We start from the raw sequence: 60,948 nt of genomic DNA on the forward strand, positions 1-60,948 counted from the left end.
GAGGGAAAGTATGATGGTATAAGCAATTTTGTGATTTTCTGAGCAACAAGAGGTTGATCATTCACAAGAGTAGTTAATAATACATCCAGCACTACCACCTGCAGAGAAATATAGAGAAGATAATCAACCAACCAATATGGATAAAGGCATCAGAAACAACCACTGCATAATGGTGTTTGATCTTAAAGAGTACAGTATACCTTATGAAACTGAAAATTTCGAATATCCCTTATAAGAAGGAGGAGATCTGCTACAGCTGCTCGTGTGGAAACAGTGTTATCCAGCATTAGATGCCCCAATCTTGGTAGAAGCACTTTAAGAATTTCATGAGATTGGGGATTTCCAAGCAAATAAATGATACCATTCAATGTGGAGAGCCTAACCTCAATGCATATATCATGTGACATGTCATCAAAAATTTTTGTAATTGTCTTTGTTATGGATGCTGAAGGTATGATTTCCCAAAATAAATGAAGGATGCGGCAGGAACCTTCCACTGCCACTACTCTTACATCCGGACAATCATCCGCAAGTAATCTCTCCAACAAAAAGAACTGTTTATCAAGTAATGTATCTTTCACCTCTTTTGTGCTATCAGGATCTTCTAGAGGAAACATGTCCAAAAGCAAATGCAATGCATTTTGGCGAACATTAGAATTTGCAACCTGTCGAACAGAAACATAGCATGGTCAAACACAAGTTGATTCAAAACAACCCATGAATCAGATAGATTTGAGATATCAAATAAATTTGTGAGTAGAGACCCTGCTAAGCCAACATCGTGTTGATTTGTTGACCACAAAGACCAACCAGGCCCAGGAATTCACTAGTTAATACAAAACTGCCACTGAGGTACTTAATCCAACAAACACAGGATACCAATTTAATCCCAACCAGATTCTCTGGCAATTATGGAAGCGTCCTTCACATGGTGAAATTATTCAGCGCACCCAATATACTACATATCAGACCCATATTTAGGTACAAGGAATGTGTAGTACAACTGTCCTTTTCATGAAATGCTTTAAATATGTTTGCTGCCTGGTCTCCTAGATTATGCGGGCAAGTAATGACATCATTGACTCCATCAAATTAACGACTTCATTTGCCAAGAAGTTTAAATTCTATCATTATATGCAATAAAACAAATTCAATCATTATGGCATACAAATATACTAAACTATTAACTATCATCCCCACTATATTATCACAGGATCATATAATTCATGAACACTATCTTCAATAATCAGAAATTTACTAAAGAAGGAAAACAGCTACCTGTAGAGACCGAAAAATCACTGGCTCAGTAAGCCTAAAAAGAAGTTTCTCGACCCCCTCGGTGGTCCGCTGGCTTATAAACCCTCCCAAAACCCTCCTAATAGATGCAGCCAATGCTGGTGAACTCGCGTGTATCGCACCATCAATCAAACCCTGCAAAAAACCATCCTCAAGCTCACCCTTGGAATCCCCTTCTGCGGCTTTCCAAGCCCGAAACAGTATATCCCCATACGCCTCAAGCATCGATTTACGCCCAAACGGAATCTGAGACCGAATCATAGCCAACATTTCCTTCACAAGCTGATTGCTCAGCCCAAACACAAACGCCAAGAACCGCCTCCCATCGTCGGTTTTCAAATACAGCGGCGCAATCACACACCGAATCAGCAAGAGCTTCAAGTCCTCGATGCTCTCGTCCTCGTAATCGAACAATGCAAACGCCTCGCGAAGCGAATACACTCTGTGAAGATCCACTTTCCTCTTCAACGTCAGTGACTTGGAGAGCAAGAAAGGTAGAGACTGAGAAATCAAAGTCTCTCTCCCTGGCAAATTCTCCTTCCACCACTCCTCGCACAAATTCGCTATCTCCGATAACAGAACCGAATCCGAATCAAAGAGAATCAAATTATCGTGCAATGCGCGAACTCCGGGGAGCAGATCGGACGGCGAGAACGCCTTTTTGGGGTGCGTGACGCATAGAACCGCGTTATACGCGAGAATTTCAAGGTCCTTGAGAAGCTTCTTCTTTTCTTTGCCAACATCGAATTCATGGCGGTCGGGTTCGGGGTCCACCGGCGTCTTGGAATGGCGCGAAGATCTTCGGTGTCGCTTTGTAGGAGGAGACTTGGAGGGGCTAGGGTTAGGGCTTCTTCTAGGGTTAGGTTGTAGAAGCTTCTGGAAGGATTGGATGGAGTGAGAAATGGAGCGGTGGAGAGAGATGGGGAGAGAGGAAGAGAGGTCTGAATTGGGAGTGATTTTGTGAATTAGGGATTTGAGAATGGGTTTTGAGGATTTGAGGCTTTGTTTTTGGGCTAAGGAGAGGAACTCTTCGGCTGAGGATTGGAGAGAGGAACGGAGTCGCTTCTCCATTTACTGAGACTCTTCTGATTCTTTTTTTTTTTTTTTTCCAAATTTTTTGTGTTTTGAGAGTGGTGGGAGGGAGGGAACTGGGAGAAGCTACCGTTCGTTTTGAATTTTGGGCGGAAACGATGGAGTTACGGACTGTGTCAGATGTTTTAGTGACTGACAAATGAAAGGCCTGGATAGAAATGATCTGGCCCGTAGGATGTGCTTGAGTTGGGTTGAAAAAAATCCAACCCATCTTAGGGTCCAACTCACTTGGATCAGTTTGGTCAATTTTTTATTTATCTGAGTTTTAAAATAATACCAATATAAATAAGAACAAATTTATAACCTAATAAACATGTGCACAAACTATTTTATAAATATTTCAAAGTTAGTAGGATATCATATAGTTCTATCCTAATTTTTTATTTTTTTTTTTTAAAGAAAGTTTTAATTTATAGTATTCGCTCCTGATGATAGCTATTTATCATCAGACTAAGATACTAATCAGTTTTTAGAAAAACCTAGATTTCTAATATAACCATCAAAGATTTTACCAGTTAAACTAATTAGAACTCACAATTCTATCCCAACTTTGTTGATAAACAAAAGAGTAAATGATATAAAATTATATAATATATTTCTTAGATACTCTATCCCAACTTCATTGATAAACAAAAGAGTAAATGACATAAAATGATATAATATATTTTTTAGATATATATTAAATATAAGTGGGTCAGGTTGGATTAAATAGATTTGTAAATCTACTAACTTGCACCCCAACTCCTAAAAATATTTTAACAATCCAACTAACCCCTAAAATTTGACTCAACTTAACGAGTTGAATTGGACGGGTTAGTTTTGCTTAGGGCTGTAAACGAGCTGAGTTTTGTCGAGTAGTTTATGTTCAAACTTGGCTCATTAGGAAAAATCAAAAGCTCGAACTTGGCTTGAGCTTGTGACAAGTCTAAAAATAGTGTTTGAGCTTGAGCTTGAGCTCGTAGGAAAGCCAAAAAGCTTGAGCTTGACTTGGCTTTATTAATTAGTCAAGCTAAACTCAAGCTTAATATCAAGCTCAAACTTGAGCTCAGGTCAAGTTTTTGAACTTGAGATCTAAAACAATTACAATATTAAATGCTTAAATCTCTAAAATTAAGAAAAAAAGAAAAAGAAAATAGTATACTTATTTTGTCATGCATCTAGTCCTACTTATGATTAGCCATTATTTAAATTAATAATTTACATGATTAAATCATTCATTCATCATTCCTTGTCTATAGTTTCAACAATTGTTCAAATTACAATTTTTACATTCATGTTAGATGGTGAAGGACTAGAAAAATACCTGTTTTAAACTATTATGATCGAGAAAATACTAATATGGTTCGTAACTTTACTTTGAATGATTGATAGGGAAAGATCATATGTAGCCTACTTAATAATTTATTTATTTTTAAATGTAACTATAGTCTAAAGTGGTTATTGATCAGTTTAAAGGAATGAAAAAATTCAAGTAATATAAGTAGTGGTCTCATGTTGGCAATGTCATTATTAAGATATGTGTAATGAGTATGTTTAGCTAACACATATAAATTTATAAATGGGTCTATGCTTGAATTGTTGTGTATCAAGCCTAATAGTTCACGAGCTTGTTCGTGAACAAATTTTTTTGCTTGGGCTTGGCTTGTTTATTAAACGAGCTTAAAACTATGGCTCAAGCTTAGCTTATTTATAAACAAACAAACATAAACAAGTTTTTCATCGAGCAGAGCCTGAGTTGTTCATAATCGGTTTGGTTCATTTACAACCCTAGTTTCACTTTTGTAGCGCACCCCTAGATCTGGGTGTGGAAACTCATTTATTTCTACGACTATGATTTGTCTGTTGATCCAAATAATGGAGAAAGGTGTGGCCTAAAATGTTATGCATTCTGTATGGGTTTATGAGTTGGGTCACAAATGAGCCAGGCCAAGCAATGTAGTTGGTGTGGCATTGGGTAGGTGAGAAGTTTGTCTGGGCCCAATTGATCAAATCTAATTTGACCTGAGCCTCAACCACCATGTTCATGCACGACCTGAAATTTTGCACCATGAATCACACTTCCACCATAAAACAAAAAAAGAAAAGAAAAGAAAGAAGGTGTGCATTCCAGGCTTGGATTCTACTTTTTCCTTTTATCCTTTCTTGGTCCATTGAAAAAAGGTCACTTGGCCCCGTATGAGTTGCTGGATACTTGCCTTAGTTGGCTAGAGCATGAGCAGCTACAAAATACTTTTCTGGCTATAGAAATGAAAAAGAGCCAAAACAGTAAGGTTTAGTTAAAGTAAAAGAGTTTGTGTGTGATTCCATTAGAGCATCCACAACCAGAAATTTCATCCTATCCTATTTTACCATTCCAAAAAGCTACTTTATCAATTGTATAATATTATTTTACAATCCACCCAGCATCCCAACTTTTATTTTTACCTACAATATATTAAAATAATATAAAAAATCTCTCTCTCTCTCTTCCCTCTCCATCTTTGTTCTCTGTCTCTCTGTTTTTCTTTCTTTCTCATCCACCCACCACCAACCAAAACCTAAAACAACCACCCAACAATACACGTCGAACCCACGAATCACGCCAAAAATTTTTTGCCACCATCACAAAAAAATCTCATCAATAAACCCTAAACCAAAAACTACCAATAAAATCTTAGCAATAAACCTAAACAAAAAAAACCAACAACCATAAAAATTCAAAAATAAAAAAACTCAACCACCACAAATTTAGCCACCCATGGCCTTTGCATGCCCAAAACAAACCCAAACATTTTGTGGATCTTGAAGATCTAGCCATGGAGACCGTGGAGCTTGAAGCTCTGGCCATGAAGCTTCAACTCAATGAGTTGGGCGAGATCAGAAAAGAGAGGGGGGAGTTGGGTTTGGGTTTAGAGGGAGGGATCACTGTGATGAAGCTGAGAAAATTGACCCAGCTGACCCATGGGGTGAGAAAGAGTGCTTGGCAGAGGTATGGGAGACCCACAATGCCGAACCCAGAAACCCACCACCGTCAATCTCGCCGATCTAGAAACCCACCACGCCGATCTCCAACTCAATTGCGCCACCATGCCAATCAGAGAGACGAAGAGGATGATGATTGCTTGCATTGTGTTTCCATTGGGTTGATGAGAGTTTAGCGTAGAGTGAAGGTAATAAAATAATGAGAGAAAAGGAAGAGAGAGAAGAATCAGAGATAATATAATAATAATTTTTAATTATACAATCTTGCTACAGTACCATCCTAGAAATAGGATGGTACTGTAGCAGTATTGTAAATTTTTTTACAATTGGCACATTTTGCAAGTCGGGCTAGAGCAACATTTGAAGGTTGTGATGGTAAAATATATCAACATATACAATATACCATTTGGCTTGCAGATGCTCTTGGAACGTGTAAAACACCGGCGCATGCACTTTTCCTTTAACAGGGTAAAAATATTAATCATGTTATATATATATATATATTCTGAAGTCACATACTCATGCTCTCTAGTTGTCCAAGTTCATCCATCCTTTCTTAATCAGGACAAACGAATTCCTCAAATGACAGAAAACCATAATTTTTTGTATGATGTAGTTGTTAAATGTGGTCCTACAACAGCTTTAGCACTTTTTGTTCAGGCATTTCAGAGGGTAAAATCATCCACATATCCACACTTTGTTTTAAGTTTATGTCTATTTTGTGTAATCGTCTCGATTAGGAGCATCCAATTCCTAATTGAATGGTTGCTTCAAGGTCAAAACCTTTCATAATGTTAACAGGTTTTCTAACCTAGCTTTCCAAAGTGATGTTTGCAACCTTTGTTCCAATCAAATATGTTCTTATGTTGCTTCTGATTGTATAGAAGCACGCATGCTATATCACTCACTAGTTTATATAATCATAACAAGTAGTAGTAAGAATCTTTGGAACCATAATTGTTCGAATGACAGCTTGATTAGCACTGTTGTGATCTTATTTCATGACTAATCATAACATCCAATAAATGCAAACTCCATGAATAGAAGTTCCAAAATATGCCTGAAAGCCTATTTCAGTTTTCACTAACAGGGCAATACATGACCACGAGACAAAAATAAATAAATATTATGCAGCCTTCGATTCTCTTATTACATTTATTCTGAGCTTAAACTCTGAATTCTAAAGTTGATAAATAATCAAAATTTATTTTGGAGGAGTGAGTTTTTAATCCTATGGGAAGGAAGGGAAGGGATTTGAAAAATATCAACAACCTCCGCTTCATGAGATGTGATTCCTAATTGAATAGAGCCTAAGATTCTCTCCCTTGTTGTGATTTTATTTTTGTCTATAGGAATGTTAATTTTTTGCATCACAAATTAGCCCGTTGGGCGGCCTCTTATAATTGGGATGGGCCCATCTCCATCTCCTCTCTTCCTTCTTGGGTCTTTGTTTCAGAAGTTGGAGATGAGCTATGGTTCTCTCTTTTTCCTTCTTAATACATTCTTATTCGATTTTTTTTTTAATTTTATAAAAGTCCTAATCGCTTGATAAACTATACCGCAAGTAAAGAGACTACACAAATGAATGGACTCTTGTTTATAACATCTGCAAATTTTTCGTTTGTCAATCAGATTGATTTGGCTTAGGCCTTCGAAACAGATGAAACAGTAAAGAGTGAGGCATGCATAGGGTAATTGCTGCAAGCTAAAATACAGTGCTGTACGATGCTAGACTGGATGCCCTATGATCCCCAAGAAGGCATGTGAAGGAGTAGGTATTTGTAAAAGGTATATATATTTTTAGAAGTAATAAATTGACTCTATAGTAAGACTTAGGGGGTGGCAAATTGAGCTCAAGCCCATTTGCTCACCCAAACCCACCCACTCTAATTGAACCTAAACCCACCCAATTATTAGTTGGGTTAAATAGGCATCAACCCAATTAGACCCAATGATTATTGGGTTTTAACTAAAAACCCATTGAAGCCCATTTAATCCAAAAACAATATACCTAAATTCAACCCAGCCCTTTCCATAAGGAAAAAAAAAATCAAATCAAATCAAATCAACCCAACTACCCAAGAAATAAACTCATAAACACGGTAACCAATCCATTCCATTTCTAATATTTTCCGACGGTTTCTCAGCAACCAAACAAATCGGAAGAGAGTAAACACAATAAAATAAAATCAATCACATCATAGCATAGAATAGCATACAAGATCAAAACCATATAAAACAATTTAAACAAAAAATGAACAGAGAATAAGAAACAGAGAGAGAAAGAGAGAGAGAGAGAGAGAGAGAGAGAGAGAGAGAGAGAGCGTGCGTACAAGAGTTGGCCATGGAGATTTCGTTGACCTCATTTGGGTCGAGCCAGACCTTGCCACGACCGCACTTGAGGACGCTCAAGGCGAGCCTCTTCTGGAGCTTAAGCAAAACCATGTATGTGTCTCTCTCTTTGGATATCTCTCTTTGACAAAATGCTTTCGTTTTCTCTCACTTTTTGTGTGTGTGTGTTTGTCTGATCCATGCGTGGCATTTGTAATTACTAGCCATCGTTGTCCTTTGTTTGGTTGCCGAGAAAGTGGAGGTAATGGAAGGAAAATGATGTTTGCTTAATTTTAATGTAGGTGTTTTGCTAGCATTTGAATAATGAGGGATCTGGATTTCTCATTTTTTAGATTTCTCTTCCCATTTTCGCTATCATTTTATCGACAACCAAATGCGGAATAGAGGTTTTGTCTTCTTTTTATTTTTGATTTCTTTTTTTCTCGGCAACCAAATGGTGGACAACTTTTAGTTTCTTATCTTCTTCCTTCATTTTCCTGTCGCTAAGCTGTTACTGTATTTATGGGCATTTTGGTAATTTTAATAATTTGGTAATTGGGTGGGTTGGGGTTTACCCATTATAATTGGGTTAGGTTGGGAGCGTGTGAAACTTAAAGCTTCGTTTGGGAGTTCATAAGGGAATGAAATAGAATGATCATAAGGGAATGGAATGGAATGGATTTAAGTCAGGGAAAGGAATGGAAAATAATGGAAGGGAATGAAATTAAGTAACCTTGATTGGATGTTTTAAAATAAAGGAACGAAAATGAATGGAAAGTAAGTAATTTTGTTTGGGAGTAACATGGAGGGAATGAAATAGAATCATTTTATGACAATATTACTATTAGAACCCTATTTTAAAAGAAAGAGTTGAATATATAGGGGTATTTTGGGAGTTTTAGTAAAAAATTCATTAAATCTAATTCCATTCCTCCAAATTTCGGGAGGAATGAAAATTTGAGGTTTTAAGAGAATAAAGAGGAATGATTGTTCCCTCTTACCCATTCCATTCCCTCTCACTTAAACTCCCAAACAAGGGAATGGACTTTCCATTCCCTCCATTAAAACTCCCAAACAAGAGAAGGGAAAAATATTCTAAAATTATTCTTTTCATTCATTTCCATTCTATTCCATTCCATTCTCTCCTCCCAAACAAGGCCTAAGTGTAAGAGGTGAGGGGGACTAGTGTCTTTGGCGCCGCCAAAATGAGGGCATTAATTAGCGGTTAGGTATATACTATACGGGTTATACACCTATAGTATATACCTAACAATCTATTTCAAATTTTCAATTGCTTCCATATTCTGTTTTTCACTTTTTCTATACTACTATTTAAGGGGTTTCCCTTGTTTGGATCGGATTTTTTTTGTTCTAAAATACCCTTACATCCCTATGTTTAAGTAGAGACAAAACTAAAGGACAATCCGGTAAAAATATAACCCTAATTTCGACTAAAACATTACCTAAAAAATAGGGTCACTCTTCTGTTGATTTTCAAATTTATTTATCCACTTGTAAATTAGATTCTCAAAATAAAAATTATATATATAAAATAAATAAATAAACATAGATTTATTTTTTTGCTACGACCACTAAAAATAAAAAACCTCATCGCATGCACAACATAGATTTTTGTTTATTGCTACGACTACTATAAAAAAAAATAATAAAAAAAAGCTCATCGCATGCCCAAAGCGCATGTGACAAGGCTAGTTGGTAGTAAAAGATTAGCCTCAGAAGCATTTTTTTAATTAAAAAAATTTTAGTATTTTTTCTATCAAAAAATGTGAAAGATTTTGCACTAAAATCTTGACTTGAAATTTTTTTTAGTATTTTTCCGATGGATAATACCTTGGAGGCATTTTTTTAAATTAATTTTTTTAGTATTTTTCTACGAAAAAAATGTGATCACAACTTCTAAACAGTTTGTGTGCAACAGTGTGTGCACTAGGTATTACCAATAAGAAGAAAACCTATGAAGTCACAAAATAAACCATGTAAATGAAAAGTAGGGCAAAAATCATATAGGAGACTTCTTGTTATTGTTGAGAATAGAACTCTAGATATGTCTAATTTGCACCTTCCATTGTCACTGCAATGGGGATATACAATCGAGAATGAAGTTTGTAAGCTCGATATGATTTAAAGATGAAGAGAAAATCGTAGCATCCACTTAACTAGTACATCTCTCAAAATGTTTACTGATCTAGCCCAATCAGGAAAATCTCCTAGCACTACCATCCATGATTATTGTTACAAAAGGGTATTTTTCAATTGTCCAAGTTATATGATACGAGTAGTCCTTGTCTTGGGATATACTTGTGCTGTTAAACTCATGTAGTAGAATTTTTGACAGTGAGAAATATGAATAAAAGCATGAGCAGAATTTAACAGTTAGAAATATGCATAAAAGGTGGACATGGAGACTGGACTTAGAAATATTTGAGGGTTGTTACTATTTTAGTATTTTACACCTTATCTTTTTATCTTTATCTATCTTCAATCAATACAGATTTTTTTTTTCTCAAAAAAAAAAGTTACAGATTTTTTTTTTCTCAAAAAAAAATTACAGATTTAAAATAAAAAAAAAACAAGTATGTATATCTCATTCCATACTTCATATTTATCCATAAATTTTAGAAATAATTAAAAGTGGACATTCAAATTAGGAGTTCATTAGATATTGCAGTTATATCATTAAACAAATGTGTAAATTTCGTATGATGTAATTAATTGGATAATTGAATTCAGAATACAAATAATAAGGACGATAACAACAACCAAAAAAAAAAACATAAGAGAGGTACATTCACTTTTCAGGTTTCCCTAATTTATGTGTATATATATATATATATATGCGCGTGTGTGTGTATTGGCACAGCTGTTGGATATTGAGTTTTGTCCAATTTGGTTAAACGGATTCATTTGGTTGTAGTGCTTCATCATCATTTACATTTTTTTTTCTCATTTTTTTTAACTAGCTAAGTTCCCGCACGATGTACGGTACAACTTATTATTAGTTTTCTCCAATTTTCATTAAGTTTACATAGAATCTTGTAACTTAATTGGTTGACATCTTAATTTCCAATAGAGACATTTATGATTCAAATCCCCCAATTTTCGATGTATAAATTTTTTTTTTTGAATAAATGCCCTTGTAAAAAATTGTAATCTTTAGTTATTTTATAGACAAAATAAAAATCACACTATATATATGTGTTCACAAATTGAAAATTGCATGATATAGTATTTAATATAGATAAGTATGTTTCATACCTACTAAAAAAATGCATATATCGTTTAATTATTATTATTTTTTACATTCTTTTGAGAATGAAATTTTACATCCTTGATTGTGTGCTACTAATTTTTCCCCCTTTTTGTTGGACATTGCTTCAATTGTTGCATAATATAAATCTTAGAAAATTATATCACATGTGTTTGAAAGGAGTTAGGAAATATAAAGGACTAAGATTTATTTTAGTGAATTCACAAATATTTAATATTTTATAGCTTTTGTGTCAATTATTGTTAAAGCAACTAAACATGAGTAAGACTGTAAGAGTGTCAATGTCATATTCTAAATTTATCATTATTCTTCCAACTAAAAATGATCTCTTATATAGAGTTTATAAAAATTCATTTGATATAAATAATTAATGCACAACTATAGATAATTAATATAAGCATTTACTCTATTAGCTAATTTAATAAACTAATATTTTGATATAAATGCAAACTTTGTTGATTTAGAATCCTAAATGAAATAAATTTTAAGAAATGCGCCACATGGCATATGGGTGAATAACATGTCATGTGGGTAATGTGTATAAGTTAAACAAATTGAAACTTGCCACATAGCATTATTAGTCCATATTACCCTAATTTATTGAGGATTTTGCTACACGTTAATGTTATATGCTTTAGTAAATGTACATGTGGCATGATTGTGTGTATCCACTAGATTGGATCCAACTTTTATAATATATTAGTAAATTACCCGTGCGATGCACGGATAATATTATAATTTTTTTTTATGTAAGATAGTTTTAGAGAATGTTGTATATGTATTAACATAACATAATTGTTATAGTACTTTATTAGAATCGTGTTCATCATAAAAAAACAACAATTATAAATTGCATACGCATATCTATTATAATTATTCAATTGAAGTAATAAGAAATTAAAAAAAAAAAAAAAACAACTTTGGAGAAATATTGTAGAATAAATGTTAATAATGTGTCTTTCATTTTTTCCTTAATTCTAAAACAAAATACATATCTCAAACACTCACAATCAATCACATCATTTACAAAATCCATAAATCTACAACGTCCAACTTTAACATCAAAATCGTAATTGTCATTGTCATTCAATATAAAATGCAAGCCCCCTTCCTTGGTTGTAGCCAACTCATATGGATTAGAATTAGATAAGACAGCAATAGTAGGGTTAGGTAGGTGTTGTCGAAAAATTGAAGGTAAATGACATCTTTTTTAGTCTGTGTGTATTTGATATGAGATGACATGAAGGGTTATGGTAGGTATATATAAAGGGGTAAAAGTGCAAGGGATGAGAATGGTGAATTAAAATGCAAAGAGTTTTTTTAGCATGTGAGGGATGAAAAGTTTTGAAACATTGAACCAAAGTATACAAAAAATAAAAATATTAATTAATTAGAAAAGTCTTGAAACATTGAACCAAATGAAACAAAAAGTCAATATTTAATTTGTTCTTATCTTCGATGTGGCATTTGAGCATATTTCAATTCTCTTTGCATAGAATGCACTACTTAGCAAAACTTCATACTTTCTCATATGAAGTCTCTGCTTTTATATATATATATACACTAATTTGGTTTTTTTTTTCTTTAAAGGGCTTATGCAGTGGGGAAAATGGTTTATTGGGAGGAAAAATGAATGTTATGAATATTAATATTTTGATTCATTGTTTTATCATAAACTTATAGAATACTAGTTTTTGGGTAAATGTTAATAATTTGCATTTATTATAATTTAGAAATATTTTTTTTTCAAATAAATAAAAAGGAAAAACTTTAGAGATAAGCATTTCTTTTTTGAACCTGAAGAGAAAAAATTCCTAAATTTTAAGAATTCTCTTTTTGAATTCAAAATGAAATTTGTTATTTGACATATATGACCCAATTTCTAAATGAAATTACCCTTCATTAATGAGGGTGTTTTTGAACCATATAAAAGTCTAGTTGAAATAGGGGAATCCTCTTATATATAGTGTGTGTGTGTATAAATATATATTATCTGATACAAAATAATGAAATAAATAATTATTATAATAATAAAATGAATAAATTGTATTGGTATAATAACTATCAAATATAAAATCACCTAAATAAAAAAATTATTATTTTGTAATATATAAAGTTGTACTCTAGTGAGAATTTTGCATCTTTGGTAGATTGTTGAGTGCCACTTTGTAGTTTGTACACTATTTTTTAGTGTATCATTGTTTTTGTTTGTCATTGTTCTTTATTAAAGTCTTTAGTCCTTTGGAGCTTGTTACTCGAGATAAAGCAACGTACAATTGGTTGTGGCTAAACACTGGACTTGGCAAGTAGAGGCCAACATTGTTTAGAGCTTGTCATAAAACACAAAATAATTGTGTCTAAGCATATTTAATGATTGATTCTCATACCATAACCATATAGATGGGAAAAAACTTAAGGAAATTAGGTTAAACAAAAGACAAAAAACAAAAAAACACAAAAATCCTATTCAATTTAATGGAAAAAAAATTAGAGTAAACAAATACATACCTGCAAAGTTGTAGGTAGAAAAAGAAAAGAATAGAGAATAAGAATTGTATGATAAGAATTCACTATGAATTATTTGATTTATATACACTCCACATTGAAGAAGTTGATATGAACAAAAGGTATAATGTTAGTCTAATTTGTGGAATTGTGAAGTAGAAATCTAAATCTTAAAAAAAGTGGAGTGTGAACAGGAAATTTAAAGAAAAAGAAAAGTCAAGGTGTGTGAACTATAAAATAAAATGACAAAACTTAGATACAATACCTTAGGTACCCCTTTTAAAATTAAAACACCTGTCTATTTATTTAACAGTAAAACTGCCATTTTCTTTCCGTTTATTTCTTTTCCTTCTTTTATTTTTCCTCTATTACAGACTAACATTCTGACTCTTAAACTCCCGCCAAACACTCTTTGCTCCTACCATTCTCTCTCTCACTCTTTGTTCTTCTCATTCTCTCTTTCTTTCCTTCTCTCTCACTCATATTAGATGAAATAGACGAATCCAGCTCTCTGAATTCTCTATCTCACTCTGTTTTTGTAGATTGGTTGGCTGGCACTAAGAAAATTCATTGGTATGTATCGGCTGAATCTCATTATAGGTTTTTAATTCTAGCTGCTGGGTTTGTGTTATTTTGAGGTTTGGTAGAGTTTTTCTTTGTTGATTATGATCTAGGTATCAATTTTTGTTATTGGATATGTGTTATTATTGCTTTGGTTTGTTTTGATTTGGGTTTTCAATTATAGTTGCTGGGTTTGAGTTATTTTGAGGTTTGGAAGAGTTTTCCTTAGGCTATTTCTAATGAAGGTTTCAATTTTGGTTAATGGGCTTGTCTTAGTATTGCTATGGTTAATTTTAATTTGGGGTTTCAATTCTAGTTTCTGGATTTGTGTTATTTTGAGGTTTGAAAGAGTTTTCCAATGGCTGAGTTCACCTTGATGAAGCTGAGTTCTAATTTTTTTTTCAATGTATGATGTTTGTCTTTGGTGTCTGATTGATAGTTCAAATCAGAAATTGGAAATTGGAAAGGCAAAAGATTCTTAGAACAACAATCATATACTAATCTTAGATAATTAAATTTAAATATCTTGATTTGCTATTTTGGAAGTTGTTGGATTGATATTAGCAAAACATTGCAAAACATAAACATTGTTGGATTGATATACTATTGATTCTTTCTTCATGCATATACATTGCAAAACATTTTTTTAAAACTTCTTTCAACAATTCCATTATATATTGTAGTAAGTTTTTTATATTTTTAGTGAACTTAGTTCATCAAAAGCAATAAATTATGTTTGTTAATTTACAGGTTATGGAGAAAGTTGGGAATAGCAACCTTGAAGAAGTTGTGTCTATTGATTCAGGGGAAGATACAACTCCAAAAATTGGAGAAATTGCAGACACTAAAGAAGATATAACTCCAAAAATTGGAATGGAGTTTGATTCAAAGGATGAGGCATATCTTTATAATAATATATATGCTGGATATGTTGGATTCAATATTCGTAGAGATTGGCTGAACAGAAGTAAGGCAGATAAAACAACTATCATACTCGCAAGTTTTGTTGTTTTAAAGCTGGTTACAAGAAAGAAGTTGCATATGATAAAAAGAAATCTAGAATGGAATTAAGATGTGGTTGTGAAGCCCAAATGGTTATCAGTCGTCAAAAAAATGATAAATATCGTATTACCCTTTTTGAAGCAAAACACAATCATGAAGTTGTAACTCCACGGAGTAAACATAAATTGCCATCACAAAGGAAGATATCAGCTACCTAAGCAGCTGAAGCTGAATTAGCAAATCGTTCTGGGATTAGGCAAAAATTAGTTTTTGAGTTCATGAGTAAACAAGCTGGAGGTAGGGAAAATCTTGGTTTTACTCTTAAAGATATTAGTAATCATTTACAATCTAAACGGATGAGGGAAATGAAAGAGAGAGAAGCATTTACCCTTATTCATTATTTTGAGATGAGAAAGTCTGAAAATGCTTCATTTTTCTATGAGATACAATTGGATGTTGATGATTAAATAACTAATATATTTTGGGCAGATCCTAAAATGGTTGTGGATTATGATTTATTTGGTGATGTAGTTTTTTTTTATACTACGTATCGAACCAATAAAAACCATTGTCCATTGGCACCTATAATTGGAGTGAATCATCATAGACAAATTGTGGTCTTTGGTGCTGCATTGTGGTATGATGAAACAGCTGAAACTTTTTCGTGGTTATTTCGAACCCTCTTAAAAGCGACGTGTGGAAAGAAGCCGGTTACAATATTTATTGATCAAGATCCAGCAAATGAAATTAGCAATTGCAAAAGTGTTACCAGAATCTCATCATCGTTTATGCCGATGGCATATATATCAAAATGCTCCAAAAAAACTAAACAGGTATTTTCAAAGTTCAAATTCATTTGCTGCAGAATTTAAAAGTTGTATGTGTGATCATGAGTATGAGGCTGATTTTTTTCAAGCATGGGAATCAATGTTAGATAAACATGGTCTTCAAGAAAAAAGCTAGCTGAAATTCATTTTTGAAGTTAGAGAAAAATGGGCGATGGTATATGGTAGAAATCATTTTTGCACAAATATAACAATCACACAATTGAGTGAAAGCTTCAACAGTCGCTTGAGACATTATCTAAAGTCAACCAATAATGTGCTGGAATTTTTTTAGTCATTTTGAAAGGTTACTTGAAGACCTACACCACAATGTGTTGGATTCCAATTACGACATGAGCTAGTGTTTGCCAGTTTTGAGAGTGGACATGCTTTTATTGAAGAACTCAAGGGATGTTTACACACCCAAAATCTTTAATTTCTTTCAAGAAGAGTATAAGAAGTCTTTGGACATGGTTGTTAATACATGCTATGATATTTCACCATTGTTTGAGTACAAGGTTTGCATGTATGGGCATACTCGAGAACATAAGGTTATCTTCAATTCTACAGACCAAACAGTTGTTTGCAGTTGTAACAAATTTGAGTTTGCTGGGTATTTATGTAGTCATGCATTAAAGGTGCTAGATATTCAAAATATAAAACTACTTCCTTCTCGATACATTTTGAAGCGGTGGACTTAGCAAGCGAGAGTTGGATGTGTACTAGATAGCTATGGTTGCATTGTGAAAGAAGATCCTAAGTTGGATATAACAAATCGGTGCAAAGATTTGTGTCGTAATGCAGTTAACATTGCAAGTAAGGCTGCCGAAATTGAAGAAGCATATATGTTTTTAGCTAAGAAGATGGTTGAATTAAATCTTGATGTGGAAAGATTTTGAAAAAAAAAAAAAAAAAAGATTTACCTTCCAATAATGAACATGTAGATGTTGCATCTATCATAACAGCTTATAAAGCAATTGGGATTAAGAAAAAAATAGGCGCATCTCGTGTTAAAGGTTGGCCTAAAAGTTTTATTAAAAAAGGATCAAGGAAAAGGAAGCATCCTTGTCGAGAAACTCTTGTGACAAGTACTACTGTCAACATCACAGCTTCTTTATCTGTTGACTATACACAAGTAACACATGTAATTTTCTTGCGTATATATTCTGTTTTAGACCTTTAAATGTTATTTCCATACTTGGAGGTGTCTTATATTTTGTTTTATTTAAGGAAAGAATCTAAGTGGTGCTTATTTCTTTTGGAAGTTACTCTTATTTTGTTTCCACTTAGTGCTTATTCTATTTCAATTTTACTTGGAAATGGTAGGCATCAAGCATTGCATCTGATTATTCTGCAAGGGATGGTAGTACTGGTATTCATTAGATTCCATGGATGTGTACTTAGCGTGGTGGTAGTATCTACAGCTTACCATTAACAAGGTATTTTGTGCATATATATATATATATATATATATATTTTAGTATAAATGAAAATTTCAAGAATTAGGCTATAGAGTATAGACTATCTATTGATGTGATTAATAAATCGTGAGTTTTTTTTTTCTTTCATTCTGGCAGACCATTGTGTTTTGTGGCATGGGCAAGGAGTTTAGCGTGCAAGAAGTTTAGTGTGTCTTTGGATGAATTAATAATTTTTTGGCATGAGCAAGGAGTTTAGTGTGGCAAACCACTGTGTTTTGTAGCATGGACAAGGAGTTTTCTTGGCAAACCACTGTGTTCAATAGCATGTGATCAATAATTTGTTTACTAATTGCTACAAGTGACATTACTTTGTTTTGTTGTCGCGTATCAGTTTATTTACTGATGCGTGTTTTGGGTACTTTTATTGTTATAACTTATCAAGTGTAACTTCTTTAATATTGGATACTTTTTATGGTCCAAAATCACTATTGGCCTTTTGATTATTTGAACTGTTTTTGCATTGCTTTATTTATTACAATCATCTCAAACTTGAATTGTTTTTGCCCACACTTCAAGCACTACCATATTTTTCTTGATACACAGTGTTGGGGTCTTGCTGATGCATGCAGTGGGGTACTACTATTTTTTCCCTTGGCACTGGTAGCTGCTAGATTTCTGCACTGTATAGCTGCTTCCTGCACTCATTAGCAGCAAAACGAAAGGGTCCATCCTAAACAAAGTTGTGTGTTAATCTGGGGTATTGTGTGCTGGGGTCGACCCTTCCCTTAGGCAAGTTAGGCAATTGCCTAAGGCCCCCAAGGGGAAGGGAGGCCCCCAAATTTTAAAAAATAAGGGGTAGTAGGGGAAAAAAATTAGTATCAGATTAAAAAAAAATTAGTATCAAATTTAAACCAAAAAAAAAAAAAAATTAGTATCAGACAATCCAAAAATCCAATTAACCAATGTTATCCTCTGGATAAACCAAAAATCATCCAGATAAACTACAAATCCAGTCTAAGAGATTAACCAAAAAACAATCACAAATCAAAACAAATAAAACAATTCAAACCCTAAAATTTTTACATTTTACCTCTCTTTGCTCTCCGCCTCTCTCTGTCTCTCATGCTCTCCGCCTCTCTTTGTCTCTCATTCTCTCTGAACTCTGATTCTCTCCAAATCTTCAAGCAACTGAACTACAGCAAGCAAGGCAGCAGCTCATCAGTCCGCCTCGCCGCGGCGGCGTCGCTCACCAGTCGCCGCGACGCCGCCTCGGCCTCGCTGCCTCTCTCATTCTTTCTCCACCACCCTCATCAGTCACCTACTGTCTGCTAACGGCTCACCACTCACGGACTCACCAGCCGTGATCTTCATCTTCAGGTATAATTTATAAAAATTTGGGGTCTAGTTTGAGTTTGACTGATTGAGAATCTGAGATGGGAAGCACACTATAATATTTGGGGTCCGGTTTTGAGAATCTAAATAATTTATATTGACTGATTGAGATAATGAAATTCGGCCTGGTTTTGTAACAGTTTGGGCCTTCCAGTTTTTGTTTTTTTTTTTAATAATTCAGCCCCTCTTTTTTTTTTCAATGATTTAGCCAAGCCGTAGTCCTTTGACCTTTGCAATGATTCAGCCTTTTTTTTTTCTTTTTCTTTTTTTCTTTTTTTTGTTATAGATAGGATTTGTTTTGTGTTTTTTTTTTGTGGGTATTATAAATTAATAAGCCTAGTGTTATAGTTGTGCTTAAATTTTTGTTATGCTTGTGCTTTTTTTTTTTTTAATTTTAATCTTGTGTTTTATATGTGTGTGTGTGTGTATATATATATATATATTTTAGTTAGTGGTAATATATTAAATAAGTCTTTATTTATACAGGTTGAGATTGCTAAAAACTTGTTATTGTTTGGTGAAACTACAACAATAATCAATATATATATAAAAGCAGAGACCTCATTGAGTGAGGGTCTAAGCTTTTGCCAAGTGGCACTTCTTATGAAATTTCTCTACAATCATCCAACTCTCCCATTAATTGACTGAGTTTACACCACAACTCTCTCTCATCTTCATGTCTTTTAGTATACCAAATGTTTCAATCTTTTTTTTTTTTTTTTTTAAAGGATACTAATAACTAATGAGATTAAGATAGATAATCTTCTAGCAATTCTGTTGCCTAAATTACACAAATCCATATCTTTTATTTACTATAATCATTATTATTTTATTTTATTCTATGGGAATCCTTTTTATTTTATGGTGATGAATTTACATACAAACATCTCATAAACAAAGTCTCCTACAGTTTTTTTTTTTTTTTTTTTGGTACGGCAAGTTTTTACGTTAGTTATATAAAAAGTTTCTACTTTTATGATTGTGTAGATACATTAATCACAGCTTGCCTCCAAAATGATGTTTTGGTTTTCGCCTTTTTGTTTTCAGATTATGTACATTATCAATACTCTGCTATAATGATTAATGTAGGATTTTCTAAACCTATGACTCCTCAACCTCTCTCTCACGCTTTGCCTTCCCCTCTCAACTTTGACTATATGCATCCATTCTCTTTCTTTCTCTCTTAAAAAAACTCTCTCCATACTCACAATTTTTTAAAATAGCAAGCCAATGGAAGAAACCTATTACTCTTGTGATCTTTTGTTGTACCAGTGGCTATCCATTGCACATTAAGTGGCCTTGACATGTATGAGTTCAAGCTATCTTTTGTTACTTTCAAAAATTCATTTCTTCACTTACAATCGGTAGGGTTAAGATCGTGAGATTCTGTATTTTGTTATTTTCTTTTATAGGTTGTGTTATTGTGTACATCGATTTCCAAAAGATGCTTGAAGTCTAGAACTGAGAAGTCAATAATTATTTATTTAGTGTAAAAGTCTCATTGTCATTGTCCTTTCAAGATTGTTTAATCTTAGCATATGACTTAAGTAGACTGATCTTTTCAAAATAAACAAAAGCTAAACCTACTGTAAATCATAAATTGGATTATAGGGATCAAGCAGTAATCATCTAGGGTGGAGGTTTTTATTATTATTTATTTATAAATATAAGATAGAAATTCTACTCTAGCTAAATCTAAGTATATATATGTGTGAAACTTTCTCTTGGAGACTTGAACCTTGGCCCTTGCCCCCCATATCCCATACCCCACAAGTACTTATAATTGTGGAGTGACCATCACACCAAGGGTGTGCAATGGTAGGGTGGAGGGGATTTAGTCAATGGCAATTGAATTTGTAGAGGAAAAACAACACGACTATTCAATCCGCATTCTTTAGACTCCAAAGCTTCTTTCTTGAGTAAGTCTCTTGATATTTCAATAAAGAAATACATATTAACTTTTTTCCTACAATAAATTGAGTTTTGGGTTAATGGTTTTTTTTTTTTTTTTTTTGAGTTTTGGTTTAATGATGATTGTATAATGATCTATATGTTGTGTGTGCTTTCTTTTCTATGAATTTCAATAATGTATCAATCGAGGATTTTAGCATTTGGTTCATTAAGGTTTTTTTTTTTTTTTTTTAAATTCTAAATTTCATCTTTATTTCATTATTTTGTTTTGCTTTGATCACTTTTTATAATGAACTCATAACTAACAAAGTTCTATGACAATTATGGTATAATATATTTACAACATTCTTCGAATTTATCTTACATAAAACATTGCAATATTATCCGTGCATCGCACGGGCAACTTACTAGTTTCTATATAAATCAGGTTCTATTTCTCATTTGCTCTACACTTGAAAGTTATTTTTTTATTTTAATCTTTATAAATATATTGTTTGATTAGAAATGTCTACTAGAAAATATGCATCTAGAGCTTCTGCAGAAAGAAGTTTTTCAAAATTAAAATTAATAAAATCATATCTAAGATCGGCAATGTCCCAAGAAAGATTAAATGGATTAGTTATATTATCGATTGAAAATGAGATGTTAGAAAAACTTGAATACAAAATTTTAATTAGTCAATTTGCATCTCAAAAAGCAAGAAAAATAGATTTTAAATGAAATATATTATAATATAAAAATATTAAATAAACATTAATTTAACTAATATATAGATATAAAAAAGGCCCCATTTTTAGTTCTCGCCTAAGGCCCCAAAATGTCTAGGGCCGGCCCTGTGTTCTGCCCTGGCTTTGTAAAAGTTGTTGGTTGTGCCACTGCAATGCATTGCATAATTTTATGTGGTAGGACACCTAAGAAGCCAAATCAATTATAAATGATTAGCCAAAAATATTTACAAAAATAATAATAGAAAAATAATCAGTTTTATATATATATATATAACTGATTGTGCTTATTTATAGTTTCTTGATTAATGGTTGACTATCTAGTAGTGAGTATTCCATTGTCACTGTATGTAATTTCTTATCTTGTCTAAGGAATTTTCTGTGCAGATCTATGTAAAGTCTTCTGAATAATGGTTGTACTTTTTAGTGTTTTTGTTTTGATCCATAAAGCTTCCCAATTAATCAAGATATAGTTTCTTGACTAATCGTCTAGGCACAATTCTTCAAGCCATACCATCTGAAATAAGAATAGGTATCTCATGTGTTGAATATATGCATGCTCCTCATAACGTGTGGATGCCTCACGGCTGTGAGGTCCACGGTGATAGGGAGGATGCATATAACCTATGACAAAATTATTGCTAAAATAAAAGCACTGAATCTTTCAACAATCATTGCATTCATCATGGACAGAAAATCCCTGCTTCACATCTTGTTTTATTATTCCATCCTCAATATTTTAATAAACTCAACCACCTTACAGCCTGCCTTGAATACATCCTCAATATTTTCTGTATAGAGACAATATGCTCACAACATTTTCCTTCTATTTAACATAAACTCAATCTGCTCAAAACAAGTAAAATTCCCATTGCATCAAGCCACCCCCAATAAAAATAAAAATAAAAAGCTTCCAACCCTAGAAGAAAAATAAAATAGAATGAAAGCTTGGAAAACTATACACCATGTTAAAGGAATAAATCACCACAACCCCACCTTAAACTTCTTTAATATTGGATACATTTTACTTCTATCTTACCTGATATGGTTAGGGTCTTCTTAGTTTTGGCCCTTTTGGATGAGGGCTGTACTTATTGGATCATAAATGAATGTAGCCAATTGCTGTACTAGTTATATGCTTTGCCTTCAAGATCATATCTCCACTTCATGCAAGACCCGCTTGGAAAAATAGCTCCTACTTTGGTATTTTGGATGTCAGAAACCCAACTTGGAAGTGTGTTTATGAACTAAATTAAAAACTGATACATTTCTCAGCTTAACAACATGTCCAGCCAATACTAAACTAACAATATCATTTCACACCACAGAAAATTATTCTCATATGCACAAATATGCACTTCCACACAAATGTACTGCACATCAATACACGTAGCTCTTAGTTCCCACTATTATCTTTAAGTGCAGGCAAATGAAGGCTGGTGGACTCTTTTTATAAAAGATGAGGCAACCTGTGGTGAACATAGAGCCAAGACTCACAATAAATTCAAATGAAATTGCGTAAATGCCCCACTTATAACTCAAAAAAAAAAAGAACTTAGCAGCAATAACCAACAATTGATTAAGCCAATGAATGACTGAACAAGATAGAAGTTTAAAAAATTAGAAACCCATTTCATAGAGGAAGCAAAAAAAAGTCAGTTCCATTCAGCATTGATGTCTAAACAAACAAACAAAAAAGACTAAGCAAACCCAAACACTTCATTAAAACCATAGACTTCATATACACAGAGACCTAAACTTTTTTCAAAAAAAACAAACATGAAACACCACTTATTTTTATCTAATCTCTACAGACTCAAGCAACGGTCCTCTTGGCTTTCTTAGCAGCAGGAGACTTAATCAATTTGGGCTGTTTAGGCTTAGCAAGAATCGATTTATGAGTCTTCTTAGGCCCAACTTTCTTTGTGACCTTCTTCACAGCCTTTTTAGCAACATCAGGTTTCTTCACAGCCTTGGTTGTTGTAGTTGTAACCTTCTTCTCTTTAGCCATTTCAGATAGCTTATACGAAGCCTTGATTTTGATAGCTTATACGAAGCCTTGATTTTGATAAGCTTTCCTCTCACAGCAGAGTTCTTCAATCGGAGGCCCAAAATCTTCTTGTAATTCAGAGGAAGCACATCCTTGTGCTTCTCTTCCATGTACTTCTCTTCCATGTACTTCGCTATAGCATATGGACTCGACCCACTTCTTTCATTCAAAGCCAACAGAGCTTCCTTGATTCTGCAAAATCCCATAAAAAATTCAAAATCATCAAGTTTTGTTAAAATGAAGTAAACATTGTTTTATTAAATTGTGAACTCACAATACAAATATCATATGGCATATTGCAAAAGAGAATTCACTAAAGTAAAAACATAATTCACTTTATGTCTCAAGACGTAAAGTTACCAACCAATGCCGCACCACATTCAAAAATCAAGCTACAATGTTTAATGACCAATCACCATAGCAGTCTTAGAAGATATGGCAAATAAACCAAAAAAAATCACTAGCCATTGAAACATCTCCAGGTATTGCTAATATCAACCCAGCAACTTCAAAAATATGCAAATCAAGATATTTGTATTTAATTCTCTAAGATTAGTATATGATTGTTGTTCTAAGAATCTTTTGCCTTTCCAATTTCAAATTTCTGATTTGAACTATTAATCAAACACTAAAGACAAACATTCGACATTAAAAAAAAAAATTAGAACTCAGCTTCATCAAGGTGAACTCAGCCATTGGAAACCTCTTCCAAACCTCAAAATAACACAAACCCAGCAACTAGAATTGAAACCCCAAATTAAAATTAACCAAAGCAATACTAAGACAGACCCATTAACCAAAATTGAAACCTTCATCAGAAATAGCCAAAGGAAAACTCTTCTAAACCTCAAAATAACACAAACTCAGCAACTATAATTGAAAACCCAAATCAAAATTAAACAGAACCATTAACCAAAATTGAAACCTTTATTAGAAATAGCCAAAGGAAAACTCTACCAAACCTCAGAATAACACAAACCTAGCAGTTAGAATTGAAAACCCAAATCAAAACAAACCAAAGCAATAATAACACAGACCCAATAACAAAAATTGATACCCATATCATAATCAACAAAGAAAAACTCTACAAAACCTCAAAATAACACAAACTCAGCAACTAGAATTGAATACCTATAATAAGATTTTAAAATTAATACATACCAACGAATTTTCTTAGTGCCAGCCTACCAATCTGCAAAAACAGAGCGAGATAGAGAATTCAGAGAGCTAGATTCATCAATTTCATCCAATTTAAGCAAGAGAGATGGGAAAAGAGAGAGAAAGAGAAGAAAACAATTTTGGGGTTTTCTCGTGGAAAGTCTTATGGCCTGTTTGTATGTTTAAAAAAAGAGGGGGAGTAGAGTAGAGGAGAGGGAAGGAGAGTAATTCAATTACCTTGTTTGGAAATTTTTTAAGGAAGGAGGGGGAGGGGTTTCAACTACCTCTAACCCCTCATTTTTAATTCCCCCAAATTGGAGAGATTTGGAGGGAGAGTAGAGTACATAAATTATTGATCAAGTAAATTACATAATTTACCCTTATTATATTAACAAAATTACAATTTTTTGTCACGGTAAAAAAAAAAAAAAAAAAAAACTGTCACCCACAAATTTCTCTCAAGCTCTCTCAGCTCTGTAAGATTGTAACCCACGAATTTTTCTAGGTGGCGTTTGGTATGGGGTAATGTTTTAAGATTCACAGGAATGTTTAAAGATTTCCATGTTTGGTTGCAAATTACGCTAGGGAATCAGATGCCAGGGGAATCCTTAAACCCCTCTCAGTAGGAATGTGGATTCCCTTTAAAACAGGTGGGAATCCAGATTCCCAAACTTAAAAGAAATTGTATTTTTTATAAATTGACAATTTTAACCCTTTTTCCTTATCATTTAAGCAATTAAGATAAACTATAAAACAAATTATCAATATCTTCTCTCTTGTCTTTATCTTTTCCCGCCAAAACAACATAAACAAGATAAATAACTCTGCTAATAGTTATTTTTGAATTATTCTTGTCATTTTGAAATGTTAGATCACAGTTTTAATGAATGTGTTGCTAATTGATAGTTTATATAATGTTTTTTATCTATCTATTTAGAGTAAGATATTTTTTTTAAGGACTAATTAATAGTTTATATATATTTTTTCATTATTTATTTAAAGGAAGATTTTTTTTTTAATGGGCTTGGTACTTCACATTCAAATCTAAGGACAAAATGGAAAAAACAAATAATTCATTTAAGATTCCTGGAAATACACCAAATATTATCATCTCACATTTCTGAGAATCTCCCAATGAAACCAAACATAGGAATAGCTACATTCCTAGGAATGTGATTCCTAGGAATCACATTCCTGGGAATCTAGATGCCAAGAGTAATGTGGATTCCCCGTACCAAACGCCACATCAAGCTCTCTAAGCTCACGCTGGCTCTCTCTCTCTCACGACTTCTTCACTCTTGGACTGTCTTTCACTGTTCTCTTTCATGCCTAGCATTCTCTCACAAAGGTAAACTCTGTTTTAATTTCTGATTCATGGGTTTCTTTTGAGTTGGATCAAATAACTATGTTCTTAAAATTGTGATTTTATTAAGTAATTTCTTATTAATTGTGATTTTATGGGGTAATAACTTGTTATTTGTGGGTGGGTTTCGGATTTGAGGGCTTTTTTTTCTTAAATTTTAAAGTTTCAAAGTATTGCTCATAACGTGTTTGATAAAGTACTTGAGTGAGTCTAGATTATGAACTTGCATAAATTTGTATATTGTAGCTATATATGGATCTGTGTTTCTTGTTTATTTTTATCTAAACACTTGCAATCCTTTTAGTTCGTGAGATATGGATGAACTATGGTTAAACCTAGGCTTTGTGATTGTTTATTCTATGTAAGTTTGATTTTATGGTCAGATTTTTGATTATTGGTTTGTGTTTGTGATTTTTATTGGGTAATTTCTTGTTTTTTGTGAATGGGTTTCTGATTTGGGGTATTTTTTAACTAGAATTTTAAAGTTTCAAAGAGTTGCTCACAATGTGCTTGATAAATTTCTTGTTTGATTGTGTATGATCAAACTCACATGAGTTTGTGCAGCATCTCACTTTGTAGTTGTCTCTCTCTTTGCTTTATTTATTTATTTATTTTATGTCATCTTGAAGGAATCTAATGATTGAAACTAAACAATGAGTTGTCGGGAGTTACTCAACATCATGAAAGATTTTCATATGATTAGATTGTGCCCTGCTCTATATAATTAATGACATATAAAACACAACCTGAGATGCTGTTGCATATTCACATGTGTCTTTCTGTGTGTGTCTCACTCTTCATTCCAAAGTTCCACATATTACTTGATAAAGTATCATTGTATCTTTTTTTCTCTGTTCTTTGTCTTAGGTGTGCTGTTGTTTACTTAACTCTGATTTTTTTGGCTTTTGTATGTCATTTTATAATTTGATACTATGCTATCTCAACCATGATTCCTTCCTGAACAGTGTGTAATCTATCACCAAGATATTATTTACTGTGTCACTTGCATAATCTTCCCCTTGTTGGACTTAAGCTATATAGTGCAAGTTGAATAAATGAGTTGTTGGGAACTGGTATACGAAAGTGCCTGTGCTTCACTTTTTTAAACAGATTAGAATTTCTTCCTTTAAGAAGTGTTTAGATACAAAATTTGTGCCTCATCTGATTTGGACAATTCTTGCTTTAGAGAGTTTTTTCCCTTCTAATTTTTTCTCATCTTTCTGCTATTTTACTTAATGAGTGTTTTTTTGAATCTCTACCACACTGTATCTAGGAGTATAGAGTCAGGTCCATTAACTTTTTTTTATCAATAAAATGTTGTATTTCAGTGGAGTCAGGTCTATTGCTGAACCCTTTCATATGCTCTTTCATGCTTAGTGTATTTATGCATATCATGGATTGTAATAGCTTTGCTGTCATGGGATAATTTTATTAGATGGATAGACAAGAGAATAAAAAGGAGACGTGTATTATGGGATTGGGAATGGAGACGTCGAATGGCAATTGCTTATGTAGTTTGTCTTGTTGCCTATTGGTTAATACTTCGAAGGAGGCCTCAAAGGAGACAAGTAACTTACCCAATTAGTAGTTTGAGTTTAGAAAGACGAAGCATTCAAGATGAACTAATAAGAGAGATAATTGGAAATAAAAAGTGTCGTGATATTATACTCACGGGGCCTGGAGCTTTTTTAGATTTGTGTGACATGCTACATAAAAAAGGTGGCCTCCAACCAACAAAACGAGCAACGATTGAAGTACAAGTTGCCAAATTTCTTTACATATTATCACATGGTGTAAAGCATTGGGAAATATCCTTTTTTTTTTTTTTTTTCTGTTGCTCTAGTGAGACTATAAACCGTCATTTCCATGAAGTATTAAGATTTATGATACAACTAGAAGAGAAGTTTCTAAAACAACCTGATGGATCTCAAACTTCAGTACAAATACTCAACAGTTCTAGGTTCTTCCCATATTTTAAGGTAAAAAAAAAAAATTATCATACTCTAATAGCTTAATTGTGGTATATATAAAGATTTTAATATATAGAAGTAAGTACTCAACAGTTTTAGTTCTTCCCATGTCAGGATTGCATTGGGGCAATTGATGGAACACACATTCGAGCAAAAGTTCCTATTGAAGATGCACCAAGATATCATGGTAGAAAGGACTACCCAACACAAAATGTGCTAGCGGCATGTACATTTGATTTAAAATTTACATATGTTCTGCCTGGATGAGAAGGAACTGCGTCAGACTCAAGAATTTTAAAAAATGCATTAAGTAGACGCGATAAGCTAAAAGTCCCCCAAGGTAATTTTGTTAGAAAAAAAAATTTAGCCATTAGTGTATAACAACATAATAATACATGTCATTCCTATAGGTAAATATTGCCTTGTTGATGCTGGATTCATGTTGAGGAGCACACCTCTTGCACCTTATAGAGGAGTTCATTATCACTTAAAAGAGTATTCAAGAAATCCACCACAAAATCCTAAAGAGTTATTCAACCTTAGACATGCATCCTTATGCAATGCGATTGAAAGAGCATTTGGAGTCTTGAAGAAAAGGTTTCCTATAATAGCAAGCTCAAATGAGCCGTCTTATGGAGTTCTAACCCAGAAAAAAATAATTTTAGCATGTTGCATTTTGCACAATTACTTGATTGGGGCAGATCCGGATGGTAGAATTCTTCATGAGGTGGACGAAGAAATTTTCAACAATCTTGAACCCCATGAACAGTTTGGTGCACAAAGAGAGAAAAATAATGATGATGCTGCCCAAGGAGAGATTTTAAGAAACTCAATAGCAACTGATATGTGGAGGGATTATACATCCAACCCAACTTGATGTTATTCTAAATTTAATAATTGTAGACAAATGCTTCTAGTGGATTTAGAATTATGTCTTTGTTTTAATGGGCTGATTCTCATTAGAATTGTTTTATTATTTAATTTTCTTTTTATGGACTTATCATTTTGTATATGATACATTTAATTTGCTTAGGATAAACTATTGAATGAGTTTTGATTGTGACTTGAGAACGTGATTCTTCTTGTGAGGTTTGTGTGAGACTTTCCTCTTTAGTATGCAAAATGAATTATTCCTCTATATTGTGTAACAGCAGCACTACCATAGCAAGTTCCAGTGTTTTTAGTATAATTTTAATAAACTTCATTCATTGTGACAGTGGCAATTTGCAGGTAATCTTTCTTTTTCTATTGTTTTACATTATGTCTTTGTCCTTTAAGTTGCGTTGGCAACCTTTTGCTTTCGACTTGCTTACATTTGTCTGCTTAGTTTTCTCTGCTTAGTTGTGTTGGTAAAATGAGCTTTTATTATTTCAACCATGGATAATGTGTAAATATGGCATTTTACAGGGGGACCACACTTTGGGTGGGAGTGGATTGCCTGCAAAAAAGGTCTTGCTTTGCCTTCTCTCCCATTTTCTTGTTGATAGTTCTTTACTTTTGAAACATAAAAATTAAATTATTTCTCTTTCCAAAACAGCTTGTCTTAAATTTTGCAAGTTTGTTTGTTAAGTTTTTTCATTCAATGGGCGGGCACATGACAACAAGCTAAATCTGATGGTTTTGTTAAATATATTTATTTGCTCAAATATTTTTTTATAGGTTCAAATATGTCAGAAAAAGGACTATTGATGATGTGGTTAAGAAAGATAGAGAATATTGGACAGCCGTTATGGATGATGCGCTTATTGATGCACTCTTGCATCAACATCATCTAGGTAATAGAAATGGTTCAATCTTCACCACACATGCCTATGACAATATTGTGAAGGAATTGCAAGAAAAATTTGAAAAACCAATAGACAAGCAAAAGGTGAAAAATTGCATTAAAACCATCAAGTATAATTGGTCAAACTGCTATGATGTGTTTAAGAATGGATTGAGTGGTTTTGCTTGGAGTCCAGTCACCAAAATGTGGAGTGTTGAACCAGAAGTTTGGGAAATTCTAATCCAAGTTTGTCACTTATACTCTAGGAGTTCATATTGTTTCATTGAATTCTATGGTTTTCTTTTTCATGTTATATCAGTTTACAATAGGGTAAAGCACCATGAACTTATATTTAGACAGAGAATTAATTGGATTGTTTCGATGATTCAAAGGACTCCGATGTATGCTTTGATGAGATTTTGCATCTAGTCATGTCTTACACATTGCAATGATATGTTGTTTATAACTGGGTTTTACCGTAAATGCAAGCTTGTTTAGTAGAATACTATGGTGCATAAATTTGAGTGTTTTCTTGTTTGACCTTATTTTGTTGTCATTTTTTAATAGGCTAAACATAAAGCCAAAGAGTTTAAGAACAAACCAATTCCAAACTACGACAAATTGGTTGAGCTTTATGGAAAAGATAGAGCAACTGGGGAACAATATGAAACTGCATCGGAGATGAGGCAACAGTGGGCTACTTCAATCGGAGAGGGCTCTATGGGGAACATTGAAGATATTGATCATTTAGTTGCTCAAAATGAAGTTACTTTGGAGAGCTGTGATAATGTGGGTGAAGCCTCCTCAAAAGCCAAAAAGAGAAAAACATCAAAAAATGAGGACATGGAACAAATTATGGGAGCAATTCAGAATGTTGCTTTAGCAATGAGAGATGGAAATTTAATTTTTGAGAGGAGCATGGCACGTCTTCCCATTCCTGAGCAAAAGTGTTCCATCTCTTGGATGAGATAGGAATTGATTCTAGATTGCAAACGAGGGCTTATCTCCATCTTATTAAGAATCCAAATATGTTGAGAGCTTTTATTGGCTATCCAATGGAGAAGCGCAAGGAGCTATTCTTCACAATGATGTTTGATCCTTAAATTTCTCTAACAGTTAGACAAGTAAATGTTCCAAGACAATTTCAACTTCTAAAAACCTTTTCAATTGATCATTGAACTGTAAACTCTTGGGATTAATTCTTCTAAATAGATTTGTCAGTTACTATTTAGGCAAGTGGAGCTGTATGAAGTGTATTATAAAATGTTGTCGTTTGCACCAGTTATGTGTTAAAGTTAATGGTATTTGATGAAATATGAATTGTTTGTGTGTTTATCTGCTGTTGGATTATTGGAAAATGGGAATAGAAAATGGGGTTTGACCTTGATGAGTGATGATGGATGATAAGGTAAAAAGAAAAGTTTAAACTTTAAACTTGTCTGTCCAATTTTCTGTTGACAAGTGGGAATTGTGAGATAAAAGGATTGTGTCCCAGTGTTTAGGAGCATCTGGCTGATTGAAGTTTTCGGCAGTTTAGAGAATTTGTTGCTGAGGGACTGAGCAAAGTTATTGTTATCCTCCACCTTGTTTGGACGTTTTAAATAAAGAAATATTGCATGCTATAGTCATAATTATTTAATCTAACAAATTAATCATAAACTAATATTGCAAGTCCACTTTCAAATAGGGGTAAATTTGTCTATTTAAAAATATTTAATCATTTCATCTCCTCTCCATCCTAATTTTTAAAACATCCAAACAATGGGAAGAGCTAATTACTCCCTTCTCCCTTACTAATTTTAAAAACATCCAAACAATGTGGAGAATAATCATTTCCATTTATTTCTTTTCCTTCTTTACGGCAATTTTACTGTTAAATAAGTTGATAGGTGTTTTAATTTTAAAAAAAGTACTTATGGTACTGTATCTAAGTTTTACAATCCAAAGAATTTAGTGTTTTATTTAAACACTAAAAGTAGGTGCTGTTTTTTTTTATTTTAACTTGTACTATCATTTTTTTTATGCGCACTATGTTGCTATTTTTTTTATCAACTTATAAATTATAATAAGAAAAAGATTTGGTGAAAATTTTAGATTATAATTAAATTAAGATTTTTAACAGACGAAGATAAAATAAATAAATATATATACCGTGTTTTTAACTCTCTCTTTGTCAGACCAGGAAGTAGCATACCCAGCCAGTTCAGTTACACTAATTAACCTCTTTAAGTAGTGCATCAAATCTCGGATCATCTTCTTCCTTCTCCTTTCAATCTCCGAAAAATTTCCTGTTCCATTTACTATTTCCAATTCCAAATCAGAAGCAAAAATTGGGGCAAAAAGGAAATTACCCAGAAAGCACGTAGTAAATATTACCGTGTTTTTAACTCTCTTTGTCAGGCTCTCGCTAGCACGTAAATTCCCTACAAAGTGTAAGTAAATTTCTCTGAAAAGAGAAAGGCTGCTTTTTCTTCCAACTTTCCGCTGCTTTTCTTCTTTGACAAGTTGTGCTTTCCTGCTTATCAAAAAAAAAAAAAAGTTGTGCTTCCCTCCCTATATATGAGGCGAGGCACATTTGAGATTTTAGAACGTGAAAATGGAGAGCTTTTATTTGAATAACTTTGAAGTGGAACTGAAGCACTCGTCTGAAGAGGTGCTTCAGAGATGGAGGAAGCTGTGTAGAATTGTGAAGAACCGGAAGCGAAGGTTTCGTTTTACGGCCAATCTCTCGAAACGTATCGAAGCTCAGGCTATGCGCCGCACCAACAAGGTCTCGCCTCTTTCTCTCATTTTATTTATGATTTATTTATTTCATTCAACGAATACAAAAAACGCTTATAGAAAATAGAAATATACGTCACATATAACCAAAGAAATTCAATTTCATATAGAAAACGAAAGAAAAATTCATTCTTCTTTTTGAAATAAAACCTCTATAGTTTCTACCTAAATCACTTCATTCCTACATTGAATAAAGTTGAAATTTGAAATTGGAATCTTTTATTTTTATTTTAGCGAACTATTAATCACTGATTGGTGTCTTGATCTGATGATAAATAACTATTATCAGGAGCAAACGTCATAGGTTAAAACTCTCTCAAAATTAGAATCTTCAATTGCTCTTATCTAGTATTGACACGTGGCAACATCATAAAACTGCAGTGTAAGGTTCAATACATCAAATCCCATTTAACAAGTTTGTTACATGAGGTAGAAAAGTAATTTCAGTGGTAGGTTTAAATTAAAACCAATATCAATTAATCATTTATGATTTGTTGTGAAAAATATTGTAAAAGTAGCCTAATAGTTGCAATTAATTAAATAAATTTTTTGAAGTCGATGTTTAAATTTTCAAGGCCCTATTTGGCATGTTAATTCTAACACAATAACTTACATTTTAAATAGCATTACACACATTTTTACACACTTTTTCATACATACATATATCAAAAATCTCTAAACAATATTACTCAAACCCCTCAATCAAACAGCCCCAAATTACCCTAATTGAGTCCTCAACGTAAATGCTCTCACTTTTGAAACCCAATTTGTTCTTTTCAATTTTATAATTTCTTTATCTTCTTTTTCTGCGGCGTTTACAAACCAAACACCTTGAATTGAACCAACTTGTTTTTTTCCTTACAAGAGCGGCAATAGAAAATTCATTACGCAACCTGTGCTTTGTCACAATAGTTTGACCCTCATTCTGCTTTGACTAGTCTCCGTCCGAGGTTGCCAATCTTCATCTCTAGACTATTAAAACTGAATTATCCCAATCTTCTGTTCAAGACTCACTAATTCAAGACTCTCTAGATGCGTTGCTTGTACAAATTACCAATTAATTTTTTTTTGAATGCCGTCCATAAAGAAGATCGTATACTTCTTAGCTGTATTTGTATAAATACTTAGTATTAAAAAAAAAAAGTATCTGATTAGCAATTATGGCCAACAGCAGCCGTTGCACAAATTTATGGTTGTAAAAAAAAATTTAATGTGCATAATTAATTTTTAACTAACTTATTTGGTCTATTCTAAAGAAATTATCCAACACGCTAACTTAAAACGTGATCATCTTTACACGCACCCTGACTAGTAAAGTAGAAGGGAACATGACTATCTAAAAAGTAAAAAAAGGCAGCAAGTCACTTTGTAATTTGTGGTGAGAAAACACACCACCTTTTGGACAATTTAAGGGGCTGTTTGATATGACATTTTAAGTAATAGTTTTCAGTTTTTAAACAATATTACACGTATTTTCACTCATACGTATTTTCAAAAAATACAAATAACATTACTAGAACAACGTTACCAAACGGGCCTTAAGATTTGTTTATACCGACATGCAAGTTTGGCTTTGAATTTTTTTTTTAAAGGAATTTTGTATCTATGTAGTAACCTTGGGAGCAGTTAGGCCAATAGATCTATTATTATTATTATTATTATTATTATTATAGTCTACATATTGCTACAATTCTGTTAAGCCATATCAGCAGTCACATCATCCACTTATTTTCTACCTCTTATTTTCTCTTTCTAAACTCTTATTTTCCCTATTCAGAAAAAAAAAAACCCTCTTATTTTCTCTAGTCCACATTTATTATTTTACTTTCTTCAACTTTTCCCCTCCCTCTTTATCTCCCCAAATCCAGTCTTTCACTAAGATTTCGAATAGCTATCCCAAATTCAAGTTGATTTTGTTTCGCCTCTTCCTTGCTTACTACTCTCTACTTTACTTCTTTATCTCCTTACTACTCTCTATTTTATTATTACATTTTATCATTTTCTCTTTTTTGTATTTTGACTCTTTTTCTCCTTCGATATCATTTCTTGTATTCATTCCATATTAGCCCCGCAAAAAACTATGAGTACTTACACTCCGATGGTTTTTTATTTAAAAATGTGTTTTGATATTGTGTTTTTTCTTTTTCTTTTTTTAATTTCCCATTACAAAGTCTTTTCTCTCCCTATTATAACTTTGGTTGAATTTTGATTTGGGTTAATACTTAGTTTTTTTGGAAATAAGAATTTGAGTTTACGTCAAAAACAATCTACATAACTACGAATTTGAATATGCCTACCAATTTTTTGAGTAATAAATTATTATAAAGTCTATCTTTTATTCCTTTTGTTACATTTTAATTTTGGTTAAGATAACATTGTAATTTTGTAATGAATTTTTATTATTACGATAATCTCATTATTCGCTAAGAGATGAGAAATTTGAATAATAAATTTGAAACAAGTTTAGTTGTATATAAACTATAACATAGTTCACCTTAAAAAAATATTGATCAAACGTACAAAATATAATGGTATGATATATTTGTACTTTGTAGAGACAAAAAATAAACAATACTTGTAAAAATATTTTAAAATAAATAAATAATACTTGAAGTAATTTTATATGATTTGCTCCCCTTCTTTGGCTCATGCCATTGGCTTGTTTATCATTTCATACTTAATCTCAAAGTTTCGAACCATTTTTAATTATATCTGGTGCTTAATAATTCCATAGTCCAAGATTGACATAAACATCAACACTACCGATATTCGTAATCTGATCCGATCAAATATATATTGAGATGGAATTTTCAGTCACGGCTTATTCAATCAAAACCTCTTTGTTTTTGATTGGCCTAGTATCACAGTTCACAAATATTAAGTCGTAATCAAGTGGGAAAAGACCATGTTAAATAATCACATTAGCCAGTAATCCAGCTTTGGAAACTGAAAAAGCCAACTGGTATCTTGACTCAGCTTTTCCATGAAAAGTAATTGGTGGAAGTGGTAACATGAGCTTGATCTTAGAAAGAGAATCTTATGTGAATTTAAATTTCTCAAAGCAGAATGAGCACTTTGGTATTAGAATAGAACACGAATTGCATTTAAAAAATAAAATAAAAAACATGAATTGTGTCATGAAGTTATTATTATTTTAGACCTCATTACTAATCATGAACGCAACAGGTAGGAGTTCGTTACTTGTTAATCTAAAAATCCCTGAAGTATATTGAATATTTCAAAAGATAATTGCGTTTCATTTTAAAATTCACATACTTTGTGCCTCCCCTTGGGTTGTATTTTACGTTTCTTAGTCCAGTTACTCTTGTAGTTCTTATATCTTCTTGTTAATAATTGCATTCCTTGACTTACTCTTTTTTTTTAAGACTTTGGATACAAAATGGAAATCCAGATACCTGAATTCCTTTTGTGCGGATGGATTACCAAAACCAAACTGTACAGAGGTTATGATCGTAACTGGATTAAAACTTGGGAGACTAACTACTTTTCTATTTGAGTATTGTAGGAGAAGTTAAGGGTTGCTGTTATAGTTTCCAAAGCTGCATTTCAATTTATCCAAGGCAAGTTTCTTCAAGGTTAATGTAAATTTAGATTATATTAAAAGGTTCTCCATTCTGACTTTGATATCTGCAGGCGTGCAACCAAGTGACTACTCTATACCTGAGGAAGTTAAAGCTGCAGGTTTTGGAATTTGTGGTGAAGAATTGGGATCTATTGTTGAAGGTCATAATTTGGAGAAGCTGAATCTTCATGGTGGAGTAGCTGGTATTGCAGAAAAGCTCTCCACTTCAACCATCAATGGGCTTACTACTGATAGTGATTTGCTGAATCGCAGACAGGAGATTTTTGGAATTAATAAATTTACTGAGAGTGAAGGGCGGAGTTTCTTGGTATTTATTTGGGAAGCCCTTCAAGACCTGACTCTTATGATCCTTGGAGTATGTGCTTTTGTGTCTTTGCTTGTTGGCATAGTTATGGAAGGATGGCCAAAAGGGGCTCATGATGGCCTAGGAATAGTTGCAAGCATCTTGTTGGTTGTTTTTGTCACCGCAACAAGTGATTATCGTCAATCTTTACAATTCAAGGATTTGGACAAGGAACAAAAGAAGATTGCTATTCAGGTTACAAGAAATGGATATAGGCAGAAGATGTCAATATATGATTTACTTCCAGGCGATATTGTACATCTTGCTATCGGTGACCAAGTCCCTGCAGATGGAGTTTTTGTTTCAGGTTTTTCTGTGTTAATTGATGAATCAAGTTTAACTGGGGAGAGCGAGCCAGTAATGGTGACTGCAGAAAATCCTTTTCTTCTATCTGGAACTAAGGTTCGGGATGGATCATGCAAGATGATGGTTACTACTGTTGGGATGAGGACCCAATGGGGAAAATTGATGGAAACTCTTAGTGAAGGTGGAGATGATGAAACCCCATTGCAGGTAAAATTGAATGGAGTGGCAACAATCATCGGTAAGGTTGGACTTTTCTTTGCCATTGTGACTTTTGCAGTGTTGGTGCAAGGATTGATGAGCCGTAAATGGCAAGATGGAACTTACTTGAGGTGGTCTGGAGATGAAGCTTTGAAAATGTTGGAATTTTTCGCTGTTGCTGTTACAATTGTTGTTGTTGCTGTTCCAGAAGGGCTTCCATTGGCTGTAACATTGAGCCTTGCCTTTGCCATGAAAAAGATGATGAATGATAAAGCACTTGTGCGCCATTTGGCAGCATGTGAGACTATGGGATCATCCACATGTATTTGTAGCGACAAAACTGGGACACTAACTACCAACCATATGGCAGTTGTAAAATCTTGCATTTGCATGAATGTCAGGGAAGTGAGCAAACCTCTTGATGCTTCCAGCTTGTGCTCTGAACTCCCAGATTCTGCTGTGAAAATTCTGCTACAATCAATATTTAATAATACTGGAGGAGAAGTTGTTGTAAACAAAAATGGCAAATCTGAGATTCTGGGAACACCCACTGATACTGCTTTGTTGGAGTTTGGCTTGTCACTTGGTGGGAATTTTCATGCTGAGAGACAAGCATCTAAACTTCTTAAAGTTGAGCCGTTCAATTCTGTGAAGAAACGGATGGGGGTAGTACTGGAGCTTCCTGAAGGTAGTTTACGAGCCCACAGTAAAGGTGCTTCAGAGATAATATTGGCTGCCTGTGATAAGGTGATCAATGCAAATGGTGAGATTGTTCCCCTTGATGAAGCAACCATTAATTATCTTAATGATACAATTAATCAATTTGCTAATGAGGCACTACGAACTCTCTGCCTTGCTTATATGGAACTAGAAAATGGGTTCTCTGTTGAGAATCCCATCCCAGTTTCGGGGTATACTTGTATAGGAATAGTAGGTATTAAAGATCCTGTACGTCCTGGTGTTAAGGAGTCTGTTGCAGTTTGCCGTTCGGCTGGAATTACTGTACGAATGGTTACAGGAGACAATATTAATACTGCAAAGGCTATAGCTAGGGAGTGCGGGATTCTCACAGATGATGGTATAGCCATTGAAGGTCCAGAATTCCGGGAGAAAAGTGAGGAGGAAATGCTCAAAATAATTCCTAAACTTCAGGTAATTTATTGGATCACTCGGTAATAAGTATGGTTTTTTCTAATTAGCAACAATAAGGTTTGACTTTATATCTATAGGTGATGGCTCGATCTTCACCTCTAGACAAGCATACTCTAGTGAAGCACTTGCGTACCTCATTAGGTGAGGTTGTTGCTGTAACTGGTGATGGAACAAATGATGCCCCTGCACTTCATGAAGCCGATATTGGACTAGCAATGGGCATTGCTGGAACTGAGGTGAGTATATAACAAAGTTGTCTAATATTCCCATATGAAAACATAGGCACACATTGTGAACAATTCAACTAATCTTTACTAAATTCAGGTGGCTAAAGAAAGTGCTGATGTGATAATTCTGGATGATAATTTCTCCACGATTGTGACAGTGGCCAAATGGGGACGTTCAGTTTACATAAATATTCAAAAATTTGTACAGTTCCAGCTGACTGTTAATGTGGTTGCATTGATTGTTAACTTCTCTTCAGCTTGTCTAACAGGTTAGAGAAGCCCACATGCTATTTGTTTTCATATTGAACTTGCCTTCCTTTTATGTTAAAAGAACCATTTTATCATTTCTGCTAATACCTTCGCAAAAAAATTGTGCATTCAGGGACTGCACCCCTCACAGCTGTTCAGCTATTATGGGTCAACATGATCATGGATACATTGGGAGCACTTGCACTTGCAACTGAGCCTCCAAATGATGACCTGATGAAGCGTTCACCAGTTGGAAGGAAAGGGAATTTTATCAGTAATGTCATGTGGAGGAATATCTTAGGGCAGTCTGTATATCAGTTTGTGGTAATTTGGTTGCTTCAATCAAAAGGAAAAGGGATGTTCGGTCTTGAAGGCCCAAATTCTGATCTGATCCTGAACACACTTATTTTCAACTCATTTGTCTTTTGCCAGGTAACTTTTTCTGAAAGATCTACAACAATGATTTGTCATGAACCCTGTTTAATTAGTATAGATTGATCTATGTTAATGGGAAATGATGTTATCTTTTGAAGCCTAAAACCAAGAGTTTTGTTCCATTTCCTATGATTGCAAAGTGACCTAAATAGGGTGTCATATAGATTGCTAAAATAGATTCAGGTTCTGAAAAGCTGATCACCACACTTCTCTTTTCCACTTTATCAAATGGACTTGACAAGTTTTCCATACGTCCTGTGCAATTTAGTTCAAGACACTAATCACTGGTACTCCTCTTTTTGCATAGAGTTCCTTAGTTTGTCTACTTTGCAGAGGATTCAAATTTATTGTTGCAACTTTATTGCTTTAACACTTGCATTTCTTTAAATGGAATCTAGTAATTCACCGAGTCACAAAGATTAGTGAACATTGAAGTATTTTCTATTTCTTAGTTATAAGATATATTAATCAGCTTACAGCAAAGTGATTTGATTTGATTTGATTTGATTTGATCCTTACAGATTTTTAATGAAGTAAGCTCACGTGAGATGGAGGAAATAGATGTTCTCAAAGGCATACTGAATAACTACGTTTTTGTGGCCGTCCTCAGTTGCACTGTAATCTTCCAAATCATAATAATTGAGTTCCTGGGAACGTTTGCAAACACAACGCCTCTCACTTTTGCACAGTGGTTCCTTAGTGTCTTCATTGGATTTTTGGGCATGCCAATTGCTGCTGGCTTAAAGATGATCCCTGTATGAGCAACATGGGTCAGAGATTTTTTTTTTGGGGGGTAAAGAGAGATTCATTGAAGTAAAAATTTGTTGGCCTGAAGTCCCCTCTGGTTAGATGCTTACAAGGTTGTAGAGAATTGGAAATCTCATAGCAGGAACCTGTCACCCAACTCTTGGTAATTTCACCAAACAACTTTTGTTTCCAATATTTTCTTCTCTTGTAGATATGTAAGGTCTCTTACAAGCTGAAGCTGACATCATACAAAGCCGTCTTCTAGATTTAGGTTTTTATACTGTCAGAACATTCTCATCAGCTGTGTATTTGGCATTTGACACACCAAACATCCAAAAACCAAAATAATAATAATTTTTTTATTCATTTCTCTCTCATCCTTTTTTACTTTGTTTCTTCTCTCTCTTTCTTTTTCTTTTTCTTCTTTCTTTCTCCACCACTCCTTCATCTTTGTCACTCTCTTTTCCTCTTTACTTCTTCCTTTTTTCTTCTTCTCTCTGCAAAAGCTTCACGTCTCTTTTTTCTCTCTTTTTTTCCTTTTTTCTTTTTTTATCACTTTCTCTGCGCCTCTCTGTTTTTTTTTTCCTGTCATTTTCTCTCTCTTTCTTCTTTTTTCTCCACCTAAATCGTTGCTATTGAGATCAGCCATTGCCGTGGAGTTTGGCCTCATCGATGAGGTCGACTAGTAGAGATCGCATGTAAGTTTGGGCTTTTTTTTTTTTTTTCTCGGTTGTGAGTTTCATGTGATTGTGGGTGGTGGTGGAGTTATTTTTTGGGTTGTTGTGGATTTTTATTTTCTAGTTGTGGTTTTTTTTTTTTTTTTTTAAGGTGGTGTCGGTGTTGTTGCGGCAGTGATGGTTGTGCCATTGTTACTGTTGTTGTTGTTGATGGTGATGATGATGAGAGGAGTTAATATATTATTTTAAAGTGTTGTAAATATTATTTTAATGTATAGAATTGAAGAATAAAACATGTGGTGAATGAGATATTGTAAAATGATGTAGTAAAATAATAAAGTAGACTTTTGGTGTGTCCAAATATCATTTTTTTATAGAAGAGCTGATGGTAATGCTCTTATGTAATTAGATTATCATGTATTTACTTTCAGTCTACATAAATGGAATTGCTTTATTTATTTTTTCTAGTAATCCTTCTTGACATAGAAGTGTGTTGTGTGTACAACCCTTCTGTTAGAGAAAATAAACAAAAAGACTTTGCAAAGATTTTAGAATGGATGATGTTATAATGTTTTTGTATAACATCATCAATTCTAAAATCTTCATGTTTTTGCAAATTATTCAAATGAACCAAGTTTTTTATAAACAACTCAAGCTTAACTCAGAAAAAAGCTTGTTTTTGTTCATTTGTTTAGTATATAGGCTAAGTCGCCAAGCTCAAGCCCAACTTTAGCATCAACTAGTAAACAAGCCCGGTTCAAGCTTAAACATAATAATGTGTTTATAAACAAGCTTGTGAACATTTGAGCTCGATTTAACTATATATAATATTATATTTTTATATGTATATTAGTTTGAAAATATATATATTTATATAGTCTTGAAATTAAAATGTATAAACTTGTAAATAGGTTCATATGGTATCAATTTATTATTTGTATTTTATTGATTATATGAACAATCCATTCATAATAAAAAATTCTTAGCCTTCTGCAAGGAAAAAACTTTTTAGTCATGGTTTTACTATATCAAGTAACAATTGAAAACCTCAAACTTGCTCTGCAAGAAAATGAACCAAGGAACATGTAATATTGTTTGGTGATGATCTCAAGTTTCGGTCATGTTCAAAAAAAAAAAAAATTAAATCAACAAGCTTAAACTTTTAATATTTGGCTCGGCTCGTTTAAGCTTGAACTTATTGTTTTCTAATATATAGTAAAACCATTACTAAAATTTCTTGTTCCTTCACAAATCTATGAATGTTACAACAAATGAATTGTTTATATTATCAATAAACTACAAACTCAAATTTGATATTATATGAACCTAGTTATAAACTTACACAATCTATCCTCAAGTTTACATAAGTATATTTTTGGACATGTATACTTTTAATATATTTGAATCGAGCCTGCATGCTCATAAATTTTTTTCATAAGCATAATATTATATTTGAGCTTGACTTAATTAATAGTCAAGTCTAAACTTGTGCTTGAGTTTGACTTGTCTGCTAAACAAACAAATATGAACAAGCTTTTTCTCGAGTTGTTCATAAAAAACTTGGTTCATTTACAGCTCATTAAGACTAATTTTAGTGACTTTACAAATATTGAATTTTTTATTTCTTTTGTCAAGTATTGTCAAAACAGCTAAACATGAGAAAAAATGTCATATTCTAAATCTATTATTATTGTTCCAAAAAAAATCTTATATAAAATTTATAAATATAATCATATAAATTCCTCTAATACAAATAATTAACACACAACTATAAATAATTAATATATATATATATATATATATATTTACGATGTTGGCTCATTTAATAAATTAATACTTTAATATAAATACAACATATGCTAAAGTGGAAACCTAAATAAGAAAATCTCAGGAGCGCAAATCCTCATATATCAATATGGAAAAGACTCTTCGAACAACTATATATTTTTATTGGAAAGATGTGAAAATCTAACCGTTGGATTACATGTTTTTACTTCTCACTATATATTTCATGCTTGCAAAATTTTAAAAAGATAAAAAAAAAAATCAATAATTATGTTATCAATTAAATATTTATATTTCAAGTATTTTTTTTATCTAAAATTATGCATTATAAAGAAGTTTATTTATAAAGAAATTTAATATGTATGTTTAAAATATAAAAAACTTGCAATTTAATAATTAAATTTTCAAAATTAGATAAAAGATTTGGATATTAATAAGAACTCTTTGAGGTTTGGTCCTTTCTTGAGTCAACCAGTTAGGTAAAAAGTCGAGCATCATATTTTAATTTTCTTTGAATAAAAATAATTATTAAAAAAAAAATTTTTTAAAAAAAGGATAAACTACGTATTTGGTCCCTATCCTATACACCATATTTCAATTTGATCCCCAACCTTTCAATTGTGTCAATTTAATCCCTAACCTTTTAGTACTGTGTCAATTTAGTCCCTATAGTTATCTTTTGGATGAAAATTGATGACGTGTCTAATGGCCAAATTAAAAAATTAGTTTCCGTTGATATGACAATAAACTAAAATTTTATTTTAGCCGTTTGTCATGTAAGCAATTTTCATCTAATATATAATGGCAATGACTAAATTGACATAACATTAAAAGGTTAGGGACCAAATTGACACAATTAAAAAGTTAAGAACCAAATTGAAATATGGTGTAAAAATTAAGGACTAAATATGTAGTTTACAAAAAAAAAAAATCAGAGCACATATTCCTCTCATAAAATTAGAAGTCCGTCTACTCTTCCATCGTTGCAACCCTCCCTGTTTCATAAATATGATACATCCAAACAGGTTCAAGAAACTCCTGTGCACCATGTAATTTCTGCCTTCCATCTTCGTCATTTTCTTCTTCTAGTTCTCTCTCTATTTGAGGATAGATTTCTTTCAAAGAAGCCAACATCATATCACCCCACTCTGTCATCTCGACTAAATAACTTCATACAAACAAAGTGTACGAGTCCCAATACCAACCCAAAGTCTTTCCTTTCAAGCCCAACTACTGAGCCAGTTAAGAAAATCACCCCAACTGCATCCAGTACGTTTGGATTTCCTTTCAGCAATGTAACAATCATTCCAAGAAGTTTCTTGAAAACTGGAAAGTCCTCAGATTCAGAAACTCTGTCATCGTCATCCTTTTTCTGGGCTAACTTCACTCATTTCACTAAGCTCAGTCCTTGCTAAACTCAAAAGCCATGATGGAAAATGGACCTTAATGCGATCAGATGCATGAAAATGAATCCCTTCTCCTTGAGTCTCTTTCAGTATGTTCCCGGATCCTAATGCCAGAATCAAATCGGGCAACCAAGGCTTTGCTGCGGCAACAAGACTTGCTGCTTTACCAGATCCCAAGTGTAATTCAATTGAGGTGATTAGATCAAGCAAATTGTTGGCAACATCAAAAGCTTCAGGAGGAAGTGGTGAAGCTTCACTGACAGCTCTGTGAACTAGATTAAGCAACTTCGCTGCATAGGTGAAGGAGCTCTTCACACACACAACTATATCTTTCAAATCTTCCTCCTCAAACTGAAATTGGTCATGAGATTGTTGCCCTAAAGCGGAAATGATGTATTGTACATATCTTGATGTGAACTTTAACAACTGTCCATAATAGTGAGAAAGAAAACCCATCATAGCGGCATCAACCATGAACTTGAGACTTGCAGAAAGCATCTTCACTTTAATTAGTACTCTTTTTTGTTCAATATTGGGAGAATCTACAAGAAATTACAAAACTATTAGTGCTCATCTGGCAATGTCGTGAGAGCTTTAAACATTGAGTATTAGTAATAAAGCTTTGAGTGCTTGGCAAATTACAGTGAATAGTTCTTTAAAATTCTGAATTTATAAAACATGAACAGTGAATTGTAGAGCTTTTTCCTAAAAGTTTCAAATTTCATTTTTAGCCATAGCTTTAAGGACCTTTTAATAAAGCTCCTTTTTAGTGGCTTTCCAGACACCCCATTTCCCCCCCCCCCCCCCCCCAACGAGCAATAGAGCTCTTCAAGTTCTTTTGTGGTCAGTTATATATAAGACAGCACTACAATAAAGAACTAAAATATGATTTGATTTTTTGAAAAACATAGTGCACATGCAGGTGAAAAGTAAGACCTTATTCTAAATTCATCATAGTTTAAAAATTATACAACTTTCCCGAATGACTGGAATATGAGAGAATTAACTACCTAATTGTCCAATGTGATATAAGTACTCAACTACAATGAGCATTTCCTACCTCTACTATAGAAGAGTGGCAGTTGGTTCTATACTTTTCTATTGTCAAACACAATGAACAAAATATTTGTAAACAAAAAAGAGGTCGAGCCTTGATGCAATGGAAAATGCCTTCCACCCAAAGCAGCATGTTACAAGTTCAAGTCTGAGAATCAAATTCTCAAAAAAAAAAAAAGCTGCTTATAAATCCCCTCTGCTAGACCCCATAGAAGTGGGAGAGCTTTATGTATTTGAGTACAACCTTTTTTTACTAACCTACATGAGGACTCAAAAGTCTTTGCCACAGAGACTGGAGAGAGAGACAAATGAGCCCACAAAATGTTCTAAGAATACTGAATTCTAAATATGCAACTGCGCTAACCACTATCATAGCCATCCTCATGATCCTGAAAAACAAAATTAAAAATCTATCCTCATCAATTCTCTAGACACAAGTGTTGCTGGTAATTTTGAAGGGTTGAACCACAAACTCCAATGGGGAGAGAAAGTAATTGACAATAATAGTCCAAGTAGGGATGACGTGCAGCACTCACATTATATGGAGTCGGTTCATACCACTACCTTTCAGTTAAGAACCAAACACTAATACTGTTTGCATACATCCTCTGAAGTTATCCAAAGATCTATCTCTATTTCACCAGAAAGAAGCGTCAAAAAAGTACTTTTCATCACGTCATATGATAGAACTAACAACCAACTTCCATATGTGCATAAGTGCATATAATCAAGCAATTTGTGACCTATCCATTATTGCTTAGCATGAGCACTTGGACTAGAGGCATCTGTTTGAGGCTCTTTGTTTCCTTGTCGATGGCTACTGCCTGTCTTACTGTAAGCTTGCCCAAGTTCTGAGGGTAATTTGCTGTACTTTCCAGAGTCACCTGCTCCAAGTAGCTTCTCTGTACAGTTTAGCATGTGATCCATTGTCTGGTCCAACACTGTCAGCTGAAACAGAAAATTGGGTTAGGACTTAGGAGCCCCTCAGCAACAACATATTTCTGAGTGTTCAAAACCAGCATTATAAATAAATAAAAAATACTTGCCTCCGGAAGTGATCTTGAGGAATCAGTACTATTGTTCCTAGTACCACAATCTTTTTGACTACTAATGCTAACATTTTGAAGAGTCATATGCAGAGCAAGAACTGTATATGCCAGAATGGGAGATGTGTCCTGTATTTGCAATCCATGCACTGCACGATGCTGACTTCAGAGAATCAGATATGATCTTTATTGGAATAAATGACATTTCTAGAGTTTGAGACCCCAATATAGCCTTCCGAGAATCCTCTGATATAAGCAAGTCCCTGATTTGCCATGCTATTCCAACAGCAATGGAATAATCCTTCTCAAAATCAAATGCCTTTGTTCCACCGACACATTTCCATTTAGCTGAAATTTTTCCAGAAGACATAGATTTCTTCCTTTTTGTGGAGGAAAAACTGTTTTTTGGTATTTCAGTTCCAAATTTTATATGGCAACAGTAGGCAGTTTTCTGCAAACGCACTGTTAGAGCTTCAAACATATCATCAAATCCATCACAAGACTGGAACAACTTGTGCGCAGACCTCACTTCAGCTTGCCTTTCCACATTATCTGATATACCACTACAATTAGTAACTAAACCCATGCATTCTTCAAAAAGCCCAGCTGCATCATCTGGAGAAATGGTGGAAACGATTTTAATTACAGAAGATTGAGCACGTGCAGTAGAGGCAGCAGCAAACAAGAACTTCACTTTTTCACCATCAAGTAACTTGTTTAGGGCACGTTTGTAACATGGCTCACTTGCTAGGCTGTTGCAAAAGGTAGGATGCAGCAACAAGTAAACCCTCCATCTGATCTGCATCTAGCTTATCAGGTGACAAGATCAATTTTCTACTGCACATCCATAAAATCTGCTCTGCATAACTCTGCTCGAGTCCATAAATCCTTATGAGACGGAGCAATGTTATCTAAAACCATCTTGTTCTTGCACTTCCATATCATCTAGCATGCTATGCATAAAGTATCAAAGACTATTGCAAGTAACTTCTTTAATGCAGTATCCATGACATCAATGAACTTAGTATTAGATGGGAACCTATAATCATTTGAAATGGGAGATTGCAGCCAAACGGCTTGGGCAAAGGGACACTCCAAAAATAAATGATTACAAGTTTCAGCTTCATCACAGAACATACAAGAATAGGAGTTCAGAATCTTCCTGTCAAAAAGTTTAGTGCGAGTAGGTAAACTGTCGTGGCATGCTCTCCAAATAAAGGTCTTAATCTTAGGTGGAATCTGAGCAGCCCAAATACCTCCCCAAAAAGAATGAAGCCGATCTGGATTAAAGGATGAGGCTTGGTTTCCTTTAGTATTCCTATCAATTTCAATTTGTAAGTAGTATGCACTTCAAACCGAAAATTCACCAAATTTGTTCCTTGTCCAGATTGAAGAATCATTTGGTCTACGAAAGCTTAGAGGAATTGCTTTGATGATAGACGCTTCAAAAGGGTAGAAAATTGTATCAATAAGTATGTTTTTCCATCATGGCTGAGGAGATGAAAAATCCATTAAGTCAGCAACTATAGCTTCAGGTGGCAGGATTGTTCTAGGAGAGAAACTTCTGATTGATTTCAAAGGGAAGCCATTTATCTGCCCAAATATTAATCAAAGAGCCATCACCCACTCTCCATCGACTCCCTTGAACGATAAGATGTTGCCCATGAGTAATGCTTCTCCAAGCATACAAAGAATGAGTAGGAACAGCAGCTTCTAAAAAGGAAGTATTGGGAAAATACTTGGCTTTATAAACTTGGTAGAATAAGGAGTCTTGATTGTGCAGAAGCCTCCAACACTGTTTAGCTAGCAAGGCTAAATTAAAACTTCTAAGATCTCGAAATCCCAAACCGCCATCTTTTTTTGCTAAACATAGGTGCTTCCAACTCAACCAATACAGTTTCTTTTCCTCATTTTTCTGACCCCAACAGAATTGTCCCATCATCGAATTGATCTCATCACAAAAACTCATGGGAAGGAGAAAACAGTTCATAGGATACACTGGGATAGCTTGAGCTACTGATTTGATAAGCACCTCTCTGCCCTCCTGTGATAGAAGCTCGCCCTTCCAACTGCACAACTTTGATTGGATTCTATTCTTGTTGTCTGCAAAAGCTTGTTTCTTCCCTCTCCCAATAATGGGAGGTAACCCCAAATATTTTTCAAGTGGCTCATTGGCAGTAGCATTTAAGAAAAGCCTGATATCTTCCCTTAATGAGAGAGGAGTGTTAGTGCTGAAAAATATTGAGGTAATAATTTCCTTGATGGTGCGACATTCCGATATAGAAGCATTACCAAACAGTAAGCTATCATCCGCAAATAGGAGATGGGTGATTTGAGGGCCTCCCCTAGAGATACTAATCCCATGTAATTGTCTATGGTGAGCAGCACGCTTCAGTTAGGCTGAGAAACCTTCAATATATAGAAGAAATAAATGGGGTGAGAGTGGATCCTCTTGCCGAATGCCTCGAGAAGGTCTGATAAAGCCTGAAGGAACTCCATTTACCAAGACAGAATAGGATACAGTTGAAATCCCTGCCATTATGAGATTAACCCACTTAGGATGAAACCCCATCTTTAGCATCAAAGCCTGCAAATAATCTCATTCCACCCTGTCGTAAGCTTACTCATGTCAAGCTTGAAAGCTATATGTGCAATATTCCCTTGCCTTTTAGACTTCATGTAGTGCAAAGTCTCAAAAGATATAAGGATATTATCTGTGATCACTTTGTCTACTACAAAAGCACTCTGACATTCGGATATGATTTCACCAAGGATCTGCTTAAGTCTGTTGGCAAAGACATTAGAGACAATCTTGAAAATGACATTGCATAGACTGATGGGTCAAAAGTGAGACATGAGTTCTGGATTCTTTTTCTTTGGAATGAAGGTGATATGAGAAAAATTTATGCTTTGCAAAATCTTACCAGACTTTATACAATCAAGCAAAGCATTAGAGACATCAATACCAACAATATGCCAATATTTTTGAAAAAATAAAGGATTCATACCGTCAGGCCCAGGTGCTTTTGTTGGATGCATTTCGAATAATCCTCTCTTCACTTCCTTATGTGAGAATTCTACCAACAGCGAGTTAGTCATATCAGGGGTAACAACTTCACGAACGTGATGAATTACCTGATGAAAAGAACCTGTAGAAGCACTAGTGAACATTGTCTGGAAGTAATCAGTAACTATCCTCTCCAAATCTGTTTGTTGAGTGTGACAGTTTCCTGCTACGTCTTGAAGTTTTTGGATCTCATTACTCCTTCTTCTCTGTGAAGCCACTGCATGAAAGTATTTTGAGTTACAGTCTCCATCCTTCAACCATGAGATTCTTGAACGTTGATGCCAATAGGTATTTGCCTGAGCAATTAATTCATTGAGTTCCTCTCTGATAGCATTTCGTGCATTAGAAAGCTGCTGATTAGAAGGTTCTTACTGACATTCAAGCTCCAAACTTGTGAGTAAATTCATCTTCTCTGATATAGATTGTATAAGGCCCCTTGCATTACTGCCACCCCATTGGAGAAGGGCCACTCTGACTGCTTTGATCTTCTGTGTTAACCGAAACATTGGAGTACCCCATTGTATTGTATCCCAACTAGATCTGATAATGTCCTCACATTTTGGGTCACGCATCCAAAATGCCTCAAACTGAAAGAATCTGTGTTTCTTAACAGAAGAGTTTCCAGCTGATGTATGAAGTTTTGCCACCAAAGCCATGTGATCAAAGAAACCAAATGGTTTATGTGGCAGTTTGGAATGTGGAAATAAATTTAGCCACTCCAGATTATACAAGCCACGGTCAAGTCTTGCATAGACCAGATTACCTTCGAACCTTCTGTTGCACCATGTGTATTTTGGACCACTAAAACCCAAATCAATTAAAGAACAATCATCTACAGCCCTGGTAAATTCTACAATTTGATTGTAAGGTCGAGAACCACTTCCACAATACTCATTAGGATGAAAGATCTCGTTAAAATCTCCTAGTAAAAGCCACAAGAGAGAGAACGGTGTGTTTAATTGACGCATTAACTCCCATGATTCACCTCTCTGTGATGTATCAAGATGTCCATAAAAACCAATAAAGCGCCAAACAACCCTATTCTGATTTATAAGAGCATCAATATGGTGTGGAGATGATGTTTGGACATCAACATCCACATTATCCCGCCACAGCAGGGCTAAACCACCCCCCAAACCGATTCTAGGAACTTCAAACCCATTCTGAAAATTTATTTTCCTCTTTAATCTTCTAAAACCATCCCTTTCCAGCTTAGTTTCAAAGAGAAAGAGAATCTTGGGACCTTCTTCGCTTATCAGACAGCGGAGTTCTTGTACTGCCTCTGGGATCCCAAGCCCACGGCAATTGAGGCTTAGGATTTTCATGTAAGAGATGGAGAGGGGAAAATATCTCCACTGACCAAATGCTGACGTGCCTAACTATCACCCTCAATAGCTAGTTTTTTGAAAACCAGAGCCCTTGCTGTGAACAATTTGATTGTGGACGTTTTAGAGGATATGAAGGTGTTTCATGAACTTCAGCAGATGAAGTAGTATTAGACTGACGAAGAATTTGCTTCCAAGAGCGAAGGGATTTTTTTTTTATTCTCCGGATAATCCTCCATGATAATTGGGGACAATTCCATCTCAACAACACAATTTGAAAATTCCCCATTTGAATCTTTTGTATTTATCTCAAAAAAAATTTGTTGATTTCCTTTCCATCAAACGATTCCTTTCACTCAGGTCTTCTGGCTTAAGAAACATCTCCTTCTCCATACATATCAGGGTGGTTTGGATTAGATCACTAACCTTAGTAGAGGCAGTATCCGAATTGATGCCCACTAAGATTGGGTTCATCTCCGAATTTGTAGTATAGGGGAGTTTATCCAAATTTGAATTTGAAATTGAAAGGGGATAGGGTTTGCGGCTTTATTGGAATTCAAATTTGAAACAGGATTTTGTGATTTCGAAGGTACCTAGTTCTCCGAAATTCTTGAGGAGTCATCCAATTGAGAGACTGTTGTTTTTTAGATCAACTTTCCGACCAGCAAGGGTTTGATCATCAGTGACCGGTTTGGGGAAGAAGCTCCTCCATCCTCCTCCACTTCTAAGATCAGAATTTCTTCATCAATTTCATCACTGGCTTTTGATTGGTTGAAAGATTGTTTGCCCTGATTGTTCTTTAGGCCTGCTACTCGAAGCCAGGGACCGAATTGAAAGTCCTCTTCATCCGTTGAAATACACCCTTTCCTGATACTTTGACATTCATGTTCTTGGTGTCCAAGAATTCCATAATGGTAGCAAAATGTAGGCAGTCTATCATACTTAAAATAAATCCACCCCTTGTCAACGTTTTCAATTTGAAGCATCTTCCCTCTCATTAACGGTTTTGTAATTTCAATATCCACCCTCATATGAAGGAAAGAACCCCACGCCAGGCCACTCTTAGGAGCATCAATCAAAAGAAAAATACCAATCTCATTGGCACTGTGATTACCAACTGATAGGTTCATGCTTTTTATTGGGCTATTAAAGACCCTAATCCAAAAAGGAGACCGTTGAAATTTGACATTACCAGGGCTAAGGTCACCATCAAAACGTTTCAACAAAACTAGTCTCTTGTCAAAAGACCAAGGGCTTTTGTCCAACACATCGTTCATATGCTCCTCCGTGACAAAAACTGCCAAAAATAACTTGTTCCCCACTTCTTTCATGATTACCCGATCAGGACCCTTCCACAACTGATGAAGGGTGGACTTGAAAGCCTCCTTGTTGAAATCCTTGTTAATTTGTAGCCTAAATAAAAGGCTCAATTGAGCTTCTTCCTTCGATTTTGCTACATCCTAAGAATTAACGAACAATACTCCTTTTTCCTCCTCAGAGAGACTAAATTTCTTCCATAATTCTTCCATAGACTAATCCATGTGAGGGACTAAATAAGGTATAGTGAAAATGAGGAAAATGAAAAGATTAGATGTGAGTAAAGTATAGAAAGGTTAATGGTAAAGGCCAGGAGGGTATAAAGCTAATGAAAAAGGAGAAAAGACAAGGTATGAGATCCCCTACTACGATCAAGAGAACCTAAACAAAGAGGTTGGAATCTTGCGTTTGAGGAAATGCAAGTTAGGAGCTTTTACTATCCCCAAATACTGAGAGCCAAGAAGAGAGAAGTTTTAATTTTCTTCACTTAGATCAGGTTGGTCAGTTTTTTATTTTATTTTATGTCATTTTTTATTTAATTGAGTATTAGAACAATACTAATGCAAAAAAGAATAAATTTATAAACTAATAAACATGTTCAAAGTACCCAACCAACACAAACTATTTTATAAGTACTTCAAAATTAGTAGGATATCACATAGTTCTATCCCAACTTAGTTGATAGATAAGAGTAATGCTATGTTTGGATGTTGGGAGAAGGAGGGGGACTAGAGTAGAGGGAGGAAGAGTAATTAAATTACCTTATTTGGATTTTTTTTAAGGTATGAAGGGGAGGGATTTAGAGGGCTTTGGAGGGAATTGAACTACTTCTAACCCCTCATTTTTAATTCCCCCAAATTGGAGAGATTTGGAAGGAGAGTGGAGCATATAAATGCTTGACCAAATGAATTACCAAATTTGTCCATACTATATTAACAAAATTACAAATGAAAAGACTAATTATTCCATTCCCCCTACTTAATTTTAAGAACATCCAAACAAGGTGGAGGATAACCATTTCCCTCTACTCTCTTCTCCACTGCTCTCCTCTCTCTCAAAACTTCCAAATATAGCATAAATGATAAAATTATAAAAGCAAATGTTAACAAGCATTGTGTTGGACTAATGTGAGTCGCATTTAATAAAAAAAATTAGATAAATAGAAGAAAAAGGCGTAAAATTGACCACACAAACTATTTTAATGGTCCCACAACCTATAAAGCTGCAAAAAAAAAAAAAAAAAGACAAAACGCTAAAAAGCTGCTAAGGTGCCCATTAATACAACCCAATTATATAATATTTTTTTAAAATATATATGAGTCAGGTCGGGTTAGTTGGATTTGTGAATCTACTAACCCACACCCAACCCAAGGTAAAAAAATTTGTTGACAATCTAATCTAACCCACCAACCTTCAAAAATCGACTTAACCCAACAGGTTGGGTTGGATCATTCAGTTTTGCTGCACACTCCTAGATGTGGGTGTGGAAACTCATTTATTTCTACAACTATGATTTGTCTGTTGATCCAAATAATGGAGAAGGGTGTGGCCTTAAATGTTGCGCATTTCGTATGAGTTTATGAGATGGGTCACAAATGAGCCGGGCCAAGCAATGTAGTTGGTGAGGCATTGGGTAGGTGAGAAGTTTGTCTCGGCCCAATTGATCAAATCTAATTTGACCTTAGCCTTAAGGCCCTCAACCACCATGTTCATACACGACCTGAAATTTTGCACCATGAATCACACTTCCACCATAAAAAATAAAAACAAAAAACAAAAAACAAAAAACAAAAAAGAAAAGAAAAGAAAGGAGGTGTGCATTCCAGGCTTGGATTCTGCTTTTTCCTTTTATCCTTTTTTGGTCCGTTGAAAAAAAGGTCACTTGGCCCCATATGAGTTGCTGGATACTTGCCTTAGTTGGCTAGAGCATGAGCAGCTACAAAATACTTTTCTGGCTATAGAAATGAAAAAGAGCCAAAACAGTAAGGTTTAGTTAAAGTAAAAGAGTTTGCGTGTGCTTCCATTAGAACGTGTAAAACACCGGCGCATGCACTTTTCCTTCAACAGGGTAAAAATATTAATCATGTTATATATATATATATATATATATATATATATATATATATATATATATATATATATATATATATTCTGAAGACACATACTCATGCTCTCTAGTTGTCCAAGTTCATTCATCCTTCTCTTAATCAGGACAAACGAATTCCTCAAGTGACAGAAAACCACAATTTTTTGTGTGATGTAGATGTTAAATGTGGTCCTACAACAGCTTTAGCACTTTTTGTTCAGAAATTTCAGAGGGTAAAATCATCCACATATCAACACGTTGTTTTAAGTTTGTCTATTTTGTGTAATCGTCTCGATTAGGAGCATCTAATTCCCAATTGAATGGTTGCTTCAAGGTCAAAACCTTTCATAATGTTAACAGGTTTTCCAACCTAGCTTTCCAAAGTGACTTTTGCAACCTTTCTTCCAATCAAATGTGTTCTTATGTTGCTTCTGATTGCATAGAAGCACGCATGCTATATCACTCACTAGTTTATATAATCATAATAAGTAGTAGTAAGAATCTTTGGAACCATAATTGTTCGAATGACAGCTTGATTAGCATTGTTGTGATCTTATTTCATGAATAATCATAACATCCAATAAATGCGAACTCCATGAATAGAAGTTCCAAAATATGCCTGAAAGCCTTTTCCAGTTTTCACTAACGGGCAATCCATGACCACGAGACCAAAAAAAAAAACTGTTATGCAGCCTTCGATTCTCTTATTACATTTATTCTTAGCTTAAACTCTGAGTTCTAAAGTTGATAAATAATCAACATTTACTTTGGAGGAGTGAGTTTTTAATCCTATGGGAAAGAAAGGAAGGGATTTGAATCAAATATTAACGACGACCTCCGCTTCATGAGGTGTGATTCCTAATTGAATAGAGTCTAAGATTCTCTCTTGTTGCGATTTTATTTTTGTCTATGGGATGTTAATTTTTGGCATCACAAATTAGCCCGTTGGGCGGCCTCTTATAATTGGGATGGGCCCATCTCCATCTCTTCTCTTCCTTCTTGGGATCTTATTTCAGAAGTTGGAGATGAGTTATGGTCCTCTCTTTTTCCTTCTTAATACATTCTTATTCATAATTTTTTTTTTAAATAAAAATCCTAATCGCTTGATAAACTATACCATCAAGTAAAGAGACTACACAAATGAATGGACTGTTGTTTATAACATCTGCAAATTTTTCATTTGTCAATCAGGTTGATTTGGCTTAGGCCTTCGAAACAGATGAAACAGTAAAGAGTGAGGCATGCATAGGGTAATTGCTGCAAGCTAAAATACAATGTTGTACGATGCCAGACTGGATGCCCTATGATCCCCAAGAAGGCATGTGGAGGAGTGGAGCCTCTGACACCATTTTGCTATGAATCTTATGCCCCTTATTCCTCCTCCACCATACCCTAAACAAGGGGTCTCTAACTTCATGATGATAGGCTGGGTCCTACTACGTCCATCAATGAAGGGACTAGGGATCAAATAGCAGCATTCATACATGTTGTTGAAAACGATGGCCTAGGGAGCAATAGTAAGCATTTTCAAGAAAAGTGGCCTCTAATGACAATATGGATGTTTTTCAATTAGGCCATTCGGGATATTTTTCTGAAGTTCACAAAGTTTATAGGAGAATATAAAACTTTAAGAACTCAAATTTGGGAATAATCAATCTTTATTTATTTTTTAATTTTTTTGAGAAAAATCAATCTTTATGATTGCAATAAGTAGGTCACTCTTTAATGCAACTACTTGCTATACAATTAATATTTTGTGATACAATAACATTCTATACACTAAAGATATGCTATAGAATCCATTTTCAATCAGACACTGTTATTTCAAGGTTGATTGCAAGCATTGCTCAGGAAAGCTACCTCCAATTCAGTCACTTATTTTTATAGCTTTACAGGATCTGGACCTCATATATACCCCACTCCCACTACAGGCTTCACAACCTGAGCTAAAGCCAAAATGATTTGGTTTGGTTAACTATATAGTATATATCTGGCCAACCATTGTAATATTGTTGTAAATGCACTTGAATTATAGTATTATCACCACTATATCCTACTTGATTTCCAATACCCATAATTGGAGTTTCATGACCCCCAAAACAGTGCAAACTAAAAGGAAAAAGGGAAGTTTTCCCACTCATCAAAAGGAACCCCCAACATTCCAAGCAAATATAATCACATTCAACTTTATATACTTTATAATGGCCCAAATGCAACACAGATGTATCAAATCAACCAAAAACAATTCCTCATTCCTTATGGCTTTCAGCCTTTTGAAAGACATAGGAGCATCCCGAGCCCCCCATCAAAAGGTAGGGTGGCAAGTGATGTATTCAAAAAATATTTCCTGTCATAACAACAAAGGGAGAAAAGAAGGGAAAAAAATACAACCAATTGAAAAAAAAAAGTGGTATAACATTCAAGAAAGCAAACACTACTGAGAATCACTATAGGCAAACAGTCTTCAATGGCCTTCTGGCACTCTCTTGGTCTTCACTTCATCCTTAATGGCTTTTGGACATTCACACTTCACAGTCAGCTTCTCACTTCTTACTGTATAGGCTAAAGTTATTTCTTTTTATTTATTTACTTCTCTTTTTCACTATCTTCTTTTGTCACTGGCAAAAACTTTTGTTGGGTATTTTTTTTTTTTTTTTTGGAAAATGGAATCCCAATCATCGATTCCAAATCATACCAGGAGTTGGTAGAAATACTCATGACACTTGTATACAATCTAATATCAAGAATCAACTCAGTCTAAACATCCCTATAAAGCAATCAAAAAAACACAAATCAGTTTTTGCTAAGAAGATCAATTTCGCAATCTATAACCGGTGGATTCTCTTAACCGGGCAATGTTGCTCATTGAAATTAAGTCTTCTTCTAGTGCCAGCAGCAGAATGCGGGGGAACTACTGATGTGGGTGTCTTAACTATTCGCTTCTCTATGTCCTGCATCATATTATAACAGGAAAAAATATGTTCCTGTTGCAGAGCAATATATACTGTAAATCAGCTTTTTTTTTAAAAAAAAAACATAAATAACTAAAACTTTGTAATGTTCTTTAATTTTCAAATTCTAAGATATCCATTTTCAATGCACAAGTTTAAATGCATTCAATGAAAGACTAATCATTCAATCCTAATAAGGAAAACTCACATTTTCTTGAGACCCCCACAATGCGATCGGACTTATCCTGAGTTCCACTGCTTCTTTTGTTAATTGAGCATCAATTGCTACTAACACTGCAGCTGCCGCTATAATAGATGGTCGATGATCCATTAAATTAATCTCTGCATCAAAGACTTCAACTTGGTAAATACAAACTCACATAGTAAACTCACAAAACAATTTGCACCCAATCTTTAATGCCAAGATTAATCTTGCCATAGTCATAGATACCTTTTGTGACAGCCATAAAAAGTTCCACAACTCTAGAGCACAATCCTTCCGGTTTATATTCACCACAGAACTTATTGATGAAGTAACTCATATAAGAAAAAGGAGTTATTGAACCCATTTTCCATTCCAAAGTACTTAAAACCAATAGCTCTGCTCTCTGAATCTGCTGGTTGTCAAAATCATAATCTTGTACCTTATATGCTGATAGTGGCGTCACTGTAGATTGCTCCATCTTTGCTGCCAAAGATAAGCATGCCAGGGATAATAATCGAATAGCCCAAATCATCCAATCCTACATAAACAACAAAAAGCATTTTAGCATTACGCTAATTTAGCAAACATGAAAGACTCATTAGCCAAAAGTTAAAAAATTTGCTTACACCAAGGGGTTTCTTTGAAAAAAACCGATCAAAGTAAGTCACGGACAAATAAGCAGTGAGGAATCGGAAATCCAAGGATGCCCGTGTCTGAAACACAAATTTCAAGAGCTGGTTTCAGTGTTTATTATCTTTTTAAGCTAAGAACACAAAAGGTGAAAAGAAAAAAAGAAAAGAGCTTTACAGAAACAAACATTGAAAATCCACTCAATGCAATCCAAACGAACACGCTTCAACAAGGTTGAGGTTGTGGTCGAGCAACCAGTACAGCAGCTTTTGGATCCAAAAGCAGTAGTTTCTCTCTGAAGCAAGCATTGAATATAGTACTCATCTTCACTCTCTGGAAACAAACATGGGTCGTCCTCTTTTTCTTCTTGTTGTTGTTCTTTAAAGCAAGCATCTGGGTTTTCTTGGCACAAGAGATTACGTGGAGAAAACGGAGTGTCGGAGATCCCCATTGTTGCTATGTTTCATCCGAATTCTAAGAGAATGAAACAGAAACAGAGAAAGCAGGAAGTAGGTATTTGTAGAAGGTATATATATTTTTAGAATTGATAAACTGACTCTACAGTAAGTGGGAGCGTGTGAAACTAAAGTGTAAGAGGTGAGGGGGACTAGCGTCTTTGGTGCCGCCAAAATGAGGGCGTTAATTAGCGGTTAGGTGTATACTATACGGGTTATACACCTATAGTATATACCTAACAATCTATTTCAAATTTTCAATTGCTTCCATATTCTGTTTTTCACTTTTTTGTTAGTTAGAGATTAGCCTCGGAGGCATTTTTTTAATTAAATTTTTTTTAGTATTTTTCTATTAAAAACTGTGATCACAACTTCCCAACAGTTTGTGTGTAACAGTGTGCACTAGGTATTATCCATAAGAAGAAAACCTATACAAAATAAACCATCGAAATGAAAAGTAGGGCAAAAATCACATAGGAGACTTCTTGTTCTTGTTGAGAATAGTACTTTAGATATGTCTAATTTGCACCTTCCATTGTCACTGCAACAGGGATATACAATCGAGAATGAAGTTTGTAAGCTCGATATGATTTCAAGATGAAGAGAAAATCGTAGCATCCACTTAACTAATACATCTCTCAAAATGTTTACTGATCATGATCTAGCCCAATCAGGAAAATCTCCTAGCACTACCATCAATGATTATTGTTACAAAATGGTATTTGTCAATTGTCCAAGTTATATGATACGACTACGAGTAGACCTTGTCTTGGGATATACTTGTGCTGTTAAACTCATGTAGTATAATTTGACAGTGAGAAATATGAATAAAAAGCATGAGCAGAATTTAACAGTTAGAAATATGCATAAAAGGTGGACATGGAGACTGGAGTTAGAAATATTTGAGGGTTGTTACTATTTTAGTATTTTACACCTTATCTTTTTATCTTTTTTTTTTAAATACTTTTTATCTTAATCTATCTTCAATCAATACAGATTTTTTTTTTTTATAAAAAAAACAAGTATTTTGACAAATAGTTAAAAGATAAATTGGAATGAAATAAAAATGTAAAAGATAAAATAATCAAATTGAAAGCACCTCTTTTATTTATGTATGTCTCATTCCATACTTCATATTTATCCATAAATTTTAGAAATAATTAAAAGTGGACATTCAAATTAGGAGTTCATTAGATATGGCAGTTATGTCATTAAACAATGTTTAAATTTCAAATGATGTAATCTGATAATTGAGGTCAGAAATTAGACAAATGTATAAATTTCGAATGATGTAATTAATTGGATAATTGAATTCAGAATACAAATAATAAGGACAATAACAACAACCAAAAAAACATATAAGAGAGGTACAGTCACTTTTCAGGTTTTCACTTTTCAGGTTTCCCTAATTTATATATTGGTACAGCGGTTGGATGGTGAGTTTTGTCCAATATGGTTAAACGGATTCATTTGGTTGTATTGCTTCATCATCATTTACATTTTTTTTTTCATTTTTTTTAACTACCGAATTCCCACATGATGTGCGTACAACTTAATTATTATTAGTTTTATCTAATATTTCATTAAGTTTACCAAAATCTTGTAACTCAATTGGTTGATAACTCAATTTTTAATAGAGACATTTATGATTCAGATCCCCTAATTTTTAATATATACATTTTTTTTAATAAATGCCCTTGTAAAAAATGGTAATCTTTAGTTATTCTATAGACAAAATAAAAATCATACTATATATATATATGTGTTCACAAATTGAACATTGCATGATACAGTATTTAATATAGATAAGTATGTTTCATGCCTACTAAAAAAATGCATATATCCTTTAATTTTTTTTTTTTCCATTCTTTTGAGAATGAAATTTTACGTCCTTGATTGTGTGCTATTAATTTTTTCCCCTTTTTGTTGAACATTACTTCAATTGTTGCATGATATAAATCTTAGAAAAATTATATTAAAATTTCATATATATATATATATATACATATATATATATATATATATATATATATATATATATATATTACATGTGTCTGAAAAGGATTTAGGAAATATAAAGAACTAAGATTCATTTTAGTGAATTCACAAATATTTAATTTTTTATGGCTTTTGTGTCAATTGTTGTCAAAGCAACTGAACATAAGTAAGACTGTAAGAGTGTCAATGTCATATTCTAAATTTATCATTATTATTCCAACTAAAAATTATCTCTTATATAGAGTTTATAAAAATTCATTTGATATAAATAATTAATGCACAACTGTAGATAATTAATATAAGCATTTACTCTATTAGCTAATTTAATTAACTAATATTTTGATATAAATGCAAATTTTGTTGATTTAGAATCCCAAATAAAATAAATTTTAAGAAATGCGCCACATGGCATATGGGTGAATAACATTTCATGTGGGTGATGTGTATAACATAAACAAATTGAAAGTTGCCACATATCATTATTAGTCAATATCACCCTAATTTATTGAGGATTTTGCTACACGTTAATGTTATATGCTTTAGTAAATGTACATGTGGCATGATTGTGTGTATCCACTAGATTGGATCCAACTTTTATAATATACTAGAAGGTTACCCGCGCGTTGCGCGGATAATGCTGTAAACTTTTATGTAAAATGGTTTTGAAAATTTTTGTACATATATTATAGCATAAATAATAGATATTTTCATTGCTAAAATCACCTACAATTATAGTAGAAACTTCAGAGTATGTAGGCATATTTTGTTGCCTACCATCAGTTGATCATAAACCAATTAATTGCAAGGATACATTATGCATAATTGCGTATCAAACTCCTTGAACCTATCCCTTGTCATACGAAATGTCTAACTAAGGCATTGATCTTATGAAGCATCTTCAATAATATTTTAATTATAGTAGTGCTAAGGTTGCATAGTGATTTATGTCTAGGCAAAGCGACAAACACACACTGATATTGTCAAGGCTCTCGTGGACAGCCATACATGATACTTGACCAATAAATAAATAAAGCAAGCAACTTCAATGATAATTGAGCTAGAGATGATTCAGCATATTTAACAAATTTTTAACAAAGGTGTATCAGTATAATATATTTAACAATTTTTTTAATACCATTTTGAGTTAATATAGATTATAAGCTAACCTTCAAATAATGGAGACACCACATAATTTTTTTGCCCACTTAGTTCTTAATTTGTACCTTTGTGGTTCTCATTGTTTCTTTCTTTGTTCCTATTTTTAACAATTGAGTTTTTGTTATTTA

At 33.8% G+C, this 60,948-nt stretch overlaps 7 protein-coding genes and 1 pseudogene across 8 annotated transcripts in view; 2 read left to right on the forward strand and 6 right to left on the reverse strand.

Moving 5' to 3' along the window:
• LOC142623776 (uncharacterized) overlaps positions 1-2,398 on the reverse strand; it is a 5,961-nt gene extending 3,563 nt beyond the window's left edge. The window contains exons 1-3 of the mRNA XM_075797232.1: positions 1,279-2,398; positions 201-665; positions 1-98 (exon numbers count right to left, since the gene is read on the reverse strand). The exon at positions 1-98 is cut by the window's left edge and continues 967 nt beyond it. Coding sequence (XP_075653347.1) covers positions 1-98; positions 201-665; positions 1,279-2,367 — 1,652 coding nt within the window. The 5' untranslated portion in view covers positions 2,368-2,398. The remainder of the gene's footprint in view (positions 99-200; positions 666-1,278) is intronic.
• Positions 2,399-23,126: 20,728 nt separating this feature from the next.
• On the reverse strand, positions 23,127-23,648 carry LOC142625346 (histone H1-like). The gene is made up of 3 exons (XM_075799024.1): positions 23,635-23,648; positions 23,396-23,552; positions 23,127-23,342 (listed from the first exon to the last, which is right to left on the reverse strand). Exons 1-3 carry the CDS (start codon positions 23,646-23,648, stop codon positions 23,127-23,129), a joined length of 387 nt encoding a protein of 128 aa, XP_075655139.1.
• A 3,729-nt stretch (positions 23,649-27,377) lies between these two features.
• On the forward strand, positions 27,378-30,602 carry LOC142625347 (uncharacterized). The gene is made up of 6 exons (XM_075799025.1): positions 27,378-27,449; positions 27,966-28,077; positions 28,262-28,448; positions 29,069-29,081; positions 29,259-29,300; positions 30,184-30,602. The coding sequence occupies exons 1-6, from the start codon at positions 27,378-27,380 to the stop codon at positions 30,586-30,588; spliced, it is 831 nt and encodes a 276-aa protein (XP_075655140.1). The 3' UTR covers positions 30,589-30,602.
• Positions 30,603-32,197: 1,595 nt separating this feature from the next.
• On the forward strand, positions 32,198-40,696 carry LOC142626329 (calcium-transporting ATPase 2, plasma membrane-type-like). The gene is made up of 7 exons (XM_075800150.1): positions 32,198-32,386; positions 35,924-35,978; positions 36,052-38,000; positions 38,078-38,236; positions 38,325-38,496; positions 38,610-38,908; positions 39,433-40,696. The coding sequence occupies exons 1-7, from the start codon at positions 32,213-32,215 to the stop codon at positions 39,670-39,672; spliced, it is 3,048 nt and encodes a 1,015-aa protein (XP_075656265.1). The 5' UTR covers positions 32,198-32,212; the 3' UTR covers positions 39,673-40,696.
• A 1,990-nt stretch (positions 40,697-42,686) lies between these two features.
• Positions 42,687-44,298, reverse strand: LOC142623221 (uncharacterized; annotated as a pseudogene).
• Positions 44,299-45,344: 1,046 nt separating this feature from the next.
• LOC142623222 (uncharacterized) lies at positions 45,345-46,573 on the reverse strand. The gene is made up of 2 exons (XM_075796619.1): positions 45,629-46,573; positions 45,345-45,530 (listed from the first exon to the last, which is right to left on the reverse strand). Exon 1 carries the CDS (start codon positions 46,431-46,433, stop codon positions 45,696-45,698), a length of 738 nt encoding a protein of 245 aa, XP_075652734.1. The 5' UTR covers positions 46,434-46,573; the 3' UTR covers positions 45,345-45,530; positions 45,629-45,695.
• Positions 46,574-47,177: 604 nt separating this feature from the next.
• Positions 47,178-50,020, reverse strand: LOC142625348 (uncharacterized). The gene is made up of 5 exons (XM_075799026.1): positions 49,072-50,020; positions 48,764-48,912; positions 48,253-48,439; positions 48,085-48,160; positions 47,178-47,973 (listed from the first exon to the last, which is right to left on the reverse strand). Exons 1-5 carry the CDS (start codon positions 50,018-50,020, stop codon positions 47,178-47,180), a joined length of 2,157 nt encoding a protein of 718 aa, XP_075655141.1.
• A 5,625-nt stretch (positions 50,021-55,645) lies between these two features.
• Positions 55,646-57,713, reverse strand: LOC142626162 (cyclin-D5-1-like). Of its 2 annotated transcripts, none has more exons than XM_075799951.1 (5): positions 57,397-57,713; positions 57,206-57,292; positions 56,826-57,117; positions 56,583-56,716; positions 55,646-56,407 (listed from the first exon to the last, which is right to left on the reverse strand). In XM_075799951.1, the coding sequence occupies exons 1-5, from the start codon at positions 57,658-57,660 to the stop codon at positions 56,249-56,251; spliced, it is 936 nt and encodes a 311-aa protein (XP_075656066.1). In that variant the 5' UTR covers positions 57,661-57,713; the 3' UTR covers positions 55,646-56,248. The 2 variants fall into 2 exon arrangements, with proteins under 2 accessions (XP_075656066.1, XP_075656065.1); XM_075799950.1 differs by having other exon boundaries at positions 56,583-56,728; positions 57,397-57,699.
• Between the last annotated feature and the right edge of the window lie 3,235 nt (positions 57,714-60,948).

The sequence above is a fragment of the Castanea sativa genome, chromosome 2 (assembly GCF_040712315.1).
Source record: "Castanea sativa cultivar Marrone di Chiusa Pesio chromosome 2, ASM4071231v1".
In the NCBI taxonomy this organism is placed as follows: domain Eukaryota; kingdom Viridiplantae; phylum Streptophyta; class Magnoliopsida; order Fagales; family Fagaceae; genus Castanea; species Castanea sativa.

Coding starts and splice junctions, on each gene's coding strand:
- LOC142625346 (XM_075799024.1), bottom strand. Junction 23,343..23,395: donor TCCGATTGAAGAACTCTGCT/GTGAGAGGAAAG, acceptor ATCAAAATCAAG/GCTTCGTATAAGCTATCTGA.
- LOC142625347 (XM_075799025.1), top strand. CDS start 27,378: ATGGCAATTGCTTATGTAGTTTGTCTTGTTGCCTATTGGTTAATACTT. Junction 27,450..27,965: donor GGAGGCCTCAAAGGAGACAA/GTAACTTACCCA, acceptor TTCCCATGTCAG/GATTGCATTGGGGCAATTGA. Junction 28,078..28,261: donor ACAAAATGTGCTAGCGGCAT/GTACATTTGATT, acceptor TCATTCCTATAG/GTAAATATTGCCTTGTTGAT.
- LOC142626329 (XM_075800150.1), top strand. CDS start 32,213: ATGGAGAGCTTTTATTTGAATAACTTTGAAGTGGAACTGAAGCACTCG. Junction 35,979..36,051: donor TGCATTTCAATTTATCCAAG/GCAAGTTTCTTC, acceptor TGATATCTGCAG/GCGTGCAACCAAGTGACTAC. Junction 38,237..38,324: donor TGGGCATTGCTGGAACTGAG/GTGAGTATATAA, acceptor TACTAAATTCAG/GTGGCTAAAGAAAGTGCTGA.
- LOC142623222 (XM_075796619.1), bottom strand. CDS start 46,433: ATGCAGATCAGATGGAGGGTTTACTTGTTGCTGCATCCTACCTTTTGC.
- LOC142625348 (XM_075799026.1), bottom strand. CDS start 50,020: ATGAAAATCCTAAGCCTCAATTGCCGTGGGCTTGGGATCCCAGAGGCA. Junction 48,161..48,252: donor AGCTTTCAAGCTTGACATGA/GTAAGCTTACGA, acceptor TCATAATGGCAG/GGATTTCAACTGTATCCTAT. Junction 47,974..48,084: donor AGACCTTCTCGAGGCATTCG/GCAAGAGGATCC, acceptor TAGTATCTCTAG/GGGAGGCCCTCAAATCACCC.
- LOC142626162 (XM_075799950.1), bottom strand. CDS start 57,660: ATGGGGATCTCCGACACTCCGTTTTCTCCACGTAATCTCTTGTGCCAA. Junction 57,293..57,396: donor GCATTGAGTGGATTTTCAAT/GTTTGTTTCTGT, acceptor TTTGTGTTTCAG/ACACGGGCATCCTTGGATTT. Junction 57,118..57,205: donor TTTCAAAGAAACCCCTTGGT/GTAAGCAAATTT, acceptor TTGTTTATGTAG/GATTGGATGATTTGGGCTAT.